The following is a 72089-nucleotide window of genomic DNA, read 5'->3' as shown; positions in this document are numbered from 1 at the left end:
TGGGAAAAGGAAGTTGTTTGAACAATTGCATTAATATATTTATTTTCCTTTTTTAAAAAAAAAAAAAAAAAAAAAAAAAAAAACATTTTTCTTTCCTTTGCTCTTTTTTTCCTTCCTGCTTTACTAATTGCACAAAACTCCTCTGTGCTTTTAGTTACAAGGCCGCAGCTGCAGACCTGCCATTCTTGTCTTGTAAATATTAAATGAAGTCTTAAGTAGCAATTGTTGTTCTTTTGCCCATCAACAATTCATCTTTTCAAAGTTAGGTGCAGGATGGCAGGAGAGCATGGGAGAAGCCCCTACTGGAAACCAGTTTTTAATGCAGTTTTTTGGGGAAAGAATAAGCAAACACTGCAAAAGTAAAGAGCTGATTTGAATAAGTTGATTCAGTTTTATGTTCAGCTTTCAAACCAAATTTTTCATTACATCAGTCGTTCAACTGCCATTAGTTCAACTTTTTACATTCATGATGTGCAGTCAAGCTTTGCTCAAACCCACAGAATGTTTTTGTCCGAATTTTGGAGGGGATCTCAAAATCTGTCATGATAAATTTCAAAGAAATGTGTTTAAAATGATGCAGAATATGTATTAGATTTCCACTTCATGGCACAGTGAAAAACATGTAGAAATCAAAAGGCTTCCGAGAAGTGCTGGAGCCTCTAAGAAGAGGGATGTAAGCGTTGACTTAAATAAAACATAGACTTGAAAAGTGAGTTTAACACATTTCCAAAAACACATCTGGTCAATGTTGGCAAATGAAGCTACAATTCACACAGACTCACCAAAACTGGACAACAGAAGATGGAAAAATGTTTCCTGGTCTAATGAGTCTCCGTTTCAGCTCCACAGTCAGATGGTAGGGTCAGAATTAGGTGGGAACATCATGAGAACATGCGTCCATGCTGCCTTGTATCAATGGTTCAAGCTGTAATGGTGTGAAGATATTTTCTTTGCACACTCTGGGCCCCCTACCAACATCATGTGGTTTAAACACTAAAGCTGACCTCGTTATATTTGCTGACACACCCTCCGTTTATGACCGCAGTGTACCATCTTCTAATGGCTATTTCCAGCAGAATAATGCACCATATACACTCTCTGGCCAGAAAAAAAAGTTACCGCCTGGATTTAACTAAGCCAATAGGTAAGAGCCTCCTATTGGATAATTATCTTTCAGCTGTTAACAAGTTATTTAACCCCAACTGATGCAACGAGTAGTGGAAAGAGACATCGCATGGTTATGGAAAAGATGTTAGTCTGTTTAAGAAGTGTCAAATCATTGGCATCAAGCAGAGAAAGCATATAAGGAGAAGCAGAAACTACTAAACCAGATAAGAACTGCCCAAAGCATTGTAAACAACTAAATCTTCGAAGAGTGGTCAGAAGAAAATCCTTGATGATGGTGACCAGCGATCACTTAAACATTTGATAAAATAAAATCAAGCAAAAACAATAGTAGGACTCTGGGCTATCTTTAATAGTGAAAGTAAAAACATTTCCACACACACACAATGCAAAGAGAACTTAAGAGATTGGGACTGAACAGCTGCATAGCCTTAAGAAAACCACTAGACTAACCAGAGAAAAAGGCTTCAATTTGCTAGGGAGCATAAAGATTGGACTTTGGAGCGAGTCCAGATTTACTCTGTTCCAGAGTGATGGGGGGCATCAGGGTAAGAAGAGAGGCAGATGAAGTGATGCAGCCATCATGCCTAGTACTACTGTACAAGCCTTTGGGGGCAGTCTTTGATCTGGGGTTGCTGCAGTGGGTCAGGTCTTGGATATGCAACATTATGTGTCCAAAGTATAAGTGCAGCTGATACCTGAAAATACTTAATGAGCAGGTTATTCCATCTTCCTTGATGACATGGCCATATTCCAAGATGATAACACCAGGATTCACAGGGCTCAGATTGTTAAAGAATGGTTCAGGGAACAGGAGACATCATTTTCACACATGGATTGGCCACCACAGAGTCCAGACCTGAACTCCATTGAGAATCTCTGGGATAGGCTGGAGAAGAATTTGAGCAGTGGTCGGACTCTCCCATCATCAATACAAGATCTTGCACATAATTAATGTAACACTGGATTTAAATAAATCTTATGACATTACAGAAACTTATTGAAACAATGTCACAGGGAATGCTGCTGTAATCAAAGTTAAAGCTAAAGGTTTCATGAAAACTTCAGCAAACTTCAGTGTTTAAAAGTATATTTCAAGAATGCAAAAGAAAAAAAAAAGATTTATCTCAAATTTCTGGTTAAAATGTTCATAATATTATCATACAATTCAGTAGGAAATCATACACTGAGTTAGGATGGAGGGTTTTTTTCAGTATTTATGTATTAAATGCAACATCCAGAACCAGAGAACCATTCGTCTCAGTATAACACACACACAGTCTCATACATAAGAAAAATGCCATCTCCCATATCTCACTGAACCTCAGTGGAGCCTCAGATAATCTAATAAGTCAAACTGCAGTCCAAGCAGGCAGAGCATGAATACCAAATGCAGCCTAATTGATTACCTAATTTATGCAATAACCAGTATAATTTTAATTATAGTTATTTATTGCACAAATGTTTACGGTCTTGGCTGATTCATGGGCACTGCTTGAGCCACGGGTCAGCCTTAGTGGACCCTGTTTATAAAGCTGACAGCAAAATTATCACAGCTCCACTTTATCATCACTGCTGCTGCAACCTGGAAACGTAAAAAAAAGACTGCTTGTAAGCTCAAAGAAGAGCAGAAGATCACGTTTGATGATTTATGGAAAAGCCAAAATATTTTTAGTACTTTTATGTTTCATCTCTGCACATCTTCTGCATTTACCACAAAAAATTACATAACCTTAATCATGTTTTGGATGAAATTGAGTCTGACGTCCTCCATCACAGTGCATTCAGCCTGGTCTTTTTAGTCAGTGATTTCATTGCTGTTTCATTGCTGTGAATCACTCTGCAAGCCTTTCTGTCTAGAGATGGTATAATGATTTAGTAAAAAGTATAGAAAATATCTTTTGTTTCCTTCTCCTTCTTTCCACAATTTGTTTCTCTAAAATAACATAAGTGAGCCCAAACTTGAGATGATACATGGACTTTTGGTTGTGGTTATGTTGACGTAAAGGAAATAGTTGACTGTAAAAAAAGACAATTTGCCATATGATCAGATCAGAGCATCTCCCGAATAAGAGGGCTGTAGAGAGGTTCTTGATCAGCTGTAATTAGTTTAGGACTAAATCAAACGTGAACGAAGGAAGGAAAACCACTGACCCAGCCACAAGCTAATGAATGGACATAGCTCACTGATCCAGCTACAGGCTTGCTCATGTCGGCCAGTCCAAAAGAACTCTGGACAACATGAGCCAGCTAGCTACAGGACAATGAGACATATTTCTTGACAGCAGAAGGAAAATCCTCATCATCGTCAATAATGATACTGGAGTTTGAGCTTTGACAGACAAATACCTGCAGACTCTGCTGGCCTCTGAACAAACCGTTTCAATCTGAAGCTTTTTATTTTCCCTCTGACCTCCCTGAATCATGGCCTGTTTGTCTATTCAGCTGTCAACAGCCTGTCCGTCTGTCTGTCCTCATCTCTTAAGCTGGTTTTAAAAACTGATCAGTGCTGAAACTCGACTTGATGTGATGAAAAGATTTGAGACTTTTGATAAGAATCAACATCAGTAACTAGAGCATATTTAAAACAACTAAAGTTACAGAAGTGCTCTCTTTCAAAGTCATATGGAGTTTTAAAGTTTGCAATTCAGAAATGGAAAAAAAAAGCAAACAACAACAACAACAACAACAACATAAAAAAAAAAAAAAAAAAAAAATATATATATATATTCTGCAATCCTCCCACAGCTTTCCAGCCCCTGTTGTTTGATGTTCAGCTGATGTAGCAGGACACAAGAAAAAAAAAAAAACAAAAAAAAAAAAAACAAAGAAACCAACAGATGTTGAAAGATGCAGTAGTGGAGGAGGAAAGGCCACATCAGTGCCACAAAAAGCTGTATCAGCGGACGCTTGCAGCAGATGGTCCAACGCAGAGACAACATGATAAAGTCAGCAAGGAAAGCAAAATGTTTCAGTCACATCAATGACGGCTGTTTTCAGGAGTCAGAGCCTCTACAGTTTATCTGGTGTGATCTTCTGCGTGAAGAGAAATTAGTAGGATATCATGTAAACTCAGCTTAAAAAGTCACATTGTCTTACCAATAAATCTGTTCTCTGTCAGATAGTACCACAGAAGGAAAATACATTTGTGGGATGAGTTAATAAGGTGGCTTGCATGCATGAAAAACTTGCCAGGTCTTCTCTGCTAATGCCCAACATCTTACTCCACTATTGAACTCTTATATTGAGCTTCTGGTGCCCCATGTGCTGACAATCAGGTACCTGATTCGTGTCTGGTACGCAACAACATGTGCACTGGAACTTGTATATTTAGAGCAATGTTGTGTTCAGTGATGAGTCCAGCCTCTACCTACGACAGCTGGATCATGCAGGGTCATGTGCTGAGATGATCATGCTGATTGCTGCACCAATACGGTAACAGCTTTTGATGGAGGCAGTCTGATGTAGTAGCATCTCCCTTACTGGAAAAACAAGTCTCATAGTACTCTGTGGAGGCAATCTCGATGCAATGAGGGTGATGAGTCCCCTTACACCTGTTTCCTGGGTGCTGTCTGAGGTGAGGGGAAGTCTCCCGGCCAGATCTTCTAGCTTTGGGTTTGGAAAGCCACTGCTGGGGGGGCTACAGGCTCTGGAGGTGTCTGTGGTCCTACACCTCAGGGGGAGGAGCAGGAACACCAAATTAAAGCAATTTTGTTTGGCACAACATGGCAGCCAGACCATCGTTTTTCTGTCTTGATGCTGGAAAGGACAAGGATACAAGGATATATAAAAAAGAAAAGAAAAAAATGCAGATATATGGAAATGACAATCTGCAGCCAGTGGATATCCCATATTTCCACAGTCTGGGAGGACAAGATGATAAATTCCCAATTAGCACCACATACAGAAAAAGCATCATGCAACAATGAAGAAGCACACCATCTCTAACTTCTGATGATTGGCTGCTGATACAGACTTCTGTTTAGTTTCAAATAGAACCACCACCAAGGAATCCAAAAAGATAAGGCTAATGGCAATGGATGGCTTTCTGGGCAGATAGCTGGTGGGGGATGAATCTTTGAGTAAATTTCCCTTCATCAGCATGGAGAAACAGGTTTCCTGATGAAAAGAAAAGCAGGAACATTTTTTCTTCTATTTGGGTGATTGGGCATGTTTGATGAATGAGGAGATAAAGCATCTCTTAGCTTTGTAAAACAAAGAAAGGTGGAGGTGTGAACGCCAGCTTCAGTTTGTCTTCTGGTTTTCTCAGAGGACTTGGCGACACCAATTAACTCCAAAGCTGTTGTAATCAGGGGACTTGTGATACACCACACAAATGAAATTAAACCATCCCTAGCCATATGCCAGTGTGTCATCTTCAAAGCCTGTTTTCAGTCTGGCAAAAGCTTTTTTCTCTGTGCTGATGAAACAAAAAGCAAAGAAATAAATCAATAACGGCACAAGATAAAAAAAGAAATCTTCAAAAAGTAGTCTGAGAGAGATCAACTGAAAACTTAAAAAAACAAAAAAAAAAACTGATTGACAGCTGAGTTTATATCCAAAATTTAGGTGTTGATTGGGAGATGAAACCAGTTCCTAATTGCCCCAGTGAGTCTTTCTCTAACAGCCGCACTGATGACAGGAGAGGTCAGGGGCCAATGCAGGAAATGTACCCACTCACCTGGCTGCTCACCTGTCACCAGGCCGAGGAAGATGGCCAGTCATAAGAGTCTGGAGGTGATGACCTCACTGGGCTCTTATTAGTCTCCAGGATGACATGAAGCAGGTGTAAAGGTGCCATTTCTCTGCAGTACCTCTGAGATGTACAACTCTAGGTCATTCATGATTTAAAAACAAAGCAAAGCAACCTCTCAGATTTTTGTTTTTACCTTTTGTTAGGTTTCTGAGAAATTAAGATGTTTGCACTGCAGTTTCATTACCTGGCCTGTGTTACAGAAAGGGGGGGGGGGGCTAAATTGGCCAAGCTTGTTTCAGCTGGTCCAAGTTTGCTTTTACACTGCACTTTCTCAAACAAACTGGACCTTTGAATTAAAATACTCTTGTCCCCTCCAGAGGTGATGATGTCACGAATTACTGAAGGATCGGACAAGATGAACATTGAAGAAGTAAAACTTGCTTATTTATTGGTTAGTGCAGGACAACCCTACATTGACCCCACAATGCCCTTTGCTTTGCAGTCCGCTTTCTGCATTTGGTTCAGTTGAAGCAGAATGAGACCTAAGGTTGTAAGTTGACCAGAGTTTGCACCATGAATCCACATCAGAGTTCGTTTGCACATTCACACCTCCCAAAACTTTCTAAGCAAATGAGCTAGGATGCGAATCAGAAGGGCTGGTGTGAATGCATTCTAGAAAGATGAAATGGAGATAGTGCAAGTGGGCAGACAGGCAACAATTCTAGGTGTGGGCTTAAGGATGTCAATGCTTCTACAAAAAAAAAAAACAAAAAAAACAATAACTCAGCTAGTAGTGCCCCAAGGCAGGTGCCCAATCTGGCACTGAGTAGGTAGGTAAGACCGGGGTAATATACCTTGCAGACTGATAAGCTTGATGCAGAACAGCTGTGACCAGAGAAGCTGCCAGACCATGTCCTCTCAATCCCCTTGTTGACACTAGTTTTCAATCATATTTTAAAAAAACCACATACTTTATGCTAGAGCTGGGTTTAAAAAAATCATTTTATCAATTTTAATAGATTCAAATTCTTCAAATTCAGCTTCTCCTCCCGAGATAATGTCAAGTTGAGATGTTTTCATTCACCATTTGGATTACATTCACCTGTAAAGTATTTTGCTGCGTATTACACATTATTAACTAACACTAAGACCGCGGGTTCTCACATTAGCAGCTATTGCTAAGACTGTGGGTGCCGCGTTGACAACAACAGGAAGTGATGTCACCAAACACGTCCATGCTTCAAAAATAAATCCAAAATAGTCATTTTAAGTTATTTTCCTCTAGAACAGGCTTCATCCTTTTATCTAACAGTAAACAGACTGATGCTATGTATATGATTTGCATTACAGCATGTCATAGATGCTCTCTGTGTCCACGACAGTGAGCACACACACACGTGTGTGCACACACAGCTTCCACTTCCGTCAGAGGACAGAGTCCACACATCGGAAAACACGTCAACCAGCTGAAAATCAGACAAAAATGAGAGCTTTCCAAATTCTCTCAGGCAGGTGAAGATGGAAGCATCTTGCTCCAGTGAGGAGCAGATGGAGGTTTTCTCCTGCTCCGGTGTTATGCCAATAGGAAATTATTCAAGGATTCAAGGATTCAAGGATTCAAGGAACTTTATTGTCATACCAGCTCACATTTACATGTTTATGGTACGAAATTAGAACTGAGGTCCCGGTTTGAGCCATAAGAAGGAGGGCAATAAGTGAAATAAAATAAGACATGGAAAAAAAAAAAAATAGAAATATAGGCTAAATATAAATAGAATATAAGCTAAATACAATAGAATATAAACAGCAAAATTTTAAATAAAAATAACAGTAAACACTAAAGAGCCCAGTTTGCATGTGCAGCCTAGATAAATATGTGCAAGTATGTATGTGCATGAGGTAGTGATATTCCATTTCTGATATTAATATTAGTGATATTGCACTTGTATGGACAGCAGGTAAACATGTAAACATGTGGACAGGAACTCCCCTGGGGGGGTAACGTGTTTGCAGTGCAGGTCTGTTTGTCAGAGTGGGGGGGGTGGATTCAGTTGGGGTGGGGATGGGGGGGTGGGGGCAGGGCAGCAGGGTTTGGGCTGGTGTTCAGAGGTGGGGAAGTAGGGTGGGGAAGGGTGGGGTAGGGTGGGGAGGAGTCTACAAGGCATGGCAAGAGTTCAGCAGTCTGACGGCTTCAGGGAAGAAGCTGTTCCTGAACCTGGTGGTCCTGCTCCTTATGCATCTCAGCCGCCTGCCTGAGGGGAGGGGTTGGAAAAGTCCATGTGCTGGATGGGTGGAGTCCTTCATTATGCGGAGGGCCCTCCCCCTGCATCGTGCTGTGTAGAGGTCTAAGGTGGTGGGAAGGCTGCTCCCCATAGTCCTCTGTGCAGCCTTTACCACCCTCTGCAGAGCCCTCCTCTCAGCGGCGGTGCAGTTGCCGTGCCACACAGTGATGCAGGTGCAGAGGACGCTCTCCACCGCGCAGTGATAGAAGCTCCTCAGGACAGCGCTCCCTACTCCGGCTCGCCGCAGCTTCCTAAGGAAGTAGAGGCGCTGGTGTGCTTTCCTGACCAGCTGGGAAGTGTTGGTGTTCCAGGTGAGGTCCTCGGTTATGTGCACACCCAGGTACCTGTAGCTGGAGACCACCTCCACAGCTACTCCTCCGATGTGCAGGGGAGGAGTAGGGCGCTTATCCTTCCTGAAGTCCACCACCATCTCCTTGGTCTTCTTCACATTGATGCAGAGGCTGTTTTCTCTGCACCACTGCACCAGGTGTTCCACCTCCTCTCTGTATTCCGACTCATCGTTGTTGTTGATGCGTCCCACAACCGCTGTATCATCTGCAAACTTCACTATATGACAGCTGGGATGTCTCGCCGAGCAGTCATATGTCAGCAGAGTGAACAGGAGGGGGCTCAGCACACAGCCCTGAGGAGAGCCGGTGCTGAGGGTGATGGAGGAGGAGGTGGAGTTATGGATCCTGACAGTCTGAGGTCTGTTGGTCAGAAAGTCCAGGACCCAGTTCCCCAGTGTGTTACTCAGACCAAGGGTGGAGAGCTTCTGGACCAGTGTCTGTGGGATGATGGTGTTGAAGGCAGAGGAGAAGTCCAGGAAGAGCAGGCGGGCGTATGAGTTTCTGCTCTCCAGGTGGGTGAGGGTTGTGTGGACCACTGATGAGATGGCGTCATCAGTGGAGCGGTTCTTTCTGTATGCATACTGATGTGGGTCCACAGTGACGTTGATGGAGTCTTTGATGTGGGCCATAACCAGCCTCTCGAAGCACTTCATGACTACCGGGGTCAGGGCTATGGGTCGGTAGTCATTCAGGCCTGTCACTGTGGGACACTTTGGGACGGGGACAATGGTTGCAGTCTTTAGACAGGTGGGAACGGATGCCAGCGACAGTGAGGTGTTGAAGATGTCTGTCAGCACCTCAGCCAGCTGGTGTGCGCAGTCTTTCAGTACACGCCCTGGGATGTTGTCTGGGCCAGCAGCTTTGCGGGGGTTAATTCCTTTAAGGATCTTCCTCACATCAGCAGTGGACACACAGAGGGGCGTGTCACCAGGTGGTGGTGTTAGTCTATTGTAGGGAGGGGGGGAGTCAGGGTCCTCAAAGCGAGCGTAAAACCTGTTTAGTTCGTCTGGCAGGGAGGGGTCCTTTGGACATTGTGCATCCTTGGTGTTGTAGTCTGTGATGCACTTTATGCCCATCCACATGCTCCGGGGGTCGTTGGAGGTGAGGTGACCCTGAATCTTCTGAGCGTATGCGGCTTTGGCCCTCTTGACGCCCACCGTCAGATCTTTTCTCGCCATTCTCAGTGCTGATGCCTCACCTGCCCTGAACGCAGCATCCCTGGTTTTCAGCAGAGCTCTCACCTCAGCATTCAACCAGGGTTTCAGGTTTGGATAGCAGGTAACTGTCCTGGTGGTGGTGACATCATCAGTACACTTGGAGATGAGTTTTTAGGAATTTCTGAGTCATATTATAGCTTAAAATGGATTCTTTGTAGGTTTTATTAACATCAGCGCGTTATCTGAGATCTGAACTTTAAGAATATTTAGAGCGACTCCACTGAATAAAAAACAGTTTCACCAGGACATTTAAAAAGTTAAACTTTTTAAATGTCCTGGAGTGTTTTTTCTTTTGTTTGTTTTATTTTCATCACAGCATTTCTGGCTGTGAATATGGGGAAACACTGTGTTGTTATGATATTTCAGAAATGCGTGTAGATGTCAGACCAGATTATTACACCAATCTGATTCCTCCCAGATAACTGATTTTGATTGTCACGTATGATGGACTCAGTTTTTTATGAAAATAGTTATCTGAGAACGTCTTTAATAATCAAGAAAATAGGTGGTGTTACACAATTGGCTGTAAATGAATTGCTATCCAATCAGATTTAATCGAAATTAAAACAACATAAGTTGTTGTGAATCTAATTAAATTGATTCAAGAAATTAATGACAATACCGAGCTCTACTGCATGTAGTTAAAGTATATGAGATAATTACTGATAATTTTTTATCCTTCCTGTTGTTGTGCGATTTGCTCCACGTGGTAGGTTCTCGTGTGGGTTTAAGATGTAAATGGAATTTACATGCACTGTGACATGCAGTAAGACAATAATCACCACAGTGTTTTATACTGTATAGTTGGTTTTTATTCCATTTAATTTAATTTTTATTTTATTAATCTTCAACACATTAAGGTAGAGAAAAATTTAAGTTGAAAAGAACGATGACATTTCATCTGATAAGGGAATCTCAGTCACACCCTAAACACAGACTGGTTGGTACAACTAAAAACTGATTGAATTTTATCAATCTGGCTGGTAGTTATGTGTCTAGTCGATGTTTTCTTTAAAACAACCAGTCTAATAGTAGTGTTTCTCATTTAATATACATTGGTGAAAGGGCAAACCAATACAAATTGGTCACTTTACACCATGGACGTAATTTTAGGGGGGGGGGGGCACAGGGGACATGTCCCCTGCACTTTTCCAAACGGCTGTTTTGGTCCCCTACTGTCCAAAAACAAAGTTTTGCTATAGTAAACAGAAACACATCAAGCACTAGGACCAAGCGGAAAACAGCCGCTCAAGATGAAGCCTGTGTTCCTTAGTTTAGACCGCCCACAAGCTCCTGCATCGGCTCTGCCGTTTCTTGTGTGATTTGCTGTCCCCGCTGTCACTCCACCTTGCTTGCACACTTGTAAGCTTGTCTGCTGTCAGGAGTCCTTAATGTGCTGCTGTAAATTGTGTGTTTGTTGTGCCTGGGTCACGTCAGCTGGAAGGATTGTAATATCAGAAGTTTCATTTAAAATAAGATAATCCTTTATTTGTGCCACAGTGGGGACATTGTTAAAAAGTCCTGCATGGGGTGGGACGTTATCTCCATCAGAGACGAAAGCTTAGCCATCATTCATTACATTAACGCGTGTGTATATGTGTGTTTGGTAATTAGGCACAGCCAGGATGTCTAAAAAAAATAACAGTGGACATAAAAGACTTCTTTAAAAATAAAGTGTAAATTACTCAAAGAAATGTGTTACACCCATCCTGCAACACCTCCACTGCCTCCATTAAGCAGCAGATCCATTTTAAGATCCTTCTCATCATTTACCAAGCTCACAATAATCTTGTAAAGTGTATTCATTTATTGGAAGTGCTGATAAATTAAATGTATCATTATTATTATATTAATTATTTATTATCGTTTTAATTGGTTATAGCACTTGATAATAGCACTAATAGCACGCTCACAAATGAAAGTCTATAAACCTTTGACAAGTTAATGCAAATATCTTACTTGAATCTAAATTTTGGAACATTGTATGTGTGACATTTATTATTACTTTGGTTTAAACACCACGTCATCTCCATGTGTGAGCAGCACGACTGTTTCCTTCGTCTTCTCTCATGTTGTTCCATGAATCATGACAGCTGACGGTGATCAGCTGATCAGGTTTTCTCTCCTGTTGCATGTGTTTATGGTTCAGCTGAGAAGGAGGAAACTAGCGGTTCATAGTTCACACTGTCACATATTTACCCAGAAGTATTGTTTTTGGCAGGACCTTCTCTAACACAGTAGCTGGCTGGTGGTAGACAGGGTTTATACTTCAGCTGTGCAGGGGCGGCCTGGAAAAGTTCTGAAAGGGGGCCATACAGAAGCACTGACCAGGAAAAGGGGGCCACAAATGAAACCTGTTTTTTTGGTCTGGATTTTATGAAATATTGAACTGATTATTACAACTAAAGAGATTATTTAATGTAAAAATGCGAAGAAAACAAGTAAAACAAGCAATCAGTGATCTATTTTATCAACAGATGTTTACTTTGGATGATGCTCCTGTAGGACTTATCACTGCTGCACAAACACTCACACTTCAATGATAAAAAGAAAAATAGCCTTGTTATCAGTTTTATCTGTTTCTTCATCAATGTTGGCTGTTTAACTTCAGTCGTCACATCTGCTGATTTTATGACAGAAATTATCATCTTGGAGACGGTTGGTGAGATGATGAATAGAACATAGTAGACATGACTTAGAACAACATATAGAAGTACATACATGCTGCATTTACTGACCTTTGAACATCTGGCGTTTACCCAAGAGAAGGTCAGTTAACACTAAATATTTGTAGCATCGGGTTGTTCAGTTGATACAATATAGTAAAAACTGGCAAATTTCATGCATAGATGCGAATGGTGATTAGTCTTTATTAATTTGAAAACTGTGATTAATGAGTAAACATTTTAATCATTTGACAGCCCTACTATGTACAATATATATATATATATATATATATATATATAATGATGTGGTTGAATTTTCCTCACAGCACTGGACGGATGCATCATTCTATTAGATTAAACCTTAATTAGATTCCAACTCAATGATATTAGCATTGTCATTTACTTGATATGTTGGCATACATGCCACATCCAGGCTTTCTGTGTTTCTTTGTCTCATCTCTGAACACAATTCTATTATCATGCAGATTCCAGTTTTACTTTATGTCAGTAATAAGAGAGAACTCCATCTGACATGCTCATGTTGTTGTTTGATAGATGGCTTTGAAAAGAAAACATAAATACTTTACAAAAAGTAAAAAAAAATATCACAAGCTGAGTTTAAGTTTAAAGAGCATATTGTGTGGACAGAGATGCCCTGGTAACTAATGTCTCATCACAGGTAACAACAATAGATTGTTATTTCTTAACATGCAGCATTTAGCATCTGACAATCAGCCACAGAGAGTATCCTCCGCAGTGGAGGAGCATCAGTGGGAAACAAAGTACTGATGTGGCAGGCCTGAATGCCAGCAGGTCAGAGGTCAGCGCTACAGTGGGTGAGCAATTACTGACGAATGAGTCCCAGTGTGGCGTCCTTCAGCTCAGACTCGATGCCGCAGCCTTGATGAGCTGTTTTCAGCTGACCCTACAGACATGCTCAACCTCCACGTTTTCTTTTCACCTCTGTTATTATCTGTCAGAACCAGCTGTTAGTGAACATTTGGGCTTTTATCATGAGTGCATCATCGCATTCATCTGATGGAGTCCAGCTAATTGGATCCTGCTGCATGTCCTGAACTCTTCACACCAATAAACACTCAACTTCAGTCGCGAAAACATTCAGTTTTATACACAAACTCAGGTTTATTTGAAAGCGAGATACAGTAATAATAATAAAAAAATAAAATAAAATAAAAAAAACAGGACATCTGAGGAAGCATAGAAACTTTCTGAATTGATAGATTCTCTAGAGATTCACATTTATTTTTACAAAAACATGAAACAGAAATATAAATTTGTCTAAATGTAGCCAATGTTACTAAAATTTATGTCATTGTCATTCATGTAGAAACGGACTCCACATTATGTAGGCTGTTTACACCTGGAGTTGTTGCATGTTAAACAGATCCAATATGCAAACGGACTCTGATAAACTGTGAAATAACATACATAAACTACCTCTTGCACAGCAGAGGAACGTTCTCCTGCTCTGGCTTCATCGCTATTAATAGAAAATTGAACAACAGAGTCGATGCATCAGTGTTTAATGTCACAGTGACATGTGGAAAGTCTGACAGGGCCAAGAAAACACAGACTTCTGGTTTGTTCACATCACAACAGTCAAATCTTTTCTGAAAAAAAAAAACTTTTATACAGAAATTATACTGTTTCTCATAACTGCAAGCATCAGTTATGACCCATGTAGTCTACTTCAGTATTTAAATAACAGAACATTAAGACTTAAAGGTCCCATATTATGCAAAATTCACTTTTTAATGGTTTTGGAACAGTCATACTGGTCCCCCCGCATGTGTAGGAGACCCGTAAGTGTGAAACTCTTTCAGGCGCTCTCTCTCCCCCCTGCTCCACCTCTAGGGAAGTAAGCGCTGAATTGAGCGAGTTTGAAAGCGTGTACGTTATGACGTCATAAGGGACAATAACCACTCCCCACAGAGCGATGGACCCGCTTACCGGCTCTCAAAGCCCGCCCTCTAAAAATCACCTAGCGCCCAGTGTTTTTCCCTCTTCGGCAACCCTCGTTAGCGGACATGGCTACGCGACAGAAGCACTGTTCTGTTTGTGGCTGCATAAATGAACACGAAAACGTTTTTTTACTTCCATCCACTGAACCCACGAGGACTGAGTGGATTAATTTTATTTTTGGAGGAAATGTACCCGGAAAACTTCCAAAGGTTTTGCATGTCTGTGGCCAGCATTTCAAAGAGGACTGTTTCCACAACATGGGGGCATGGAAAGCAGGCTTCGCCAACCGTTTGAAGCTGAAGCCAGGTTCAATACCAACTGTCCGTGACACAGCTGGAGAGGTAAGAGCTGGCAGTTATTTTATCGTTTCAGCCTTATTAGTCTGATAGCTTGAAAATATATTAGCACTGTTGTAAATGTAGCCAAGTCACTGTTTCTACTGTTTGTATCCGGTGCCATTGTGCATCAGATTGATGAGCGTAGCTAGCTGTGTTCTCCGTGCGTCACGGTTTGGGTCGGTAATGGGGGCTTCAGGAATGGGTTCCGGTGTTCCGGCGTTTGTTTATCCTTCACTACGCTGTAATCAGCGTCTAGTTACCGCTAAGGCCTAACCTGTCAATCACCTCATGACGGGCGATGCGATGGGCGGAGCCAACAGCTGAGCTGCTCCACCAGGGTTCCGCCCACCATAAACGGCACATTTCTGAAGCTGCTAAAAAGAGGGAGGTGAAGAGAAGCCGCTGCACTCAAACTGAGGGTCGATTTGTCCATACCATGGCGGAAATATTTCATTTAGATATTAATGAATGGTCTCAGATTGGGAATAAAGTGTATAATATGGGACCTTTAATAATGAATTTAGCTGCAAATTTAGCCTGATATAAGATTCATACTATACCAGATTTCTATAAAAATTATTATTTTTTCTATGATAACAGCTCACGGTAAATAAATAAACAGTGCTAAGTGTTTTAAACTATTAAAAACTAAGTGTCACAGAGGGCAGGTATGAGAAAGGAAATACTTAATAAACAAAAGCTACTGAGAATAAAAAAATACAACAAAACAGGAATCCAACAAGCAAACTGGAACAAAAATAAGTTGTATAAAAGATAATGTGCTCCATTATATAGTGAATGGTTAACTTTGTGTAAGCCTGCATTGTTTAAGATAATTTAACTTAAGAAGGTGCAGCATGCAACAAAATCAAAGGTAAATGGCAGAAAAAATGTAATATATCTATAAAAACTGTGTTTCAATTGGTAATCACTTTACTAAAAAACTATTTTTTAACTAATTTGAATGAACCATTTATATTCACTTGCTGTGGGTCCACATACATGGCAGCTGCCATATTTGTGTATTTCTTTTACTACGTTGTCTCTGAATGGATAAAAAACTCTGTGTGAAGTGAGAATCCTCTGAGTAGCAGCTGTGTTTGATAGGTTACTGTTTAGGATTAGTAATATACATGGCTTATATTAACTCACTATGTATCATTTGGATCATAATTTTATTCCCCATCTTAACCATCTGTAGAATGACGATCTTTGATCATGAATAGAAGACAGTACACATATACACAGTTTTGAAGTAGCTGACTGTAGTGCAGTCATTACTGCACCTGAGGCCACTTTTTATGCTCACAGATGAAAACATGTTCACGCCAGTACGTCTTACACAATGAGATTACACAATCTTTAAGTGATCAATATGCGATTTTCAGTTCAACTTCTGAGTAAAGGATTTATTTTTGATTCTGTTATTTCAACCCATAAAGTGTGTTTGTTCCAGATTCATTTATCATTTATCAGTATCAAACCATTCTAAATTTGTTTTCAATTCTCATTAGACTACATACATCTCTTGTAATAAATCTTTACCAGAATAAAATAAAGTTGTATGGTCTGCAAATATTTGGAAACATTTAGAAACAACTGAACCATCTGGAAACACTGACCATATCATTTACATACAACATAAACTGTTTTGGTCTGGGAATTGGGGTACACCATGCTCCAGATTTCCTATTATTTAATCTGTATAAATAGTTTTCTCTTTCCACATTATTTAGCAATGTATTGAAGCCCTCAGATATCCTTTAATCTTTTCTGGACTAGAGCCCCCCCGTACAGGGAGCAGCATCAGATACATGCAGTACCAAATATATGCACACACTAGGAAGCAGGAATGCTGTTATGCAATGTAGCAACATGATGGGAGAAACTCAGCTAAAAGACTCTACAAAGCCCTGCCACCCAGACCAGACACAGTTCAAAACCCAAGCAATTATATGGGAATGTAACTCTGTCCACGTTGCTGCTAATTTCTCCACTTCAAGCAATCCTCACAAACAAGGTGTCATATGAAAGCAGAGACTCTGCTAATTACAAAGATGATGAAAACTCAGGGAGCGAGCAGCTCAAATCATAAATCGTGATTTCTGCTGCTGGGTCGTCAAAAGTTTTATTCAAGCTATAAAAATGCTAATGTGGCCTCCAATGACTGCCTTTGTTAATTAATCAGTGTCCATGGTGATGAAGGAGGTTTAATAGTATTCACTCTTCCTATCATATACATGCTATCTTCGGCTTCACTTGGGGCGGTGTGGATCAGTGGGTAGAGTGGTCGTTTTGTAGCCTGATGGTTGCCGGTTCGATCCTCAGCCTGTTGAGCTCATGTCGAGGTGTCCCTGAGCAAGACACTGAACCCCAAGCTCCTGATGGGTCGTGGTTAGCGCCTTGCATGGCATTTCACTTCTTTCAGGATCCCCTGGATTCTCCTTTGATAGAGTTGTCCATCATCAACATCAGCCAATGGCTTCCTGAGTTATTTACCTCAAATAAAACACCTGGCAAACTGCTCAGGATCACTTTTCTTAGCTTCTGTAGCTACAGTTCCTCATCAAACAATACCCATACCTAGATGAACTGAGCTATCCTCTGGGTTTCTTTTAGGAGGAGATTACCATTTACATTTTCTACAATGTTCCAGGTGGATTTATTCCGACACAGTAGTACATATCTTAATTTGAATTCTTCTGTAGTAATAGTACATGTCTAGGCTTTTTTTGAGACCAAGATTATACATACAGCACTTGTAGTTTCGGAGTTGTATTTAATTTATTTTAGATGTCATTTCAGACAGGAGGCAGAAAAAATAGGCTTAGTCAAGAAGTAGTTAAGCTTTTTCAGTAAATGTAATGATTAATGGTATCTGAAGCTTATTTAAGGTCCACAAAAATGCTCACAAGATCATTCCTATCATCAATTACAATTGATATTTCTTTGGTTAGCTCTTAAAGTGCCATTGATGTGAAATCTATTTAGACTACTTATACTGTATTTGCCAAAAGTGCTCTAATCTGCTTGGTTTAAACAGTAAAACTGGTGTCTATCAAGGTGACAAACTATCATGAATTGCTAATCCTAACCAAGGAGGTGTCTTTGTTAAAGCTTGTAAAATCAAATTTTTTGTTAAACTCAACAAAGTAGTAACAGTTTTGTCACAAAAGTGTCTAATTGTAACCATAGCTACCAGCAAAAATAATATATTCATTTTAAGAAATAAAAAGTGGTAGCTTAGGGGTTTTAGAGGTCGGCGTATGTCTGGAGAAATGGGGTTCAAGTCCCCTGTGTCCTAACGGGTTAACCACTCTGAATCCCTGAGTAAGCCAAAATGTTCCCATATAATATTTTTTCCATCCGATTCTGATACCTGGGGTTTTGGTATCTGCCAATACTGAGCACCAATGTGATATCTGTGTTATTTTATCAAGAGGTCTATTAAATTTATAATTTAAATAAATTATATTTATTATGGTCCTCAGCCAGAAAAGGGTGGAGTGTTTTCTCTGTGTTTTGGATGAGGTCCTACCCCATGTGGAGAAGTTCAAGTATCTCGGGGTCTTGTTCATCAATGAGGGAAGGCTGGAGCGGGAGATTGACAGGCCAAGAAGACCTAAGACACTTTGTAAAGTCCTCAGTATTAAATTTGGCAGCATCCGTGTTGCCTCTGGAAACTTCAGTCCTGCATATTAGGCATATTGCTGTTTTGCTAGTGGGATTTTCTAAGGAGTAGTGGTGCTAAATTACAAACATACCGCTAATGCTAAATGTTAGCACAACAGTGATTCACGTGTAGCTGCTTCGACTCAAAACAACGGCCATGCAAGACTGTGTAACTTCCTGTGTCTGTTTGTGGTTGTGTTGGGCAGCAAACAAAATAATGAAGGTGTTTTATCATAATTCAGATAGTGTCTAGACAGCAATACTCAACACCAATCCATTTAGTTTTTGTCAGGATCGGCGAGTTTTTCAGATGCAAGTATCGGTATCGGCCCAACTCTACCCTTAATCCTGTCCAACTGCTCTCAGTGTGATGAAATATGATAGCCCAATGCTCTTTAGTATATTTAGTTAAGTAGAGAGCTAAAATTTTCCAATCTGGATTAATAAAGTAAAAATTGATACACAGATAAAACAGTGGGATGTGTATCTGTTTGTACGTATAAGTGTGATTCATCCACATTTCACTCATGCATGCAGAAATCGTAATTTGGCAACTGTAGATGCATAACCCACATCACACGCATACAAACATGAAACAGGCAACACTCACCTTGTATATTTTCTTGACAATCCACACACACATGCAAACCAGCACAGAGGAAGTGTGTCAGTTTGTCTTTGATGTGACTGCATGTGAGCACTTCACTGTTCACTTGGAAAAATAGAACGATTTAGAGGATTAGGGAGGCCTGGGAGACACTGCAGGCATGTGTGCGTTTTGTGTGTGTGTGTGTGTAATCGGAGGGTCATACTATATTTGGTGCCCTGATTGCTGATCTTCTTCATCAAAGAGAAGAGGAGAAGGAATAATGGCATCGGAGTTTAGAGTCAGACATGAGATTCTGTGGGAGTGTTTGAAATTTGATGGTGGGGTTGTGGTCATGTTTTGTTGATTAAAATAATAAATATGATAATAAATCAGCAGCTGCATCATAAAAAAAAAAAAAAAAAACTTCTCTGAGTTGCTGGCTTTTGTCAGCCTCTTCCACTAATGTCTAAGGGGAACATTCAAGATCCTGGAGGTGTGCAACCAGCCAGACGAGTGTGTAATCCATCCTCAACATGCAGGATGGTTTCACAAGAGAGCAGCTGAGCTCCTCAGAACGAGCCCAAATACACAGACAAGAGGTTTCAACAAGCAGATGGCTCTGATTGGAAATCTCGTTTGAAATGAAAATACATCTTACGGTGCAGCGATGCGGACAGTCTCCGTCTCTGTCTCTGCCTTTAATAATCCCTGAGTGCAGACAGTGATGCTTACAAATCAGTCAATTTATCAGCAAAGTCTGCCTCTTGTTGTATGCTTAAAAAAGGAAAATTATATGTGTGCAGTTAGATGGAAAAACTTCAACCGAATATTTGTCGGCAAACAAAAGAACAATAAAGTATTTGTCACAAAATTGCCACATTTCCAAGTAGAATCACAAAATAAAAAGTTTTTTCAACAAGCACCACAAACTAGTCTGTTTTACTGCCGGCAATTGCACATCAAGCTCTCTGACTGTACAGGGTCCGATAAAGGGTCCAGTACCACATAGTTCTGAAGAATCTCCCTCATGACACGACAAAGAAAGAGGTCTGAAGCCTCTTCCAAGTCTTTAAAACAAACAATAATTAGTTGAATAAACTCCCTCACACCACCAGCATCACACCCAGACATATTTTTAATTTTAATGACAGGTTTTAATGCAACACCATGAGCAATCTTTTCCGAGCCACATTAATATTTCAAATGCAAAGCAGATTAAAACGAATCTGTTGTTATGCCAATCAGAACTCTAAATTATTAGATCGTAGTGTTAGAGAGGAAACCCCTAACACTCAACACATCATATCATACATTTTAGACTTTGACACAAGAGCTTACTGATGTTTGAGGGAAACACATCCCTCCAACTCCCAATGTGAAGCCGGAGGAGACCAAGAGCCTCTAAAAACATATTGGTGCCTTTGGATTTGGATTGACATCGCTCGTTTTATCAGGTCCAGGTTGGACATCTTTGTGCCTTCAGAACTGTCTTAATTAGAGGTGAAACTCAACAAATTAAAATATTGTGCAAAACTTAATTTATTATAGTAATTCAATTTAAACTAATTTATCATATAGACTTATTATAAGCAAAGTGAGATAGTTCAAGCATTTATTTGTTATAATTTTGGGGATTATGGCTTAACATCTCAGAAAATTAGAATAGTGTGAAGAGGTTCAATGTTGTAGCCTCTAAGTGCCACACTCTAATCAGCTAATTAATCCGAAACACCTGCAAAGTACTCATGAACATTTAAATGGTCTTTCAGTCTATTTCAGTAGAATTCACAATCATGGGGAAGGTTGCTGACCTGACAGTTGTGCAGAAAACCATCACTGACACCCTCCACAAAGAGAAAAAGCCTCAAAAGGTATTTGCAAAAGAATCTTGAGGCTCTCAAAAAGTTGAGTGGAAGGGAAAAGTGTGGAAAAAAAAGGTGGAGCACCCAGCAGGAATGATGGCAACCTGGAAAGGATTGTTAGGAAAAGGCCATTCAGAAATGTGGGGAAGTTTAACAAGGAGTGGACTGAGGCTGGAGTTAGAGCTTCGAAAGCCACCACACACAGACGGATCCTGGACATGGGCTTTAAATGTTGTAATTCCTCTTGTCAAGCCGCTCCTCCACAAAACACAACATCAGAAGCATCTTACCTGGACTAAAGAAAAAATTAACTGGTCTATTGAGCAGTGGTCCAAAGTGCTCTTTTTGGATGAGAGCAAATTCTGCATCTCATTTGGAAAGCAAGGTCCCAGAGTCTGGAGGAAGACTGGAGGAAGACAATCCACGACACCTAAAGTGCAGCATGAAGTTTCTACAGTCTGTACTGATGTGGGAGTCATGTCATCTGCTGGTGTTGGTCCACTGGGCTTTAAGTCCAGAATCAATGCGGCTGTTTTAGAGCACTTCATGCTTCCTTCAGCAGAAAAGTGTTTTTGGAGATTCTGACTTTATTTTCCAACATGACTTGGCACCTGCCCACACTGCCAAAAGAACCAAAACCTGGTTCAATGACCAAGGGATTACTGTGTTTGATTGGCCAGCAAGGGGAGGATGGGGGAGTGGTTGATGGTGCCCTGGTTCCCGGGGTGTGTGGCTGGAACATTGTGGTAGGTTTTGGCCCACACCGGGTGGTTGTCTGGGGTGGGCATGGTCCTCCTGGGCGTGATGCACGCCCTCTGCTTTTGGGGGGCAGCATCTTGGGGCCCTGGGCCTTTTATTTTGGCAGCACAGATGGCTGGTGCCCCCGGGATTGGCAGCAGTTGATCTTTGCTTGCCAGGCCCCGTGGCCACGCGGGGCTCTGGCTGGGGCCTTCCTATGTCACCCTCTGGGTAGTCTTTGTGATGGGGTGGCTTAGGTTTGCTGCTTTGAGAGTGCTGCTGATCACCCGGATCTCTGGGCCACCCTAGTCTGCCTCTAGCCTCCGTAGGGGCGTGGTCGCATTTGCACAATCACACTCATCTCTGATCACTCCTTATTCCTCACACTTTGCATGCTGACACAGTTTTTCAGTGGGTTTATGCACTAAGATCTACCTTTGTTTAGGTTTTTTGTGTGTTTGTGTTGCTTTTGTTATTGTCACGATACATGTTAGTTCTTGTTTTTTTAATATTTATTTTAGAAACTCTTCTTGTAAACGTAAGAAATTCTCTGTTGTGGTTCTGTGTGAAGGTGTAGCAGTTGGTTGTCTGGTGTTAGGTTGGATTGAAGGTTCGCTGCCTTTTATATGTTGTATTTTTGTCTCCTCTTTATTTTTTCTATTTTTCTTGTTAGTTAATGAATAAAACTTTATTGTTATAGAAACAGGCGCAAAAATTTTATTTTTTTTCCTGTACGAACCCGTCCAAGAGTAGACGACAACAACAACATATAAACATAAACAGGATCAGGCAGACTGAGGCAGCAGCCGCCAAGCAGCACGCCATTTTCACAAATCGAAAAGTTGAGGGAGAATGAATGCATGAGGGGAAAAAAGAGGCATCTCGGTGCAGTCTAGAGATACAAGTTCGCTATTCTTCCTTTTTCTGTGCCCTCCAATCAGGTCCAGCAAGATTATGTAAATTCCAAAATTCAAAATAATATAAAATGAAATATATATATATATATATATATATATATATATATATATATATATAAGGGGGAGAAAAAAATGCATGCTTTTTTTTCATCCTGCTTGGATTTCTTTAATGGGCTTCATGTTGGAGTCAGTTAGTCTTTATAGTCATGTGTAGAGCTGGTTCCGAACACCACTGCCCGGCTTTTAACCGGTGCCTATAAAAAAGAACTTACACCATGACCACCATTATTCCCTTGCCTTGTATATCCTTTTTTGTGCTGGGTGTTAAGTTCTCCAGTTGTTGCCATGGTTCCTCCTCTTTGTTTTTCCAGTTGTTGCTATGTTTTTTCTTCATTTTTGTTGGATCACATTTGGTCAGACGAGATTTCTGGCTCGGAGGACTAGATTCTAGATTGGTTGTGGGACAGCACTGATTTGTGTGTCTTGTTCTATGCTGAGATTATCGGAGCCACCACACACAGTATCATCAAAACTGTCAAATGCCTGATCGTTTATCTTCCTGTGTGAGGTCTCGAACAGTTAAAAAAAAAATCCCACCAGGTTTAAAAATCTGTGTGTACCAGGCTTAAGGGAGGAGGAGAGAGACATCTTCTTCATGTCCCAGTGTCCATGCTGCTGACTCCAATGACCCGACCCTTTTGGGTGCCTGGTTGACATCTGCTTCAGGCATGTCTCCCAGCCGGTTTGGCTCATGGCTCCTTTGGTCGGCTGGTCCTCCAGTATACTTGCCCCTCTGTTAGACCGCGAGATTAACGCCTCTGGGCCTGCTGGACCCAGGCCATTCTAGGGCTCTGTCTGCAGCATCCACTCTTTTCTCCATACACTCTTTCTTTGCTGGTAACACCAAAGAAATCTCTTTCTTTCCACTCTACCTTTTGTTCAGTCCTTGCAGGTTGTTCTCCATATCACACACCACCCAGGGAACTTCCCCCTTCCACGGCCTGTGTTTCGTTCTCAGCCAATCTCCATTCTGTCCTCCTCCCTCTGCCGGCCTCACGTGCCTTTAAAAGTTTCCTGATGAACCACCAACCAATCCAGTGACAGGGGAGAGTTTAGTGTCACCTGCTGTCAGTTAGCCATTAGACTTGTCTCAATTCATCAGAACAATTAAAACATGCTATTTAAAATTCACATAAAACAGAATATTCATACTGCTAGTATACTAACTGTTGTGGTCCATGTTCCTGCTCTGGTGTGTGGCTGTGGTGGGCATGCCTGTTTCCCTGACAACCAGGATCTTCACCTGCACCTTATCCACTCAGCAGCAGCAATGTTTAGTCTAGCTTGGCCTTCCAGTCATCGCCAGATTGTTCGTTTTCCCAGTGGTAACAGCTCTTAGCCTTTTATGCATTTTTGTCCATCATCGCTCCACTCAGAAACCTAGACCTGCCTGCCTGCCACACCCTCATTATTCTGCTGCTTATCACCTGTGGAGTCAAATAAACTTTTTTACTTGTACGCTGCTCTGTGTCTGTGCTTAGATCCTGGTTTCACTCTGAAGACATAACACATACAGTCCAATATGTAGAAACAGCTCATGGGACTCATGGGACAAAGTCTTAACATGGAAATTGTAGTCTTCAATGTTTCCACACATTGACATATTTGACAGGAGGATGAATGGAGACGTTAAATTGTATGTACTTTTTTATTCTCATAGAAATATTTTACTCATTGTTGTGAAAAAAGGAATATACTGGCCTCATTGGAATGTCAGTTTGAACATACAAGGCCGTATAGAGGGGATATTATGGTCTCAGTTCCTCTGTATCCAGGAGGTGGATCCTGTTGTCTGTCGTGTAACTCACACCTGTTTGGAGAACAACCAGGATTCTCTGATAGGAAAAGTTAAGATATTTTATGACCTAATAATTGGGGTTTTGCCCAGTGACACTTCAGCACATGAAGGATCTGGAGCTCAAACCTTCAAACTTCAGACAATCACATTTTAAAGCAAAGCTACATAACTTCTCAAACGTGAAACACTTCTGACTTTTTTTGGTGTCACACTGTCATTCATCATGTACATTCCTGAAGCTGTTGCTGCCTTGCAGCCGAGGCCGAGAAACTACACTTCAAAACTTATTTTAAGACCTGAGGCATCATGTGACAGCTTTGTTTTACTTTGAGGTACCGCGTCACATGCCAACAACTGGATATCAACATAATGGTCACTTTGAATGCGCACCATGGCTGATTCAGCAAAGAAACCACAGAGGACATTATTAGAGAGAGAGGGGGAATAGAAAAAGAGAAAGTAAGAGACCAAGAGATAAGACAATTAAACAATGGGCTAACTTTTACTGGAGAGAGCATAGAGAAGAGACAGGATGCAAGATGGATGCCGCATTAACATTAGGAATTAAAGATTATTATATTTTGTTAAATTAAACTTTCCAAACATGCAAAACAAGTTATTACTTTTATTCATGTAACTTTACAAAAAGTGGCTGTCAACCTAGCTCATAATAGACAAGAGTATGTGCTGAATGTGTACTTGATCAGTTAAGAATTCCTTAACTTTGTTTTATTATGTGTATATATATATATATATATATATATATATATACACATATATGTAATTCAAATTGTAAAACTTATCTGGGATACTTCAGGGTGAAGTAATCAAAAAAGAGAGTGAACCAAACACTTTCCTAAAAGATGTAGAGAAGAGTTGCTTGTTAACTTTTTACAGGATCAAAAGTAGCTGAATCAAATCATGTGTCAATGCAGCACTTTATTCAGTTGATTAAGGTTCTTCTCTGTTAGCTTCTGCCATGTTGTGGCAAATTAAAGCTTTTGGGTGATAAAAGCCATAGCTACTTTTTTTTTTACTCTCCAAGATTGTGCTTGATAAGCAAGGTTCTGCAATACGAGTTGAGCTAATTTTAACCTGAGGTAATGTTTTAGCTTCATTCAGCAGGATATCATAACAATTTCTCTGGTGAAAACGACATAGACTGGGCTCCTACGAAGAATCTAAGCCAGGGCTATCCAGCTCGCATTCTTGAGGGCAGACCTAAAGGTTTTAGATTTCTTCCTGATCCAACACACCTGATTCAAATGAAATGGCTCTCCTCAACAGCTTTCCAAATTCTGCTCAAACATATTGACCCATCAATCTGATTCAGGCGCTGCAGCAGGAAACATCTTAAACCTGTAGGACAGGAACTCCTGAGGATGGATGTTTGACACCCCTGATCTAGGCCATAATAGAGTGAAACAGTCTGTTGTGGTTCATTTACATTAACACACGTAGCATGGCATTATAAAAGCACTGTAATGTGTACTTACAAGAGCAGAAACAATGCAGGATTTATCATGAATTTGACATGATTTGTTATTCTCAACTGCTGTCACCCACCAACACGCCAAGATGTTCTAGACTTCCAAGATGTTCCATGTTTTCATCTGCCTGGCTGTGTAAAGCTTTACTGAAGCGTCAGATGTTAGGAAACTAAACTGGTGAGTATTTCTCCAATTATCGCTTAAATTGTCTTGAAAAACAAATTAGGATCTCTGATATTACACAATTCTACCTTTTTAAGGTATGTAAGGCTAAACTCAGTCTTTAAACTGATATCTCACATCTCTCTTGTAAAACATCAGTCATTTTGGTTGTTTTGTCACCGCTTATTTTACAAGAAGTATGTCTGCCTGCAAAGGTCATGTGATTGAATAAAAGCAATGTGGCTAATGAGTCAATGATAATGAGCAACAAAAAAAAAAAAAAAAAAAAAAAGATTCACAATGACGGTTTAAAAAAAAGAAGAAAAAGAAGAAGAAAATCACAAGAGTGTTTCACTTCTTTGAAATTTATGAGCCACACAATAACTCCTGCCCTTCAAGGCCAGTTGGGAAGCAGAGGAGTATTAAAATATTAACCTAGTACAAATACTAAGAACTTATTAAGAAGGTAAATCCAGAGTGGCCCCACTCTTTGTAATTTAACAACAGCACCATTTCTGAACTCTGCCTGTTAGCTCGTATCAAGCAAATTTCAAGTGTCAGAATTTATTTTGCTTTCAGTGCCTCAGCTCTATTCATGTCCTTTTATTGTTTCTTTATAGATTTTCTCACTGCAACACAGAGGCATAGTCACTTTTCATTGCCATAACGTACTGCAGACTTTTGTTACTACTTGCACCCTATTTGGTCTGGATGTATTTCAGCAAAATGGAAACAAGGAGGATGACAGCAGGGAAGTAGGAGACCAAACCAGCAATACAAGGAACAAAAAGACTGGACTGAAATGAAGGAAATAGTAAGTGTCATTATGTTGTTAAGCTTCTCCACCTTTTTTTCTAGCACTAGAAAGTTCCTGCAGCCTCACATTAATGACCTCAGAACAAATGTAGAACTGTGTGTCACAGTGAAGCTGGAGAAAAGGTCACACTGCTCATTTTTCCTTCCTTAGATGGAAGGAAAAAAAGGTTTTCCAGTGAGCAGTAACTGACACTTGGTGTGATCATAATTATCATGTCTTTCATATTTCACACAGCTTCTGGTGAAACGAACAGGGGTGTTGGTAGAACTAGTTCTGCAGTGTGTGAAAGTGTGTGTGAGTATGTGCGTGTTTGTGCATTATGAAGCTCAGAGATCAATGCAGCGTTTGATCTGCATGTATCTGAGTGAAGTGAGCTTCCAGAGAGCTTCCAGAGCTACCAGCCCAGGGGGAGGCTCAACATAACGGGCAACACCTCTCTCCACTACACACATAAAGACAAAAACACACACGCATACACATAGGGCGTTTCATCTGCTCTGCTGTTTCATCTCTAACACACACACACACACTCACATGCTAGCTGCAGTAGCATCACATCTATCAGGAACAAAGACTCTGAGCTCAGGATGACAAGCATGTGAAGATGATTTTCATTCAGATTCATTCAGGCTGAAGGAGTAGCTCCTCAACAGTCTCAAGTTTGATGATTGAAACCGCGGTACGGCACCACTTTTTCTTTGTTCTGTTTGAACATTTAGGTCTGAAGGTGGGAGCTGAGATTATAGATATTAGTTTATGTCTGATTTATGCTCAAATTATGCAAATGCCTGCATTGCAGAACTCAGGATTAAGAGGTAAAGCTGGTTCTTCATTGAGTATTTAGAAAGAAAAATCTTGAATCTGAATCCCATCAGACAAGTTGGACCAGAAAATGTATCAAAGTTTGTCAAGAAAAAAAACAACTTTGTCTGGAATACTGCTCTGTTAGATACAGTAATTTAAAATACAGTACAACCACCTTTAGTTCTAAGCATTCAGGTGTTTGTTAACACAATGCCAAGGAGGAAAGACATCAGCAATAATCAGCAACGGTTGTTGCCCATTAATCTGGAAAAGTTTATAAAGTCATTTCCAAACAATCTGCAGTCCATCATTCACCAGAGAAAAGATTATTCACTGGTGGAAAACATTCAAGACAGCTGCTAATGGAGTGGACGCCCTTGCACGAACCAGTTACCACGTAAATGTTAAAGTTCATGAGAGAACTATTAGAAAAAAAAAGTATAGTGAGCAAGTATAGTTTGTTTGGAAGGTTTGCAGGAAAAGTATCTGTTCTAAAAATGAACATGGCACCACAGCTTAGGTTTGCAAAACTGCATCTGAATAAACAACAAGTCTTCTGAAACCACGTCTTTAGACAGACCAGGGGCCTCATGCATAAAACTGCATAGCAAAGCAAACTACATGTGGCATGCTTAGGGAAAAAAAGGAAATGTGGCGTACAAAAACTTTCAGATTTATAAAAGCGTGCGCACACACATCACACGCCTGTTTCTGTTTATAAATCAGAATCAACTCTAAAGCGGGCACACATGAGGGAACGCATTCCCACACCCACATGGTGGCTATAAATGGTCAGGTGAACGCCTATAATAAATATCCATCATATAATTTCCATGATGCTTGGGAGGGGGAAATAGGGAAGAAGTGGATGTTTTCAGAATATGAGACTGAGATCCTGATGGACCACGTTGGAAAACGTAAAAATGTTTAATTGGTGGGCATGGTGTGGACATTACTTGTGTCAGAAAGGCAGAATAATGGCAGCAGGTGGCATATGCTGTCATCGCTGTGTCAGAAGGCAAGACATGCCAGAGGCATCAGATGTTGTGGCTGGATATCTCAGTCAGGAGGGCATCCGTCTGCCATGCGGGAGATTGAAGTTTGAATCCCACAGGGGTGAACAGTAACATCTTCCAGCTGGGGCCTTAGGAAAGACGCAACAGCCCACAGTAAATCGTTTTGGAGAAAAGCGTCTGGCAAATGACAGTAATGATGCCGGTGATGTAGTCTTTTGTTTTAATGTATAAAATAAATATGTACAGATACATCTGAGATTGTAGCAATTTATTTAGTGTTAAATAATATTTCTTTATAGTTCCTGGGTGTTCCAGCTGGATCGACGGTGCTGCAACTGTGATTGGAAAAGATGAAGCCGGAGATTCCACGTAGCACCACAGCAGCCGTGTCCTCTGAGGAAGTCCTGCAGGTGCAGCAGGACACGATTACCGCTATTAACAATGTGGCCAAGGAGTTGGGGAAGGAAACTGGGACAACAATTAAAAAAGATAGCATAAGAATAAAGAAATAAAAGGAAATCCACCTCTCGTGTGTTTCATACTTGTTGCATTCAGCCTCCAGTCTGCGTCCCACTCTGCTGGGTCATAGAATGAATGACCAAAGCTTACTTCTTGCATTTTCTTTTACTGACTGGTACATGTTGGCAGCAGACTGTCCATCTCATCATTTCCTTGATTTTATTCTGTACTGTTGCGGTTGCAGCTTCCCGTTTTCCCAGATTTCATGCATACACCATGGTCAGAGTTTCCTTGGAGATAGGAACATTTTCCCACTAAGTTTGGTTTTTATAAATCCCAAAAGTTGACTATATTTGGTGCGCACTGGTTTTTGTACCTACCTATGCCAGCTTTATAAATGAGGCCCCACAGCAGTACTTTTGGCAATATGTTCTTTTGTGTTTCTTAGCTGAAACAGCCATGTTCCATAACAGCCAGTGCGTTGACATCTGGTTGCTGGCATGTGATGCTGTGCTGCAAAGCAAAACTCAGCTGTTACGTGATACCCTGGGCATTTAAAAAAAAAAAAAAAAAAAAAAAAAAGAAAGCTGTGAAGTGTAGTTTCTCAGGCATGAGATGTTGCACGCCCAGTAAATGTATGTAAAAAATCTAAGTGTGTCATCAAAACAAGTTAGAGAATTCTGGTTTAATGGCTAAAAAGTCATGTATTGTTGCTTTTTCATGGGCAGGTAAAGGCAGATTTTCCAGTACTTTTTGCAAAATAGTGTATGAGGGTTTATGGCTGAATGGAAGATACATTTTAGAAAACCAGATCAAGGTGGAACATCTCATTTACAGACCACTGGGCTGTAAATGAAAGAAGTAGAATTACAGTTATCCACTATAAGAGAATATAGTGGCACTTGACCAAGCCTTGTCAGAGCATCATGGTTTAATTGGTTTCACACACACCAAACCAAGCTGAGAAGTAGCAACTAAGGGCTGGGATATACTTGCTGTTAGCGATGCATCAGAATATATATCATGGCTGCCATGCATTCCTAGCGTTCGTTTGGCACGTAGGTTGCTCATAATGACGTGAGGTAACAAGTTGCAATATTTACTTGAATGTTAGAGGCACTCATGCGAACAAAAGCATGAACACACCATGTCCGAAATAAACACAATGACGGATTATTTTAAAAACTCTCTCTCGGACGTTGTCCGCAACTACCGGCATCTGTATGATTTTTCGTACCCATTGCAGAGTGATAAACACTTGTGCCTTACAGTTAGCAACAAATTGGAAGCGTTTTGGGGGTTGATGATCCTGAAATACAATGCAATTGACCTTTTCACTATTTCAAAGTCCAAGTGCTGCATACTCCTCCTTGTGGTGACCTCCAGTATTGAGCGTTTTGCTTCCTTCATTATGGCAACTTTATACACGAACATAGCGAAACATTGACATGTATGTTTGAGTTCACAGCAAGTATATCCCAGTCTGAAGTCAACCCAGGTGTAAATAATCCTAGTGAGTGCATGTTCACGGCTGTCTTCAAAAGACCATAAGGTGGATCACAGATTAACTGATGCTGACATAGAAAAGTTGCTGCTCCTTACTTCAAAATAAGCTTATAATTTCACTTCAGTAGATTAGAAGAGTATTCTTAATTTTGTTCTGCACCACCTCAAGTGATCAACAACCTGTAACGAAGATTTAGGATTAATTAAATCATATAATTTTGTAGTGTTCTGAATGGATGCAACTGAAAAGACTTATGTGAGTTCATGTTTTCTTAAAAAAACAAAAAAAACAAAACAAAACAACAAACAAAAAAAAGCAAAAAAAAAAAAATGTTATAGTGTTGCATTGGCAGTTATGGTTTATGTTAGCACAGCAAGTCTGAGGGGTTGTGCAGAGGAGGCAGTTTCCTCCCTCTGATGACATCATCATTAATGATATCATGGTAGCGCTGGTGAAGCCAGTTGGTTATTGTACATAGGTAACGGGAATAAGGGTTGCAGTTCAAAATGTACCAGAAAAGCTTAGCAGACAGGAGTCAATCTATTTAATGTACAAGCACATTACCAAAAAAATTATAAACTTTATTACACTTAATTACATCAGCATTAGCTGGAGAAGTGAAATATAATCTAAAAGAAATCTATCAGGTCCATGTGTTGTACAGAGTTTACAGGGGCCCGATGTCTGTTGCTGTACATCTGCAAAAACTATTCAGCTGCAGGAGCTGGATCTTGACATTGCAATAAAAGAGAGAAACCTGAAGGAACTGGATGTGGAAATCCAGAAACTGGAAATAAATGTGAATCATTTCGACATAAAATATAGTTTAAGTTTTACAAACTGGATGATTAAGGCATTTTTTCACCCACAGCTGACAACTGAGTGGACTGAAGGGTGTGAAATTTATAGGTGTTTATTTTAAATATATTAACTAAAAATAAAAAACTAATACTTGAAAGCAACCTTTATGCTGATCAGCTGATATCAGTCAGTGATACAGACCAAACATGTCTACATATCTAAGATCAAAATATTCACTCTTTTTAATACAATTTGCTGCCATAGTGAATTTAATCATTAATAGTGATGATCCGTTTTTTAGCGTAGTTATTTCATCTAATTGCTACATAATCGATAATTACCAAATAACATCAGACTGGATAAAAATATGGATTAAATCAGTTTAAAACTGTACAAAAAGCCATTTCTGTTGTGTGTTACTCCTGACTGCGAGTGGTAAACATCAACTAAGCCTGGCTGTTAGCCTGGTCCAGATCAGGCTCTCTGCACAGAATACATCACCATGGTAACTGCTTTTGTGAAACCGAATCAAAGATAAGTTCAGCCAGGATAACTGGGAAATCCTAGCTTAATCCCTTATCTCACTTTTGTGAAAGGGTCCTCTGTTTCAGAAAAAGAAGTAAACCAAAACAGAAAATCATTTAAAGCTTGTTCGACTAAAAATATTTAAAAGACAACATATCAAACATTAAAACCAAGAAAACCTTTATTGTGATTATTATTCTGTGTTCACATCAGAGTATTTGATGCTAAAAACATATTTAAAGAAGACAGTAAAGTTGCTTTCTGTTAATTTACATTTCACATGGAACATATCTGGAAATGAGGCTCTCTCTCTCTTTCACATACACACAAACACACATGCATCCGCACACATCCACCCACCCACACACACACACACACACAAACACACACACACACACACTGTAAGTGTAAATTATAGCAACATGAACTCAGCAGTTCTATAGATGTGTTATTCAAAGTATCAAACACACATTCATGTACACACACACACATACCTGAGCTTGTGTGAAACATGCATTTGCTCACACACCATGGAACATGCACTCCTGCTGGCATCCTGAATATTCAGTATTTTACACACACACACACAAACACACACACACAGCAGATGAAAACTCACAAACTCCATTGCACACATGCATTTGCACGCTCATCTCATGAGCTCCCGGCACCGCTTGCATCTTGTCACTGCAGAGTTGGCGTCCCACGTTGTGGACAGGTCCAGATGGTGCTGTCACGGCTGTCACCGAACCGCATCTCCCAGAATACACCTGTGACAGCTGGAACATGTGCACCCAGTCAGAGCGGCGCCACTACAGAGACTAATTATCACCAGCCGTCCAGCCGCCGCCGCATACACGAGGCCCACGCCTCGTCCTCACCTTACAAGGTTGCCGAGGGCAGCGACAAATCAGCGGTGTTGTTAGCGTATGCCAGCTCGGCCTGTAACCGTGGCAACACTCAGCAGTCATGCTGTGGCTAACTGATGCTCATTGTAATGGTTGTATTAGAAACTTCAGTGAAATGCAGAGAAATTTAAACTGCTTGTAACAGAAATCCTTCATCTGGAATAACAACAGCAATAATAATAATAACAATAATAATATATGAAATTTGATATTTTACTACAATAAATTTATCTGAGACTTGTTTGCATATTGTTGTAAAAATTAATACATGCAAAGCAATCAGTAGTTTAAATTCAGCACACAAAGTGGAAACAAATGTCATCTCTAATTAAAATGGGACGTTTTCTGGAGAAATCTGCTTGTGAAGATATATAGTATTTAGGTGCCTAAAGTCACTATCAAACTTCTTCTTAAATGTTTTAAGAGATAGAAATACTCATTTCTAATGTCTCATTGGTTGCATCATCATCATTTCATACATTACAAAAACAAACATCAGTGAAATATATTCAAAGAATGAAGCAGCAGAGCTCATATGAGACCTTCACTGTGTGAGTTCTCTTAACCACTCAGCAGCCATCATGTTCTGCTGGGGAGTTTTAACAACTTGTACCAATTAAACATTTAATTTAGAATCCATACTCACTGACCACTCTATCCGGCCCACCTGCTGAACTGCTTGTTAACACAAATATCTAATCAGCCAATCACATGGCAGCAGCTCAATACATGTAGACATGGTGAAAACAACTTGCTGAAGTTCAATCTGACCATCAGAATGAGGAAGAAAGGGGATTTAAGTTACTTTGAACGTGGCATGGTTATTGGTCTGAGTATTTCAGATCTACTTGGATTTTCACACACAACCATCTCTAGGGTTTACAGATCTGAAGGATCTGAAGAAGAGAAAATATCCAGTGAGCAGCAGTTGTCTGGACCAACATGTCTTGTTGATGTCAGAGGTCAGAGGAGAATGGGCAGACTCGTTGGAAATGAAAGAAAGGCAACAGGAAGTCAAATAAACTTCCAACGAAGGTCTGCAGAACAGCATCTCTGAACACACAACACGTTCGACCTTGAAACAGATGGACTACAGCAGCAGAAGACCACACGGGATGCCTCCTGTCAGCTGAGAACAAGAAACTGAGGCTACAATTCACACACACTCACCAACAGTGGACAATAGAAGATGGATAAACGTTGCTGGTTTGATGAGTCTATTTTAGCTCCACATTCAGATGGTAGTCTCAGAATCTGGTGGAAACATCATGAAAACATGGATCCATCCTGCCTTGGATTAATGCTTCAGGCTGCTGCTGGTGTAATGGTGTCAGGATTATTTGTTCCAGTACTGATGGCTTTGTAATGTATTGCTGTGGAGAAGTGAAGAGTTTCTATGAACTTAATTTGTTCCTCTTTAAAGGTTGAAAAGTATTTGAATTTTCATCATCTTCTTCTCTTCAGCAGAATCTGCCACAGTGGGCTGGATTTCTCCTTTTTAAATGATTTTTCATTCTTTCTGTTTTCTCATTTGTACGCTGGAGTTTAGGCAACAGCAGCAGCGACTGGGAGATGCATCATAATGCCATGCTGCATATGTTAATTGCTATAATAGATGCAGAGCAGTTGCTTAAGGCTTGATGTTTTCACAAAGTGTTATTGAACTGATTTCTCATTTGCATACTGAGTCTTCAGTGTTTTGGCTGTATATTTTGCCTCTCTCTGAGGACTCCCTTTAGAAGTCGTTGAAAAGGTGGAAACGTAGAGCAGTTCAGGCTGAGATGTGTCCGCTCACTCATAAAATTAACTCTCACTCCAGCTCTCATTCCGTGTTCTTTTGATTTAATCTTATTTTTAACATGCCCAGCAAAATCATGGAAACAGAAACACGCTGTGCTGCAAGTGCCTAAAGCCTGACAGCAATAAATTAAACTTTCACTGAAATTAATCTCCTGATATGTGCTGTTGTACATAACGTCATCCTTTTACTTATTTTGTGTATATGTACACAAAAGAAAAAAAAATACATGCAAAACTGTTTTGTACAGAGATTAATTTGTGATTTTCACCATCTGTTTATTTCTGTCCTTTATTCGGATGATTTGCAACCCATATTCTTTTTAACTCATCTTTGGGTTACATTTAAAGTAAAAAAAACAAACAACAACAACAAAAAAAAAACAGTTAATTAGGGGTTGGAAGCTTTGTAGTTTGCTTTAAAAATTTTATTATGTCTTTATTATGTCCCGCTTACCTTTTACCTTCAGAACTGCCTTAATTCTTGGTGTCATAGATTCAACATGTTTTTGCTCCATACTGACATGGAAGCATCACAGAGTTGCTGCAGATTTGTGGGCTGTGCATGCATGATGAGAATCATCAGAAAATGTGAATAACTATTTGAAAAATGTGTCTGGACAAAGGATAACCGGTGAGGTGTTTATCCAGCTTATACTGAACTTTTAACTTTGTTTTGACATTTGAAAACCTATTACAATATTTTCCTTTTTTATCTAAATAGCAGATTTCTTTGGTTAAAACTCAAAAACATTTCTGCCCAAGACTATTTGTATGAGCTGTCTGCAGTGTGTATAAAACTACTCGCTCACTGGGTACTTTATTAGAAATACCTGCACAATCCAATACAGCTGCTCTGCTTTAAACTTTGCTTTTATGGAGCCTGGAGGAAATCTTTTCAGTATAATTCAGTCCAGTTCACCAGCACCCACTCTCATCCTCTGACCTTCTGTTCAGTGACACATGCAAAACTACATGTTCTAAAGCTTTTTACTGGCTTTTCTACTTAGACTCGCCACCAATTTATGAGCTCTGCTTTTTCAACTGCTTGTTAACACAAATATCTAATCAGCAAATCACATGACTTCATGCATTTAGTCATGTAAGCATTGTCAAGCTTGCTGAATTTTAAAGTAAGCATCAGAATGGGTTAGAAAAGGGATTTAAAGTGTCTTTAAATGGGATATGATTGTTGGTGCCAGACGGGCTGGTCTGGATTTTGTAGAGACTGCTGATCTACTGGGATTTTCCCACAAAACTAGTGTAGAGATCTTGTGAATGAACTTGTTTGAAAGAAAATTATCTTTTAGAATTCAACAACCAATACTACTTTGTTGCATTAATCTCAGGTTACAACCATTATAACAGCATTTTGTGCTCCAGCTAACAACGCCACCTGCACAACTGCAATCTAAAGTTCAGATGGATACCTCTGATGATTTGTTTCACACATAATTACAGGAGAATACACTACGCTCACATAGGGCTCGCCACACTTATGCTATACTCTGCTGAGGAATTGCCTGCCTGTAAACTTGAGTTATTGTTTGTTTACCACATATAAAGTCTACATTGATCATGGTAAAGTTAAAATGGAGTCAGCTCACAAACTGCTCACCTCAGCAAATTGAAAGGGAGGATCAAGTTTTAGAGGCTGAGTGAGCGAAGTTGATCATGTCTTTCCTCATTTGGTTTTGGTGACAAACACCCCTGTCATTAACCCTGCTCTGCATTAATAGCAGCGTAATTAGTCCCTCATGCTCAATCCATAACATTTAGTCAAGAAAGTGACGCTAATTTCGATCTAATTAGGCTTTTTGCAACAGTGTCACAAGACTGATATGCAGAGGACTCAGCAGCAGGCTGTGAGTCGGGACATGGGATAGTTCTGGGTGGGTGGGAAAACGCTGCTAATGGACAGCAGAGTGAGTGAAGCACAAAAGAAGAAGAGTTACAGCTTGACAGCGAAAGGCAAACTGCAAGTAAGCATTTCTGTCACAGACATTTGGAGAGGAGAAGCAGTCTGTCAAACAGAGAGAGAGGTTAGGGATCAACTGAAGAGATGCTCCGGCAGCAAACTGTCACTTTAACAACTGTTGAGACAAAGAGTTAACTCTGCAGACTGTCTTCAAAATGCAGGAGGAGGAACCCTGCACATTAAAATACATCCCAAAACAGCCTGGTAAACCTTGTGAGCAATGACATGAAAGACCAGAAACAACATCAAATCAGAAAAAGCTGTGGTCATATCGATAATACAAATAATAATTTCAGTCATTTTGATAATGCATTTCAGGGTACGACACAATCCAACTACGATAGGTACAAGTAATGATAGTAATGGCATTATTTCAAACAGCTATTAATCATGATGTCCATAAAGCAGCATCCATGAAAGTGTGATGGGCCAAGGATGTCCAGTTTGTCATCCTTTTACATGCTATGGGAATTTATTAATGGCCATCCCAGTGGTGTAAATTCCCCCCAGTCCAAATGATTGGTAAGTGTGTTCTCTTCTGGTCCATCAATAATTTGCAAACCAGACATCCTAAGTTCCTGTGTTTTCAATGTGGAGGGGTACTTTAACCAGGCCAGCGTGAAGGAATTTCTCCCTCAAGTACATATACTGTATGTGGATTTTGCAACAAGGGGAAAGAAAGTACAGTATCAGATCAAGCTTACACCAACATTAGAGAGGCATATACACCAACACTTTACCCTAACCTTAGCTCCTCTGACAATCTCTCTGTGATACTAATTCCACATTGCTTATGAGTGAAAACCCCATGGTGAAGAAGTATAAGATCTGGCCTCCAGGAGCTCTAGAAGTTTTACTGGATTGCTTTGAGTGCCCTGATTGGAATATGTTCGAGACTGCTGCAAAGTAATCAACACATGAATATGGAGGAATTTCCTGAATCTGTGTACAAAGAAGATGCTTTTGTAGTTAGGAACATCACCAGAAAAGTAAAAAAAAAAAAATCCATAAGAAATGAGGTGTATGCAATACTTAAAACACAGAATGACGCTAACATTCTCTGAACACGCCGTGCCGAGCAGAGACGGTTTTCTGCATACCTTGGTTGGGACCAGTGGTATTCGAGTTCCTGTTGCCTTCCTATCATCTCAAAGTAGTCTGCCCATTCTCCTCTGGCTTCTGACAAAGCTTTTGCCTTTTAGGAATAACAATTTTTTCCATGCTCTGCTGCAAGACTACATAATGTTTTTTTTAGTTTTTGTCTTTAAGTCTCATGCCTCAACAAGATATTCCCTCAGTTTTTATTTTTTCAATCATCAGTATTAGCTTTAGCTTTATGGAGAGTGAACAATACACTTCCCAAGGCACCTTATTAAGTCTTGACGCTCATTTCTCCATGCTATACCCTTCGATTTGTTCGATCACCCGTGTGTTGCTGTGGAAACATCTTCAGCACAATGCTTGCTTTCAAATCTCTTTCCAAACTACATACCATTTTCTCTTATAATAAATGGCTCTTTACACCAATAAAACCCATAAACAACCTCCATGTCTTTGTCCAGCAGCTTCGTCTGTGGATCTGTGAGGTCTTGATGTCCTTTTCGATGTTTGTCTTTGAGCTGCTGTGATGGGTTTCAGCACTCGTCTGAATCAATGCAGGCCAGGCCTTCCAGTTCTAATGATTAAAGCTGATCACCAGATACATTCAGAATAACACAGAGTAGTACAATAACTAACAGAGTATCGAACACAAAATCAAAGTGCTGTGACACTGCGGAACAAATGGCAGAACCACTCTGGTTAGCATTACATTCAGCCACATCTTTCATTGTGAGTAAATGTGATTGAAAGGGTTTCTCTCCCTTTCAGCCATTAGATGGACCTATACTGATCAGTGGGGTTTACATCACGCCGGTTCAAAGAGCACTGACTGCTGTTGCTTTTCTAATGGTCCACAAGAAGAAGAAGCCATTAGAAAATTAGCAGGTCCATCCTCATCTAAGGACATGCTAACCTTTACACTGCTCACAAAATGGCTTTGTGACTTTAATGAACTCAGGGACATCATGATGGAAAAAAGTGTCCTAAATATAGGACACAGCTTAACCTCTTAAACCCTCGGGTTTTTGGAGGTGTAGTATGCCTAAACAGACCTACCCAAATTAAATCAACAATAACTCTGTTGTTTTCTGGTCAATATACATAACCTTGGTCTCAATGGATAGGTAAGACCCTATGGAATATAAATCCAGTGTTAGAAACATTGTGAATGTTCACATGCCTGTGCAAATTGTGATAAACCATAGGTAAAAATACAAAAAAAAAAATATCCTCACCTAATTGTTTTTTTTTGTTTTTTTTTTTGATAGAAATCATTCTGTGCATAAAGATACCACTGCATGCATTCAGCAACTCCTTTACTACAACTGTACAAAGTTTCATGAGAATAGAACAAAGCTCATAGCTTTTATGCAGGTTTTAGTGTGGATAGTACCAGGCAGACTCTCCATTTGGCCCCTTGGATACCCAAACTGTGCCAAATTGTGCTGTGTCTGTATTTCCTCCAGAGCTTTTAACACAGTGTATTTGGTTTTTTGTAATTTCTTGGACATGTTTATGGCTTTTATCCTTTGTTCTAAATGGATAAAAAGTCAAAATGAAGCAAAGAAATGAACGCTGTTCCATATTCGCCCACATGTGTAACTGCAGCAAAATGGCAATGATGCTCCTTTGTTTACACGCAAGTATTTATACCTGACAGATAAAGTCTCGTTCAAGTGTAAGATATCGTTGGAAAGTTCGTAAGATGTAGAATTTGACCAAACTTTATTTACACTGCCAAGACCCACAACAAGACAACAAAATGGCTGTGAATGGGAGCATAAGACATGTTAGCGCATGGCGCAGTTTCACGATTATGGATTACTACGCTTTGAGTTTTGGTCGAAGAACAATGTGGATAGACTAAAATTACCACAAAAGGTAAGGAAATAAAAATATCGCTGTTTGTGAGAATAGCTTTGGGATTTGGTGCTGTATTTAGTGATAAACATGCTGTCTGATAAGGCTGCTGTGATATGCGATGGTTAGCTTTGTGTTTGTTTTGAGACTGACGTGAGGTGCTTAGCGAATATCTTTTTATGCTTGGTATCATATGAAAGTGCAGCTTTTCTAGTTTCATTTGATACCCAATATGTGTGAGTGAACGGATCAGGCGTAGTGTTGCATTTTGTTTTTGTGTTACTCGTTATGGTGGCACTGTTGTTTGTGGCATACAAATTTTAAAGTTGTTATTAAGCAAATACTTTGTTGACTAAATGCACTTGGAGAGTTGATTTAGTGGCATTAGGTATTCTTCTTTGAGACAAAATATAAATAAATAATATTTTATTATAAATAAAATATTCTTACATAACTAAAGTAATTTTTTACACACATGAACTTGTGTTTACACCTGTTGGACCCACCGGTGGGTCAGTCGGGCTTAAGAGGTTAAAGAAAATCAGAGAAAGAATGTTGGAAATGTCTGTTGCCTTTTTCATGTACTGCTCATGTACTGATAGTGTTCTCTGCTGCATTGCTTGATTCACAGATTTAGGAGTGCCCCTCTGATCTTGGCATTTTTCAAAGAAAATTAAAGCAGTAAAATCCTGCCTTTACTCTAAGAATGGATCAACCAATCCAATTGGTTAAGCCAATATTGGTTAGATCAACCAATATATTGGTCAGAAACTGATCAACCCATTGGTTTTGGGACAACCAATTTAATTGGTTAGCCAAACAACCAATCGAAATGGCAACTGACAGACCTGACAGACAGAACGGTCAGTGTTTGTGGGGGTTTGAGAACTACGTGGAAAAGTTCAAGGGTAAGTATATTGATTGACTATTTAAGAACAAAAGAATATGCTCCAATTTTACACATGCATCCATTGTGTGGCTCCCCATAACTGTCCTCTTTGCTGTATGGCGCGTAGATAAAGGTTATGCACATGAAATTGATACAGTTAATACACCCAAGAAAACTGGCTGTTACTGCAGTGACAATTTGCAGCATCTGCTCTGGGGGAAAAATCAAAACAAACAAATAAACAAGCAAAAAGAAATATCTACATCTAAAATTAACTATTGATGTGTCACTGAAAAATATGGGGGTAAATACAAGTTGTTGTAAATGTTTTTAATGGCCCGTGTTTGAGTTAGGTCAGTGTACTCCGAAGCGTTTCAATGGCTGAAACTCCAAATGACAGAAATAAGTTTGGCCACCACCACCAGAAGTGGGCACTGTTTAGAGTGGTTATCAGAAAAGGAAAAGAAAAAATAGAGAAGTGGAATGCAGGAACAGGACAAAGCTATGCCTGGTTCATGTTGGAAGAGCACAATTACTGTAGCAATGTAGAATTACATCCTTGGTTCTGGACACAACTTTAGTGGTGTTCTAATAATAAGTATATGTGGTCACTGTTTTTGACTGTCTTTTATTTAACAGAGCTGTTAAATGTCTAAATTTTACTATGCTAGGCGAAGCCAGGGGTCTGGGCCGTTTGCACAACACAATCAGAAAACTGAATAATCTTTGATGCAGGGTGATATGCATTTATGATGTAGTTATCCCATCGCATTGCTCTTACATTTTGCTCTTACTGAAAACAGAAAAAAATGTGTAGACAAATGAAGTAATCAGTGACGTGTGACGACTTGGATGCACTGTGTTGCATAAAAATGCTTCATGTGCGAGTCCAGGTACACGTGTTGCTGGTCAGTTATTTAAAATGTTATTATTGCTGTGCACTATTAAACTACTGGTATTAAAATAAACACAAATGCTACCATACTCTTAGGTTCAGGACCACAGTAACGTGTGGCGACTGGAATGCACTTTGTTGTATTTCATGGATTATGTGCAAGTTAGGTACACATGCTATTAGTCACTAACAAAATTATTAATATATTGCACTGCACCATATTAAAATAATCACAAGTCTTTGGTTCAGGTCCACAATGATATGAGTGAGCATAGTATTATAGCAGTAAACAAAGCTGGTCATCAGTTCTAAACCCAGTTTCTTCAAAAACAAATTGCTTTATACCAGTATCTTTTTGTTACTCTTTGCAGATATGCTGTACAGGAGGTATGGGAAAATAGTGCCACAAAAGGACTCAAATAAGTTTCAAAAGAGGAGACAGTATGGAAGAAGCTGAAAAAGGAGAAGATCAAGAAAATAGTTCAAGCTCAATTGCATTTGAACATGAAAACTGCTGCAACACCAAGCAGTTTAAGCTGCAATTTAGTGAATGAACCTGACATTCCCTTCAGTGAACTAGATTCAGATCAAACAAACCAGACTTCCTCAGCCATTTCATAAATTAATGAAACGGATCACGTGGAAGCCGAGATACTGTCAATCTTTTGAGTTGGATCCTACCTTAGATATACATGTATATTCAGAGGGAGGAAGCCTTTGCAGACAAAATCAAAAAGCTGCCAGGTTATGCCCAATCTAGTGCAGAATGCAAATCGACGGACCCACTTAAAGGTGCTTTTTGTATGTTATTGACATGAAAATTCCCACACCATGATGTTCAAACCTCCAAACTTCACTGTTGGTATGGTGTTTTGGGGTGATGTGCAGTGCCACTCGACCTCCAAACATGGTGTGGATTATGGCAGCCACAGAGTTCAATTTTGGTCTCATCTGACTAGTATCTCTCTGTCTCTCTCAGGCTTGTTTAAATGTTGTGCAGCAAACGTTTAATGAGCTTCAGCATGTCTGTTCTTCAGCAATGGAGTCTTGCGTGGTAAGTGTGCATACAGGTCATAGTGGTTGAGTGTGTTATTTGTTTTCTTTGAAACCTGTTAATTGCAGGTTTTTCTGAAGCTCTCCACAAGTGGTTCTTGGCTCTTGGACACCAGGTCATGGCTGGTGTGAATTGTAGCCTGTTTCCTGTTTTTATCTGCAGGCACCCGGTTTGGTCTTCTGCTGCTGTAGCCCATCTGGTTCAAGGTTGGACGTGTTGTGTGTGCAGAGATGCTGTTCTGTATCCCTTGGTTCGAACCAGTGCTTACTGGACTTCCAACCAGTCTGCCCATTCTCCTCTGACCTCTGACATCAACAACCAGAGAGTGACAGAGCTAACAACTGGATATTTTCTCATCTGTGTGTTAATTTGTGTGATAGTGAAACACATCCTATAGATAAATCCTATGAAGTGCTGCATAAATGTGTGTATGTGTAATTTTGCATGGTAAAAGTGCTTCAAGTCAAAATAGCCAGAAGAGTAGCTATAGCGCCATTTACTATTTAAATCCTTTCTTCCTCATGCTCAGTTTGAACTTAATCAAGTCATCTTGACAATGTCTACGTCATGCTTGAGTTACTGCCATGTGATTGGCTGATTAGATATTTCTGTTAGCAAGCAATTGAACAGGTGAACCTAATTAAGTGGCCGCTGAGTGCATGTAGAAGTTTTTAATGTAAATCGGTGAGTAAGAAAATTTAAAAAACAAATGAAACAGTAACTTCAACAATCCAAACTCACCAACAGCAGCTGTAAACTCCAGTTTGTATATTTTCTTGCTCTGGTCAAGAAATCATTTCTCATTAGTTAACGCCCCCCTAATACATAAATACAGCCCCAGTCTGTGAGATACAGGAGTGTGTGTGTGTTTGTTTTGTTTATCATTATCTGCCATCACTCAGCCTCCAGAGCCTTAGATTCCCTGATGATGCGGCCATCCATTATTTACGTTAGCAGTCTAGCAGACAAAAAAGCAAAAATAAAATCAATTATTTAAATGTGAATTATTCTGATGCTTTTTTGAATGCTGATGAGGAAAAAAAAAGAGGTGGGTTACCAACAGAGAATGCATAAGAGGACAGACAGGAGGAAAACAGTGATGGAGAGGCTACAACACCTTGCTGATAGTGAAAATATGAAAACTGTTCACATCCCCTTAGAAAGAACAAAAATAAACAAGCAACAAGCTGAATTCTATTTGGTCATTATTTCTAATAATTTGATGGTGAATGACATGTAATCCATCCCTCCTCTTCTCGGACTCTTCCTCTCTTTGCCTTCCTCTCTTTCTTTCACTTGGGCCTTCCTTTGTTTCTCTGCAAAGTTTTCTGACCCTGAAGAAATGAGGAGAGACCACCTCCATATCCGGGTTGGATGACTCCAGAACGTCCAGCCGGACCTGCCGTGCGCATTTTCCACTGTGGTACATCACTTCTGAGTCAGCACTGTAAAATGTAATATTACTTTATATAATTGAATATATAAGTGGATATAACTTAATTTTAATGTAGCTGTTTTTAATACTCATCTTAAATAAATCATATTGGAGTGCAAATATGTAAATTAATGTACTTAAGTTGACTCAACATAAATTTGATAAATACAGAGGGATTGTTGCACAATTTTTGACTGATTTTTAACAATATAATGGTAATTCACTGAATGCAACGTTGCACTTTTAATTTACAAGCTTAGTAAGAGTTGAAATTACCCAGTACTTTATGAAAATACTTAATACCTAACATACAGAACGGCGGTCAGTGTGCCATATTTTGCCGGACAGATTTGCTCTACCAAGGGAGACATGTTATATAAATGGCTGCCCTTGATGTTTGGATTAATTTTATTATTTTTATTTTAATCTTATTTTCTTTAGTCTTAATATGTCAGTACTGAACCTGACAGGGAGACAGAGGAAGAGAGAAAAAGATAAAAGGACAGAGTTGAAAACTGGAAACAAAAGTTATCTAGGCTGCCTAAATCACATCAGTATTCATAAAAACAATATAAACTACCACAGAACTATATGATACATAAAGAAAATAGGATAATGATAAAATCAAACAGTCATCAAACATACCTGTAGAGAAACGTACCAACACACAAACATCAGTAACATCTAGTTGGAAGCAGATGGAAAGACAAGCGCGTTTGTGAGCATATATATATATATATCCATCCATCCATCCATTATCTTGACCGCTTATTCCATTTCGGGTCGCGGGTGAGCTGGAGCCTATCCCAGCATTTTAACAGGTGAGAGGCAGGGTACACCCTGGACAGGTCACCAGTCTGTCGCAGGGCCAACACAGATAGAGACAAACAACCATTCACACACACACTCACTCCTACGGAGAATTTTAGAGTGTCCAATTAATAATATATATATATATATATATATATACAGTACATATATATATATATATATATATGACCAAGTTAGGGATAACAACAAGTTCCCACCCCAAACTTAATGTGTCCAGTATGTGAGCTTTGGACATTAGTATGTGCTCTGTATGAATGAGTGTCATTTTCAGGTTCTTTAAATAATCAACAACACTAGAAGCTCATGTAAAAGCAATCGATCTTCTGCAGGATGGAAAGGGAAGAGATGTGAGACCTCGATTCTCTGTTAGTCTGTCCAGGAACTGAATCTGTTTGTCCATCTGTCCCTTCTCTGTTGACAAACTCTGAGACAGAATATGGAAATGGCTGCTGCTCTGCTCCATTATTCATATTTCAGTATCTGGTGAATAATCAGATTACAGCTGATGAAGGTGCTGAATTATTCAGGAGGCCGTGATTGGGCCTGGGATGTGACCTGGGGCCGCTGAGGGGAGGAAGACCGGAAATAGAGTCTTTGGGGTCCCGAAGGTCTCAACTCGTCGGCTCCCTGTGGCAGGTTCTTCCTCTGTATGGTTCCTTGCTGCAACTTTCCGGTTCGACGGCTGGGTTAATAACAGCATGGCGGCGCGACGGCAGGGGCCCTGATGATGCGGTCTTGCTGTGACCTGCTGAGAGGTGGGCTGAATAATTGAAGGGGGGGGGTTGAATTGATCAGTGTGCTGCATAGTGCAGGGATGATTTGAAAACAAGGACAGATTCATCTTTATATCCTGTTTATCAGCAACCAGGGCATCACATTTACCTTCTCAGCTAGTCTGTTTGCTCCTGAAGTTTTCAGGTTATTTTAATGTAACCTGTTTCCCTCCCTTCTGTCAGACATCTGCTCTGTACACTGCCTAAGAAAGAAATTAAGAATTTTCATGATCTCTATGCTATAAATGAGACCATCAGCACTGCATGAGCAGACATTTTGCACAGCAGGAATGATATTCTCAGATTTGACCAAATTACTTGTTTTCTGTGGTAGCTGTTTACTAAATCAGTCTACTTTCATGTTAATACCATGTTATTCCTGATGTTGTCAAGAATCCATTGCAAAACTTTGTGTTTGCATGATCTACAAGGTGTGTGCAGAAAAGATGTGGAATATATGCATTCTTCATTCTCTAATTTCCACTCCCACTTTTAGCCATGAATAATCACCCCAAATTCAATCATTTTGTTATCTGAAAAATAATATTACTAAAGTAAAAAAATATTCCCAAATATTATTATTAATTTCTTCAGTCATTTTCTATACCGCTTAATTCAATTCAGGGTTGCAGGGGTCTGGAGCCTGTCCCATCTATTAGCAGGCGAGAGGCAGGTACACCAGGTCACCAGTCCATCACAGAAAAATTATTAAAGTGGTAAAACGATGTTAAAGGCATGGAAGGGAAATGGGACGCTAGTCGTTACAGATGTGGGCTTGGGTACAGAGGACCGGGGTTCAAGTCTCTGGTGTGCCAACAGAAATGAACCACTCTGGGCCCGTGAGTAAGGCCCTAACTTCCAACTGCTAACCAGATGATAAAACATGGCTACCCATGATTCAGCACCTACATTTTTATTTTTTTATTGTTATTATTATTTTTTAATTAAACCTAAACCACAACTAAATAAACATGATATTGAAAGTAAATTTAAAGAAATACAATTTAGGGAAAATTTGTTATTTGGTTCTCAGTTTGGAATCATAAAAGAAAGAAAGAAAGAAAGAAAGAAAGAAAGAAAGAAAGAAAGAAAGAAAGCCATCCCGAGAGAAACAATTGGCCCAAAGAAAACACATTTTTCTCATTTTTATGCTGAGGGCTGATCTCTGTGTAGGCTCTTACTTAATCACCCAATAAAGGGTTAAACCATCACTATAGTGTCTTCCAGTAGAAATCTAAATCCTATATGGTTACCTTGAGTGTCAAGAAAGACACCCGCAAATAAAATATATTATTATTAGGGTCCGAGCCATACGAAGTATGGAAGGACCCTATTGTTTTCCAAATGTTTAGTCTCCTCCTTCTAAGCGCTTCGAGGCCAAATTTGACCCCCTAAACACCCATGAAAAGTTGTGAAACTTGGCACACACGTCAAGCCCGGTGAAAATCGCGATATTCTAAGGTCCGCATACACTTCCATACAAAATTGGCTCAACAGCGCCACCTAGAGTCACCAAAAAACCCCAAATGAATGGGGTCCCAAAAGTCTACTTCGACGTAGGAACACGAAACTCGGCACACACGTGTAACACCCCGAGTCGAGCAAAAAAGTCAATCAAACACCTGTTGCCATGGCAACAGGGTGTCCGCCATCTTGGCGTGTGCGGCCATTTCTTTGCCATTTTTTGCACTTTACACACATCGTATTTGAACGAACTAGTCTGAGGGGATTCATGCGACTGACTCCAAACTTCGTGGGATGCTTCCTGACAAGTTGGGGACCAAACGCTCCTCAAATCTTTCTAATAGCAAAAAGCGTGTTACCGTGGCAACCGACGGAAAATGACCTTCTCGCCATGAAACACGGTTTGTTCATATCTCCTTAGAAATACGTGGGATCTGCACCAAACTTCACAGTATTCATACGTGTCACACCCCAATTCCAGCAAAGAAGTCATTCGAACACCTGTTGCCATGGCAACGGGGTGCCCGCCATCTGGGATTTCATTGACATTTGAACGAACTATTCTGAGGGGATTCGTGCCACTGACTCCAAACTAGGTGGGAAGCTTCCTGACAAGTTGGGGACCAAACGCTATTCTAATCTTTCTAATAGGAGAAAGCGTGTTACCGTGGCAACCGACGGAAAATGACCTCGCCAAGAAACACGGTTTGCTCATATCTCCATAGGAATACATGGGATCTTCACCAAAGTTCACAGGATTCATATGTGTAACACCCCAAGTCCAGCAAAGAACTCAAATGAACACCTGTTGCCATGGCAACCGACGGAAAATGACCTTCTCGCCATGAAACACGGTTTGCTCATTTCACCATAGGACTACATGGGAACTGCACCAAACTTGACAGGATTCATACAGGTTGGGTCCTTGACGCATTACACCACCTGTTGTCATGGCGACGTCGGGTGGTGGGGTCCAGGCTGCTCGGACCCAATGGATGCCGCTTGCGGCTTTAATTATTATTATTATTATTAATTCTGATCTCTGCTCCAGTTCTGAGGCGAAAAGGATGAATTGATAGATTTGTTTTTGAGCAAATCTTTTCCTTCACAAATGAAAAATCTCCTGAGTGTAACCACACACAATCTGCTTGCTGGTGCAATTATGCAGGGTTATAATGTTAATACCTGCAGATAATCTTTACCTCTGTAATAATCACTTAATTTCAATAAGCCAGGATTTTTATCCTGTTTCCTCACACTGAGCATTTTGATATAGTATTTTTTTACATGCATATAAACATACACGTATATACAAAAAGAAAAAAAAAGAAAGAAAAGAAAAGAAAATGACTGGTTGGATTGCTGTTCTGATCTGAGTCCTGGGAGCTTGAGGGTTCTACATAGTATCTTAGTCCTTTAAGATCCTGCACAACCATTTGGTAGAGCACACTTTGAGTCACTATCTTACTAAATGATGTGCCTGGCTCAGCTCAACCGCAATGAGCCATCTTTGTCAATTGGTTTAGTTGTGCCATGCTAAAAAAAAAAAAAAAAAAAAAAAAAAATCCGCTAGGTGGGACTTCATCTTTGCGCAGTATGCTGTTTAATTGTTGATTCAAACAGGAAGTGAGACAGCGAAAATATATTCTCCACATGAGGGCACATTTTGGTGGAAATTTCAAAGGTAAGAATATTTCTTTGACATAATATTGCTTTAGAGGTGTCTGTAAACAGAAATGAGTAATTTAATGCTACAAAAATGCATCTTATTACAAAAATGCCTCTCAAATATATATTTTTTTAAACATGCTCCACCAATCGGTTGAATTGTCACTGTATGGTAGAGAAGCTAGCTAATGTTAGAAAATTAGCAATTTACAATCAAACAAAAATAAATTTTGTTATTTGTGTACCAGCTTTTAACTGTTCCTAGAACTGAATTTTTCTGGTTGAAGATGTCTGATGTTTCTACAGGTAACTGTTGGAGTTACTTCTCCAGTGCGGGGAACACACCCGCCAGTGCTCCGATGACCACTGGTCCTACTGTTGCCTTCACCTTCCAGGCTTTCTCCAGCTCTTCCTTGAGTCCTTGGTAATTCTCCAATTTCTTTTGTTCATTTTTCCTGATATTTCCATCGTTTTGGATGGCTCCATCAATTACTACAGCTTTCCCTTCCTGCTTATCCATGATCACAATGTCCGGTTTGTTGGGCACCACCATTTTGTTGGTCTGCATCTGGAATTCCCACAGGATCCTAGCCCTCTCATTCTCCACCACCTTGGGAGGTGTTTCCCATTGTGACCTAGGGGTCTCCAGCCCATTTTCTGCACATATTCTGTACACTATGCCGGCTACTTGGTTATGGTGTTCCATGTATTTTTTGCCTGCTAGTCTTGCACCCTGCTATGAGTGCTGGATTGTTTCAGGGGGCTTTTTGCACAGCCTGCACCTGGGGTCCTGCCTGGTGTGCTAGATCTGGGCTTCTGTGCTCTGGTGCAGGACATCTGATCACTGATTGCTGTTAGTTGAGCTGACTTCTCAGGACTTGCTTTAATTAATGCAGATATTTGACTGTTAGAGCTTTCGTTGTGCCATCTTCATGGGCAGGTGTGTATTTAAATTGTTATTTTATGTTATTTTTATTATGCAAACATTGTTGTTTTCATCTGCTCCTTTATAAAAAAAAACTTTATAAAATACAATTTGATTTGATACACCATATAATAGGGGTGTAACGATACATAGAAGTCACGGTTCGGTACGTACCTCGGTTTTGGGGTCACGGTTCGGTATGGGTTCGATACAACAGTCAGAAGCAATAAATCTTCAGTGCTTGCTTTATCCCCACTGTTTATTTTGAACAGACAGTAGTGTTCGGTCACCATCAGTTACAGAACTGAAAAGCTTCTTGTGAAGTACAAAATAAATACAATAATACAAAATAAATAGAATAAGAAAAAATAAAACTTTTTAATTAAGAGACTATAATAAACTTTTAAAGGCTACCCCAACCTTTTCCTAAAACAAATAAAAACACATTAAATGTGCTTTAAGATTCAACAAACTTCAAAGTCAAAATCTCTATTAGAGAAAATGCTCCAAAATAAACAAGGAATCAAAAGAAAAGGCATATATTTATTCTATTTTCAAGTTTTTCTTCAAAAATATCAGTTGGTCCACATTTTCACAAGTGAGTGAAGATCTTGTGGCTGTAACAATGTCACCTGCCGTTAAGAAAAACCCTCTCGCTGGGGAATGAGGTTGCAGGTACTGCCAGGTAACACTTAGCAAGTTTAGCTAAATTAGGATATGCTGACTCTTGAGCCTTCCACCAGGCAAGCGGGTTGGAGTCAATTGAAATACACTCCTTTGCCATGTAGGAGTACACTTCATCCTTCAACTGCTGCTGCAAATCAGGCTGGTACCGTTTAACAGTTTTGAAGAGTGGGGCAAAAATTTTTGCCATGGCTGACCTCTTTGGTGGAGGCGAAGGTGCTTCCTCTGACTCTGCTGTCACTGCCGATGGACTGGGCTCTGACGTTGATGGACTTGGCTCTGAGGTTGATGGACTTGTCTCTGACGTTGATGGACTTGGCTCTGAGGTTGATGGACTGGGCTCTGAAGTCTCTCTAGTCTCACCCTGCATTAAATGACAGAAGAGGCTAATTATTGAGTCCCGTGAACACGGCAACAACATTAATATGTTGTAATGAAAGAAAATATAAAGATGTAAAATTATACATACCTGTGATGTGCTCAGAATTTCTGTGATGAGGATATCTTCATAGATTCTCTGTTGCTTGGATGGATCAAGATGTGGAAGTGTCTTGAAACGCGGATCAAGTGCAGTGCACTTGTGAAAGAAGTCCTCAAGACCAGGGTCAGAATACCTCGGTTGCAGATTTTCACTGATGGCTTGCTTGATTTCCCTGGCAGTAGGAGTATCATCATCACTGTGTTTAATGGATTCCAAGATCATTTTTTTTAATGGTAAGACCATGGAAACTGATGGTGTTGTTTCAGTGCTCAGTATTGTTGTGACCAGCTTCAGAGGCGTCATAATCTCAACCACACTCTCTGCAATGCTCAGCTCATGATCAGTCAGATTGGCAATATCTTTATTTTTATGGGCTCTTTCTGTTAGAACTGAATAAACAGCAGATTTCTGTTCAAGATATCGCTCAACCATCTCATAGCTGGAGTTCCAGCGTGTGGGCACATCATGTATCAAACGATGTTTTGGCAAGTTCAGCATCTTCTGCTTCATCTCCAATGTATGGGCAGCCACTGAGCTGCGGTGGAAAAAGCCAACAGTCTTTCTGATTTTTCCCAGTAGTCGAGATACCTGGCAGACTGCCATTCCTTTCTGTGATGCCAGGTTCAATGTATGGGCAAAGCATCCAATATGTGGACCCAATCCTGCATCACCAACGGCATTAACAATGTTTCTTGTATTGTCAGTGGTCACTGCAACAGGTTTAAGCTTCCATTCTGCCACTGCTTCTTGGAGCTTCTCAGCTAGGTGAGTGCTTGTGTGCTGTTCATACACTGGCCTCGTTTGTAACACTGGGCTTTTCATTTCCCAGTCAGAGATGATGAAGTGCGCTGTCACTGTGAGATAGCTTTTGGTAGCACGGGAGGTCCAACTGTCGGTTGTTAATGCAACAGCGGGTGCAGTGGACAGCTCGTGTTCAATCTGTGCCCTCGTGCGCATGTATAGAGAAGGGACCACGGACTGGCTTATGTGCGCACGAGATGGGACAGTGTAACGTGGCTCAAGCACTTTAAGTAAGTACTTGAAGCCAGGATTTTCTACTACTGTATAAGGGTGCATTGCAGATGAAATTTATATGCCAACGGCCTCCGTAATCGCTTTGGTCCTGTCTGCTCTCGCAGCTAAAGGCTGATTAAACACCGCAGGAATTAGCTGTTGCACTGTTGCAGTCTTTCTCTGCCTAACTCCTGTAACTGGCACATCTGGGTGATGTCGTCTGATGTGCGTTAGCATGTTGGTCGTATTTCCACTCACATACCGTACAGCTGCCTTACAACGCAGACACACCGTCGTGGTCCTATCTACAACTCACTGTCCTTTACTGTCATACTTCACAGGAAACCCGAAACTTTCCCATACTATAGATTTGAAACAGGCAGGGGGGTCATCGAGCTCTTGTGTGCTGTCTGAACTTGCCATTCTTGCTTTGGATTAGTGTGTGCGCACTATCGTCTCTTCTTCTGCTTTTCCTGTTTTGACACTAATTATAACGCGCGCCCCCTTCTGGGTGCCCGTGACTGACTGTATTTGGCGTTGAAGTAAATGAACCGAACCGTGACAAGTGTATTGTGACGGTTTGGGACGAATACATGTATCGTTACACCCCTGCCATATAACAAAATGCAAAGGTTGAAAATGTAGTTAACATCTAATATAGCCAGTGTTAATTTAATCTAACTAGAAAATGATTGCTAGATAACTAGCTAGCAGTTTGTCTGTAACAACAATTTGAGACAGAGGCTGGAAATGATTTCATTATTAACTTTGACTGCTGCATTCATATCAATAAATATGTCTTACTGGACAGTTCAAAGCTGATTTATGTTTTCATTATTATACAAATGTTTTTCTTACTTTAAATAGTGACAATTAGGAAATCTTTACTCTTTACTCTTTACTCAAACATGCTTTGAAACTGCGAGACACTATTCCTAACAGGACTGGTTTAAGGAATTCTGTGCAGCAGGTATCTTTTCTGATAAATGTGGCAGATTGAAAAGTTTAACTCATCATAAACATTTTGCATACCAACACCCACGATGTTTTCATTAGGCTGCTGTTATTTTTTAATTTGGGTAACTCAGATTTGGCATTTTGTGATTTATTTATTGACTCAACAAGAATTTACAAAAAAACCCATTAAATATAGATTTTGTTGCAGCTCCCGACTGATAAGAAAGGTTAAATAAGCAGACAGAACCACATCATGCTGTTGCAGCATTGACTCATAGTCATGGAGTCTTTCATTTAACATTTTTAACCTATTCAAATAAATGCATTTGCCACATTTTTCACTTAGCAGTAACAATCAACCTCTTTTCATCCAGTTCAAACCCACCACAACATTGTAAAAGTCCAGGTTTCCAAAGGTTGTCTCAAGTGCAAATGCATCAGTGATTTACATGTTAAGCAGCCTTACAAAAACAAGAATGAAAACATGAGCAATGTAATATTATGTCTACAGAAGCTTGTGACTGAATCCCAAACACATTATAACTGGGCAAGAGGCCACCATAAAATAACCTCGCCATTTTATACAGGAACACAATGACATTAAAACCAAGGCACCAAAAAAAAATACATTCAGAGACTACACTGCCTTGTTTTACTAATGTTTTCACATACATAAAGCACTAACCTGATAGGAAAGGTTAAATAAGCAGACAGGACAGCATCATGCTGTTGCTCCATTGACTCATTGTCATGGAGTTACGAAAAAGCCAACAACTACACAAAACCAGTTCTGGCTGGCTGCCAAGTGTCCAGATGCCACCTACTGGCGTTAATGGGTATTACACCACGAATTAACCAAATCCACAGAAACTGAAATGGGATATGCTAACCCGCAGATAAATCTTCAGCACAAGCTGGATTAAATAAATTACCTGATGCAGTGAGGAAAACATTAACAAAAATAGTACCCTAGCTCTTGTGTGTGTCACAATTTATTAAACGATATGTGACTGTCAATGGCTGCAGTAGGATTTGGATACAAAAAACTTATATAGTGCAGCTTCTCTACACCCCTATGGAGCACTATGCCAGGCTGCCTGAGAAGGCCTTCGAATATTCTTAAAAAACGTCTACATTTAAATTAATATTCTTCTTCAGTCGTCCATTGATGTACTGAATGATTCAACAAGACAATTTATTCTAATCATTAGATTTTCATTTGTTGAAGAAGAGTCCTTTTTAGGAAAACAACATTTAAACAAAACAAACCACCCCCAAATGTCCATTATATACACAATTACTCGCAAACTTGCTGCTTTGTTAGAGGTTAAGGATAAGCGAACCTGTGACTCTGAATAGAATAAAATGAATGGACGGTTGATTGCTTCAGTCCTCCAGTCGACAGACTGCATCTGACTGAAGTGTGTTCATGGCTGCAAAGACAAAGAGCTGCCTTAAAATGCTCTGCATGCTTGTTTCCGTCTCACTGCTTTTTGTTGTTGTAGCGTGTGATCCGACTGACTGGCCGTGCGTATGTGTGTGTTATCTTATCATGTGTGGTTAGCTTAACACTGTTAGCAAACACAGGCTGAGTAAATATGATGAGAGAATGCCCCACATGAATTTACTGTTCTGCAGACTTCGTACGACTGTGAATAAACACAACTGTCATCCAAGCTGAAATGCTCTCACGGCAAAACAAGCAGAAGGTATTTAAATCCTGTCTAAATATGCGTTTACATAAACGACATCAAGTACTGTGTACAGCCAAACTTTATGTCTTTAGGAATTATCTTGATGTAAATCAGAGGTCATGCATACAGATTATAAACATGTTCAAACAAAATACCTTTTATAAATTAATATTTGGATTAACATGAGTGATTGGAATGTCCAGTCCTGCATAAATAAATTGGGCTGAAAGGACATTTTAAAGTTAACTTTATTATTATTTTAAAAGCTAATTATAACATTTTAATTTAAATAAATGTGGACTCTGCAGCAGTTAAACCGATTAGCTCATCTTCATTGCATATGTCGTTGGAGTTCAGGACAGAAAAAAAAAGTTACTGTACAGAACTTGTATTAAAGGTTGCTCAGATACTGGAAATCTTTTAAAATGTTACTCTGAACACAAAAATACAATTCTGATTACATACAGAGTTCAGAACTTTCCTGTGGTTCATCACGTCTCCCTTAAAGCAGCATTACTTATTGTCTTATCTCTTGCTCTGTCCTTTTATCTCTTTTCTCTAATCCCCCTAATAATTTTCTCCTGGGTTTCTTTGCTGAATCAGCTATGGTGCGGGTTCAAATCAGTTTAAAAGTGTTGATATCCATCCATCCATCCATCCATGAGAGGCAGGGTACACCCTGGACAGGCCACCTGTCCATCACAAGGCCAACACAGAGAGAGAAATAACCACTCACACTCCTAAGGACAATTTACAGTGACCAATTAACCTAACAAGCATGTCTTTGGACGATGGGGTGAAGCCAGAGTACCCAGAAAGAATGGGGATGCACGGGGAGAACATGCAACCACCACACAGAAAGGCCACTGTTCCAATCTCCTCCCAACTGAGGCTCGAACTAACACACCACCGTGTAGCCATGTTGATATCCAGTTGCTAGTGAATGTCAGTTTTAACCTCGCAAACCGTATTTAACAGTTTAAATAGTTAAAAAAAAAGCAGAATTTGTATCTTACATGCACATGTATTATGTTGTCTGTAAAAACTGTAGGGCGTGTCCACTTGTTAAAATCCAGATTAAATAAGATGCTAAGTTCTGGCAACCAGGTCTCCTGCTCCAGATGGCTCCTTATTGATGATAAATGCAGTGATTAGACTTTTGAGATTAGAAAAGTCTACAACAAGATCTCCGTCCTCTGTTTTAGTGATTCAGACTTAATTTAAACATTTTGTTTTGCTAAAATACTTTCTGACTATCAGCTAAGTAACTTTCTTGATGTACAATCTTTAATAATTAAAGAACTGAAGTGTTTAGAAATGCTTTAAAAAATGACAATTACCCACTGGATTATTCATGCATTTGCCTTTTAATTTCCATTCACTTACTTAATATTTGTCTGGAAGCATGGATGAGAGTACCCAAGTCCATGCTTATGAGGCAGGAGCAGACCGGTGCAGAAAAAACACTTTAGTAACAAGGACTAATCTTACAAAAACCAGTGAAACACAACAAAGACTGTAACATGACATGGACAATACATGGCAAGAAGACTACAACTGAAATCAACAGGCTTAAATACATTGAGGATAACTGACAGGAAACAGGTGAAAGTAACTTAGCTAATCAAACCAGGGGTTATGAACAGGAAGCAAAACAGAAAACACAAAGGAAAGAACTATAAAATATGACAAGGAAAAACAGAACTAAACATGAAAAGACTATAAAAACCTTAAACAAAAACTCAGTAATGTAATATATGCAGGTTCACGTATTTGTTGCAAATTAAGTAGTGATCAAAATGGCTAATGTGCAGATGGATATTAGATGTTGTCAGAGTATTTTCAAAGTTTCAATGTGATACCATAAAAAAGTTGAACTGTGTTTTCATAGCTTTGCTGCTATGTGTGTTTGGGTTTAAATAACCACAACAGCTTTTTCAGTCTGTCATGGCCTAAATTCTTCCTAGGACCCACATAAGATCTGATTTACAATGAATTAGGTTGACCACCAATTGAACTGAACTAATGAGGTGGAAGTGATGCCACAGGAATACAAGCAGATATTTGTTGATAGGTTGACTGTGTAAATTTGATGTAATCAGGATTTAAAAGTAAAAAGTTGTGTTTAAGAATATAAAAATGAGCCAATTAAAAATGGGCTCATATCTACACACTTATCATAAAATATAAGTGATCTTTATGTTGTTGTTTATGCTACAGCTTGACTTTTATATCATTAAGGAGATGAGCAAAGGCTGCCCTTAAAAGATATAGAAAAAATTCATTGCATTTCTTCATATTTGGGACAAAATACAACATGACAGCTGGGAAATTATAAGTGACTTATTTACATGAAACATGGTTATTCACTCTCCATCTTCCGACAATGACTCATTCAGCCAGTCAAATGCATGCTGTCCACCTGAACTGGGACAATACTCAGAAACACACAGTGGAGGAAATCCTCCATGCCGTGCAAGCAGGATGAGCAGAGAAATCCACAATGGGATAACACAGTCCAAAGAGGCAATTGTGTTAAAACTGACGAGCCACTCATGCGCATTCACATCAGATCCATGCATGCAGAACGTAAATAACATATGGAGACAAACATGACGTGATGTGAGATCATGTCTGATATTTAATCAAAACAGACATACATCACTGCTCAAAGGATCTGCACTTACAATACAAAGACAACAGATATTTAGGTTATTATGTATTATTACAATTCTTTTGTCTTTATATTGTTTTATACTTTTTTTTTTATGTTTCTTCTGCACCCTGATGTAACGATAAAGCAGTTTGAATCGCCCTGAACATGAATGTGCTTTACTAATACACTCACCTTGCCTTAGAAAAACAAGTGAGATATTTTGATAACATTTAATTTCATGAAATAAATCTTTTTATTGTATAAATGTATGTATCATAAGTGAAATGCTGAAAATGTATTCACATGGTAAACAATGTAAAAAGAAATTTCCATGTTAAGCACTTTAATTTATTTTTTAAATATGCATTTATTCATTTACATATTTGACTAAAACATTCATCATGTCTTTTGCAGAAATATATTTAAATAGGTAGTGTTGCACCTACACCATGTTTGCATGCCACGTAGATGAAGTGGAATGTGTTTTCCAGTGAAGTGCAAAGGGACAGAAACTGGGATTTGATTAATTTTAAATCAGTTTAATATTAAATTTTTAATGATAAACCTAACCAAACAAAAGAAACAGTGACTAAAAAACTATGAAGAAATCCAAAATGAAATAAAATAAAAAATAAAGATTAAAGGAAATGAACCCAGTTCACCTTAACAAGTGTTATATACATATATAATTTTGTTCAAGTCTGTCAGCACCTAAACCTTTTTTAAGAGAACGCCTTAGTACTGATAGGACTTGTTCTTACCTAAGAAGAAATTTGGGATAAGAAAACATGACTGTAAAAATATTGTAAATAAAAGATTGTAAATAAAAAGATTGTAAATAAAACTTAAGAACAGTTTTTTTTCACAAATACTGTTGGGGTTCAGTCGAATAAGTCAATTTCAGCAAAGCTTTCAAACAGGTGGCCCCACATTTGAGTTCAAAATACTTAGGTAAACAGATGAGTCCATAGTCAATTCAATGACTACAAAGTGTCCAGGTCCTGTGGCTGCAGAACAAACCTGGATCATCAGTCCTCCACCACCATGCCTGACAGTTGTGTTTATGCTGATATGCTGTGTGTGTTTGATTTTCTCCAAACATACTGCTGTGCTTTCTGACCAAACATTCCAGCCTTGTGGTTTGTTCAATAATAAGAACTCATAAGAATGCAAGAATAAGAAGAATAATAAAACTGCAGCCTTTTTTAACTTAACACCTTTTCCTGGATAAGATATTTTCCTTTTGCAATCTGAGCATTCTGCACAGCTCTCCAACAAAAAATATACAGCACATAACAAAAGTACAACAAGTTGTCATTCCCAAGTTACTAAAAGCCTTTTTTTAAAAAGAAAATTAAGCATGAAAGTATGTCATCAATTGTCAAATGCACAAAGAAAGCTGCTGGGGGACAGCAAAACCCTTTTTAGCTCTTCCCTCACACTCCCTAAACCACATTCCTTAAGTTAGAACTGATGTGGGATGTTTTCAGTAGAGTCCGCCAGTGGAATCATTACTGTCGAAGTAAGATGATGAGTGTTTTAAGGCCAGAGGATTGAACATCTCCCTCCAGACCATCGAGGCTGAACTAGGTCAGCCGTCCAAGATTCCCTTGGAAATCTAGCTGTCGCCAAATACTAATCAGTGCTTGTCCAAGGGTGCACTCCATTTCTATGCCTGCAGGGTCTTGGAGGAGCCCAATAAACCCCCCTGCCCAGCTGACAGCCTGCTTTGCTTTGTAGTAGTTCTAGCCAAATGCTAAAGGACAAAGTTTAATGTCAAAGCTACTTAAATCTTGCTGTTAATCAAAGTATGATATGTAGAATGGTGTTCAGACATCAACCTCCAAGGCCTGCACATACAAACACTGGGTTTGCTGGTAAGGCCTTTTTTTTTATCAATATTTGGACCAGTGTTTATGTTTTCATGATGGCATTTCCCAGGGCATTTTAATTCATCCATTTGAACCCTCCTTGAAACTGACACAAAATAACATTTATTTGAAAATTAATCCCAATATTACCCAAAGATCTCTAGGTTGAGAGAATAATAGTATAGAGAAGCAGTAAACTGCCTCATCGGATAAAAACCTAGATGATGTAACGGTTATGCCATCAAGGTTATCAGAGACAGACAATGACCAGATTCTCATGTTTCAAGAAGTTTAAAGTTGATAAGAAACAGACAAAAAAAAATAAAAAATAATAATGTTTGTTGAAATGCAGCCATATTTTTTTAAATATTAGATCCGAAGTCTGCAAAGGTAATACTGTCCACTAAGCATATTACACTAAATCTATGTGGAAACCTGCAGTAAGATACCCTCACTGGTCATTTATCAGGACTGTTTGTTTTCAGAAATATCCAGTTAGCTAATAGTATGACAGCAACTTATTTGATTTAATCTTATAGAAATGGTCAAGATATGAAATACAAACTGATCATCAGAATGAAGAAGAAAAGGGATTTAAGTGACTTTAAGCGTGGCATGGTTGTTGGTCTGAGTATTTCATAAACTGATTATCTACTGGGATTTGAGTCATTTTTAAAAGACAGGGCCTACTTTGTGTCTTTAGGTAACTATAAATCTGAGTCAACCAAAATAACCTGTGGGGTTACCCAAGACTCCATTTTGGGGCCACTGCTGTTCAACATCTACATGCTGCCACTCACTCAAACTATGAAAAACAACAAAATGTTACCACAGTTATGCTGATGACACACAAATATCATCAATCAAATTACAGACTGGATGTGCGAGAACTTCCTTCAGTTAAATGAAGACAAAACTGAAATAATAGTTTTTGAAACCAAGGAAGAAAGATTGAAAGGCAGTGCTCAGCTTCAAAACTAACAACCAAGCCAGAAATCTGGGAGTAGTCATGGAAACAGACGGGAATTTTAGCAGTTATATTAAGACAATTGTGAAGTCAGCCTATTATCACTTAAGAACCAAACTGAGGATTAAAGGACTGATGACTCAGCAGGATTTAGAACAACGATGCATTTATCATTGGTAGACTGGACTATTGTAATGCTGTCCTAACACGTCTCTCTAAAAAGTCTAGACAGCTGTAGTTAGTCCAGAACACTGCTGCTCGAGTCCTCACTGTGACCAAGAAAGTAGATCATATAACTCCACTCCAAATCTTTACACTGGCTTTCTGTCTGTCAAAGAACTGACTTCAAATCCTGCTGTTAGTTTACAAAGTACTGAATGGTTTAGGATCAAAGTACAATCATAAACTTTTGGTTGGTTATGAACCAACCAGATCCCTCGGGTCATCAGGGTCAGGCCTACTGACTATACAACAAATTACCCTCACGGCATAATAAAGATTCCTTAAATCTTGAACCTTGGTTTCGGGTCATTGTTTACATTGCTAGTGTGGGGCTCTGTCGTTAGCACATTCTCTCTACAACCAATTTAGGCCGTGACGCGGGTCACACCCACTGTGAACTGCTCAGGGCAAAGCAGATAGAGGCGGTTTCAGCCGGCTGCAATCAAGCAAAGTTAGATCAGTTGTGTCAGCTCCGGGGACTTTACCACACATGGTGCACTGAAGCGTCAGCCATTGTGTCAACCAACGTCAGGTTAAGACCACATAGGGTAAAGACTTGCAAGTCTACCTGTGCGAGTCCACCGAGCAAAAGCACAAGCTTAAACTTCCTCACAACCAAATCAACGCACAATGTGATTCAAACCCATCCCCATCAGACATCGGTACAGACCAAGACGTGTCACCCATTGACACCGCAATCTGCAAAACCTGTCCTTTTCAATGGCATGCACATCTGCCACATCCTCTGCTACTTTCAGTCTCTGGAATTGTCAGTCCGCAGTGAACAAAACAGAATTTATCAGTTCATTGATAAGTCTCTCAGACATTCAGGTCCTAGCCCTGACTGAGACCCGGATCCATCCAGAAAACACAGCTATGCCAGCTGCCCTTTCTGTCAATGCAGAATTTACTCAAACATCTTGCCCTGCTGGACGAGGAGGTGGAACGGGCATTCTTATTTCTACAAAGTGGAACTTTACTTCTCTCCGTTCTATGGCTAACTGCTCATCACTTGAGTATCACGCAGTAAAGGTCTCTACACCCATCACTGCATACATTCTGGTCATTTACCGCCCTCCAGGTGGCAATACAGATGCGTTTGTCTCTGAAATGGACATTCTCTGACATTCCTGATGATGGCACAATGCTTATTGTCATGGGAGACATGAACATTCACATTGGCAAACCACAGGCAACTGACTTTCTGGCTCTCATCTACTCTTTTCAATCTTAAACTGGTACAGACTCCTCCAACACACAAAGCTGGTAATACTCTTGCTGACCAGAAACTGCTCCACAGCCGACCTGTCAGTCACCCCACTGCACCTCTAAGACCACTTCCTGGTTAAATTCTCTGCCATTCCTTCTCATGTCACTCAACTGGCTCCAAAAATGGTGTTCTACCACAGAAACTTGACTTCCCTCAGACCTACACAGCTGTCTGATGAGGTTTACTCTACTCTCCCTTCCCACTCTCGCCTGCTCTTTGGACAAACTCTGTCCTCTGGTGTCAAAACCAGCTAGACAAAATCCTTTCAGTCCATGGCTCACAGAGGTTCTAAGGGATCACAGAGCCTGACTCAGGGCTGCAGAAATAAAGTGGCACAAATCAAAAGAACACACTGACTTGTCTGAGTACCAGCAAAAACTTGAAATTTTCACATCCAGCCTAAAGGCTGCCCAGATAGCCTTTTATCAGAACAAGATCCGCAATGCTCTCAACATACGACAACTGTTCATGGCGTTTAACTCTCTTCTATCTCTACCCCCTGCTCAACCACCCAGTATGTTGACTCTAAACTTCTAGTCAACCATCATATACTGTTCTCCATACTCTCAGAGCTTGGCATCTCAGGATCTGTCCTCTCGTGGTTTACGTCCTACCTCACAGGAAGATCCTTCAAAGTATCTTGGCGAGGGGAAGTGTCCAGATCACATGGGCTGACAACAAGGGTGCCTCAGGCCTCAGTGCTTGGCCCTCTTCTCTTTTCACTGTTAATCTCCTCACTCAGTGCAATCATTAGCTCTCATGGCTTTTCCTACCACTGCTATGCAGATGACACTCCCTTTTACTTTATTTCCCACCTGACGACACAACCGTCTAAATGTGAATATCAGCATGCCTTGCTGATATCTCCGCATGGATAAAGGATCGCTACCTTCAGCTAAATCTGTCGAAGACCATGTTTATTGTCAGTCCAGCCAACCCTTCCTTACCACCACAGATAAGCATGCAGCTTGACTCTATCATGCTTGTACCTATGTCTTCTACCAGGAATCTTGGTGTCATGGTAGACAACCAGCTGACCTTTAAGGACCATGCTGCCTCAGTTGCTCGATCTTGCCAATTTGCTCTCTACAACATCAGGAGGATCAGACCCTACCTGATAGAACACACGGCACAGCTCCTGGTCTAGGCTCTGGTCATTTCACACATTGACTACTGCAACTCCTTACTGGCTGGCCTGCCTGCATGCTCAGTTAAACCTCTGCAGATGATCCAGAATACAGCAGCACGTCTTGTCTTCAACCAGCCTAAAAGAGCTCATGTCACTCCGCTGCTAATTGCCCTTCACTGGCTTCCAGTTGCAGCGCGCATCAAATTCAAAGCTCTGCTTCTGGCTTACAAAACAATAACCCAAACAGCTCCTGTCTACCTTCACTCCTTAATCCAGAACTACACTCCCTCTCGACAGTTAAGCTCTGTCAAAGAAAGACACCAAGTGCTTCTACCACAACATGGTGCAAAATCAGTAGCTAGACTCTTTTCCTCTGTTGTCCCCCGGTAGTGGAACGATCTACCAAACTCTGTCCGAGCTGCAGAGTCCTTATCCACTTTTAAAAGCAAGGTAAAGACTCACCTGTTTAAGGAGCATTTCCGCACTTAGCTTAACTCTTCTACTTGTCAGAATGTGTTAGAAAGATTTGTCAAGCTCTTTGGCTCAACTAAGTACTGAATAAGCTGCGTGGACTTATGCCCAAGATCTTGTATTTAAACAAAAAAAAAAAATACTGCCTTTTGCACTACATGACAGCGCCTGGGTCCAACTGGACTCACAACAGTCTGACTACCACTTAATTATGATGTCCCATCTTGTTTGAATTTTTGCTTGTGTTGTTTTTACTCTAAAATGTAAGTCGCTTTGGTTAAAAGCCTCTGCTAAATGACTGTAGAGTAGAATAGACTAGAATAGAAGTGGAAGGTGTTACTGTTTACCCCTGTGGGATTCAAACTTTTATTTCCTGCATGGAATACGGATGCTTTACCGACAGAGATATCCAGCTACATGTTCCAATGCCTCTGACAAGTCTTGCCTTCTGACACTGAGATGACAGCATCTGCCACCTGCTGCCACTATTCTGCCTTTCTGACACAAGTAATGCCTACACCGTGCCCACCAATTAAACATTTTTGGTCCATCAGGATCTCTACCTCACACCCTAAAAAATTCCCTTTCTTACCTCTTCTTCCCTCCCAAGCCATCATGCAAATGATGTAATGAATATTTATTATTTTTACATTTTTTGCATTTACCTGACCATTTATGGCCACCAAGTGGGCATGGGAAGGCGTTCCCTCACCTGCGCCCACTTTAGAGTTGATTCTGATTTATAAACAGAAACAGGTGTGAGATGTGTGTGTGCATGCTTTTATAAATCTGAAAGTCGAGGTGCGCCACATTTACTTTTTGCGCCACAGATGTAGTTTGTTTTGCTATGCACAGTTTTATGCATGAGGCCCCAGATCTTAATTCAATAGAGAAAATTTGGGATTTGGTGTAACAAGGGATGTGCAGCCAAATTTGCAGCAACTGTGTGATGGCATCACATCAGTTTGGACCAAGATCTCTGAGGAATGTTTCCAACGCCTTGTTGAATCTATATAAACCAATAATTACGGCAGATTATGGGGAAAAAGGGTTTCAATCCCAGTACTAGTAAAGTGGACCTGATGGTCAGAATACATTTGAATATTCAAGATATTGTCTTTCAGTCTTTTTTAATACTAAAAACAGCTGCTATCCTAAGAATAATGCATCGACGAACTATATTCATTAGCTATAGTTTACATTTACCTGGTTTTACTAGTTGACTCAGTCAAAATATGGAGGCTCGAGAACTTGAAATGTTCGGTAGTTCAAATTCCAAACACAAAAGCATGAGCATCGTTCACCAGGATGGTCAGGATGTAAATCTGCTCCTCTAAGTCTGAGACCAGTTGTCAACTAGAAACAGGGTGGAGTACTCCATTTGGGTTGGGAATAATTCTTCACTCCAAGTAGTTTGAGGCTGCATTAGCAGGAATAACGGTGATGCACTGGTCCACTGTGGTGAAGAGAGAACTGAGCCAGAGTACTCACTCACAAGCCTAGTTGATTCAAGCCCACCCAGGTAATGGAGGCTTTCCATGCAGTCCATGTTTCTATAGTAGAGTGTATCCCAGTAGAGTTCTTAGCTTCCTGAAAACCTTTATGCATTGCCATTTTTATTTATTTATTTATTTATTCTTTTTTTTCTCGTCATAAAAAACCTCCAAAACCAAGGTCCTGGAGGGTGCATGGGAATTCACCCAACTAGTCTACATGTGCTTTGTGGATTTGGAGAAGGCTGTTGATTTTGTCCCTCAGGGATTTCTGTGGTGAGGGCTTTCTGAGTACAGTATGGGGTACCTGACCCTTAAGTAAACGCTGTCCAGCCCCTTCTCAACCGGTGATGAGAGCTTGTTTCACTTTGCCGGCAGTAGGTCAAGTCTGTTACTGGTGAGGGTTGAGCTTCCCTCTGTCACTGAATCTGTTCATGATGTTTATTGACAGAATTTCTTGATACAGCCAGGGCATTGAAAGGATCCAGTGTAGTGTACTCAAGATTGGGTTTCTGCTTTTTGCAGATGATGTGGTCCTGTTCGCGTCATCAGGCCGTGATCTCACCAGCTCTCACCAGAGTGATTTGCAGCTAAATGCGAAGTGGCTAAGATGAAGATCAGCACCTCCGCATCCAGAAGGGGCTTGGATTAGACTAGCCGCTCCTCTACATGAAGAGGAGCCAGATGAGGTGGGCCAAGTATCTGGTTAGGATGACTTGTGCCTACTTGGTGACATGTTCTAGGCATGTCTCACTGGGAGGAGAGAAATAGCTTCATTTGGCTGGCCTGGGAACTCAGGATCCCCTCGGACAAGCTGGAGGAAGTGGCTAAGGAAAGGAAACTCTGGGCTTCCCTGTTTAGACTGGATAGATGGAAAAATCTCTCATACCAGCTCCTATTCGGTGTCAGATTCATGGTCATTTTTAACACTAGAACCTGCTTGCACAAGATGCTTGCAGAACTGCAGCAGTCTTACTGAGTGGATAAAGGTGAATCTGTTTAGATAATTACACATGCAGGCATTTCCCATGTAGCACATCCGCACATGCTGCACTGAAAAAGAAATAGAAAAATAGTATCCTTGGTGCAAAAAGGAGAGAAAAAAAACTTTAAACTGGTCAAATTTAATAAAAATGTACCTCTGATAACTTCAGCAGCCAGTACAGTAAGAAAGACTAAAGTACTTTAAATGATACCAAGCCTTTAATCAGAGTTTAGATTAAATGTGTAAGTTGTGTCGCTGCTGTCAGAGCTCTTCTCATCTTCGTTTTTATTCCAGCAGCTCCTGTGATCATCAGGCGGCAGCTCATCCTGCTCGCTATCAAATTAGACTGAAGGTCTCCTTCAGGGAGAAAGAAATTGAAATTTTTCTTCTTTTTCTTTTCTTTAAGTAAATCAGTGAATACTGGAAAACCCCCGGGGACTGGGTAATAATCAAATTACTCTCGGCTGATGTGAAGTAGGGCTGATAATCGGCATGGACGGGGGCCGGAGGCCCCCCCCAGAAACCCCTCACACACACACACACTGAAGCAACCACAGGGCAGATTATTCTTTTTAAATGTCATGATATTAAAATAAAAAGAAAACTATTTTTGCTGCAGATTGTACTCTTACCACTGAAGTTAAAACCTTAACTTGACATGTTTTGAGTTCTAACCTAAATTTAATATCTTTGTTTTTCATGTACTGTGTCGTTGAGTCTCTTCTTACCCTACATTCTATACTTTTTCTCCACCCCTATTACTGTTTTCTTTGCAGCTCCATGATGTCTCTTCTCCTACTTCCCATTTATTTGTATTTTACCTCGATATGCTCTTTCATTTTCCTTTCTATCTGTTTCTGTAGAGACTAACTATTTCTTTTCTTTCAGTCATTTCCAAAGGTTTTGAATACCATGTTTTCCTTCCGCTTTTGTTTTGCATGCTTACCTTTGTTTTTATGCCTTACACTGTTCTTAGACTGCCTTTTCCTTTCCAGACTTCTCTCTCAAACCATCTCATCCGTTTTTCTTTCTTTCTAGGTTTTCGTTATGATTCCTTATTTTTACCTGTCATTTTTCATTTGAATTTATTTATTTAAAATGGGATGATAACACATTAACACCATAATTAATGTGCATTGTCCCTTGGCAGGTCACAACGATACAACAACAAAGTACAAACAATAAAAAGTAAAGAGTGAACCACTCAAAATAAATATTTTATAAAGTGCAACAGTTAAAGTGCATATTTCAAGTCCATTCATTATAAAGCTGTTCTTATTTTTACTTTCTTACCTATGTATTTTTTCGGATATAACGATGAATCCTGTTGTTTTTGTTTGATTTCATCTTGTTTACCATCTTTTCCCATTCTTTCTAGCCCTTTAACTCATTCTCTAGGTACTTGTTATTCTTTATTCTTCCTCTGTTCAGTTCTTCTGTCCTTTTCCCTCCATCTTAGCAGAGAAGGTCGTGATGAGCAGAATGATACTGAAATATCAAAACCTCTGAAATCAGCTATTTATGTTTAAGACGTTATTCTCATAATAAAATGTAAATATTTTAGTAATTTGGGGTGAATGAATACTTTATCATGAAGTCATTTTAAGATCAAGATCTCATGTAAATGATGTGGCCTGGGAACTCATATGTGAAATATGTGAAGCATATTAAGTTTTAAAGTAGGGTTTAAACTATTTGTTTATATTTTTAAACATGTTTTTTCATTATATTTATTTGAAGTGTTTTATTGTTGTGCTGTGCAGCTCTTTGTGTGACTGTAGTCATTGTAAATTTGCTATAGAAATAAACTTGAACTTGTACTTTGTACAAAGTACCAGTACTTGATTAATACCATTGATACCACCCTGAATTTTACTTGGTATGGGCTCTTCTGGGTGCTAACTTTCTATCAGACACGCTGCAGTCAGTCAGGATGGGGTACCTAACTTCCACCAACGAGTTTCACCAGGGTTATATCATGAGCCCAGTGCTGTACTGTACACCCTCTACCTGGGAAGGAAAATAGCTGTCCTTAAACACGGACAAGACCAAGGAGATGATTACTATCCTAGAAGGAGCACCACACTGGGCGTCATTAGCCAGTGGTTTTCATCACAATTAAGTAATAGTGTGTTGTTTACAGCTCATAAAAATACATTTTAGGATGCACTACCACTTTAAAAAAGCCCTGCTTAAGATCAATAATAAGTATTCAAAACAAAGAAAAAACAGGATCTGTAATACTGGTTCTTTTTTCATAAAGTATAACTAATTATTGAGCTCTATGTCAGAATGTTTTCTGCTCTTAATGCCATATGTAAAAGTATAGCATCCTTAAATCACTCAAGGTTTTTAAAAAAATGTAATGTTTTTGATGCTGGGTTTACACCAAATGATTTTCACAGTTGCAACTAAAAACGGAAGTCTTGAGGAAATCATAGGAGTCTTACTGGAGTCACAGCGTCCTCTCTTCATCTCAATCATTAGGTTTACGTTGGTAATCTTCACTGTTTCATGTCAATCATTTTTTGGGTCTGCGACAATACCAAACATGTTTGATTATTATCAAGTCGCAGTGACGTAATACAATCATCAATCAAGTGATGATCTCTAACAAAAGCAGAAACAGGTACCCTGACAGTCAGAACAACAGCAAAAACGGACAAAAATAAAAAAAATAAAAAGAAGAACAAGAACCGGTCATGGTACAGGTGGACCATCCAGAAAGAGTAGCGGACAGTTATTAAGAAGTAAATGTTTACTGTGGATCATTTATGTATTACAGCATAGTGATCAAACAAATGAGAGAAGAATAGAAAAGTCGTTCATCCCTTCAGATTCTGATGAGTCGGTGTAAACCCTGGTGGAGATGCAAAGGCACACTATGTATTTCCTTATTGATCCTGGAGGCAAACTCTCCCCTTGTTTGCTTTGCTGTGGGCAAATCAGCCCTGTTCACCTGTCCAACACACACAGAAAAATGCTAAAAGAATCTAGTTGTAATCTTGTAAATAGTGATTCATAGTCTTTGTCAAATCTCAGTCTAAGACTAGGCTAAGACTTAAAACTCTAAACATTTGTCTTTAAAAGTGAGCAGGTATGAGCTGGTAGTTTTCTATAGTCTTTTGCAAATCTTTTCAAAGTCTTCTGGTGTAAGCCCAGCAAAAGTTAGGAAGTCGAGCTGCACAATGGTGAGGTGGTTTGCACTGCGGCTTCATAGCAAGACTGTTGCTGGTTCGACACTATGGCTGGGGATACACATTACACACCATGCAGTGACACTTCTGATGATGACGGAAGACTGATTGAAAGCATCATTAATATCAGTATCAGCCGATGTTAGTAATTTTTTAACAGATCGGTATCAGCCGACGTTAGTGATTTTTTAACATATCGGTATCGGTCCGATGAGCAAAACTGGGCGATATTACCAGCCAATATTTATTTTTGGTTAATTGCTGTTTGTGTACATGTGTCAGGAAGAGGAGGTGGGTTTGGCCATGTGGCCATGTTTGGACATTCAACAGCGATGCAGCAATACATTGTAGAATGTAACTGAAACTAGAAGAAATGTCGGCTGTGTGGTAATGATGTTCTGATCTGGAAAACATGTATCAAATGACACAACACATGGATGGGAGAAATATTGGTCATAAAGGAAGTGATGCATTTGTTGCTGTATTTTAGGCTTTCCATGGGCAACAATCTATATGTGAAAAAAGTTATCCAATTCAGAAATAATTTAATGAAAGTCTAAGTTTTATACCACAGAGAAAGAAACATCCATCTTTTTCATCCTAGAAGAGATGATAGGCTTGAAAAAAAAACAATAAAAATAAAAAAAATGCAAATGAATAAATAAAAGCACATTAATATTTAAAAACTGAAATGAAAGAAATGACAATGAAAAATTAAAGGTTATGAATGTTTTATAGACACTAGTGTACTTTTAAATCAAGTGTAGTTTGAAATCAAGTAGATTTTCAACATTTTTCTCTATAAATAAACAGAGAGGATGTTGAGATCGTAAACATCAAAAAGACTCAAGAACTCAGCATCACTTAAATGTTACACAGTCAAATCAAATTTCATTCATAAATCACTTTTCTTACAGAAAGTAGCACAAAGGGATTTATAGTTTTTTTTTTAAAAAACCTTTTGGCACATTTAAAATGCAATTCTTCACACACCCAAGTATATAACCTAACAACTTTAAAAACACACATTTGATCATAATCTCTCTCACAGACATGCACTCATACACACACATACACAACACACATGAAAACACCCCAAATATGAAATGTAAAAATAAAATGAATCCAACATGTTTTCATGAACTGCTCTGAAGTGAATAAACTTTCTTTTGCAGAGTCTCCACAGGAGGGCAGTATAGACTTCATTGTTAGTTGTGATTAAGTAGAAGAAATACTGTGGTGGACATCCACAAGAAGTACATGGGGTGAGCTCTTCTTGAGGATTTCCTTTAATCTCCCTGAGATTAAAGGAATATCTTGGCAAGGTCAGCCAATTACAATGTTTATCAGCTGAGACTGGACAGGACAGAAAGGGCTGGGCACTCTAGTGGGGGGTTTATGAGGACAGAACATGAAGTGGGCATGGTGGGAGAGGAGAAGCTCGGTGCCCTGCTGTTGTGTTGGGGGCTTTACGGGGAACAGAAACATGTTGGTCAAATAAAGATCCTACCTCTTGCCTCTGCTCAGGGGCGCCTCCAGCTTTTGAGGACAACCTGCTTAAATGTCACAAATCCTTATCGAAGCTTTCCCTGGATGGGGGCAGATGCAGCTCACCCGCTGGGGTTCCACTGGGTTTTGTTTGTTTTGTTTGTTGATAATCCCTCCTGTAACTCAGTCTTAGCACCAAGCGCAGAGGGATGATACAGGAAGTAAAAAGGTTGTCTTAAAAAGATGCATACATTCCCCCAAAAATGTAAAAATTGTTCATGAAATGCAGTTTGTTGTCAGCACATACCTATGTAAGCCACTTATTCAGTGCCAGTAATCTTCTGAATCTTTCCTCTCCCCTTCTGACAGGTGGTACAGGTCCACTGATTAATACAGCTGCTTTCAGAAAGCTCACTGTGTTTACCAGTCTAGCAAAGCCCTGTTTTAAAACCTCAACTTGTTCCTTGGACACACCACCTTGACCTTGACCCTGTATGTAGAACAATGTTTCTCACATTTGGTTAATCAGCTACAGCTTTCAGGATTCCTACCTGTGTGTCACTGATCATATCCCTAGGAAAGCAGAGTGCTTTGAAGGTCAGTTTACCCCCCCCCCGAAAACCATTCTTCCTTCTGAACACAGAGGAATGATATCTGACCGTGAATTTCCGTCCACCACATGTTTTCCCCCTGAGCAGTTGTGATCCGGGGGGAACTTCTTCTTCTGACTGTGTTGAAATACAGTAACTGTGTTACTGGTTTAAAAATACTTCTGTATTTGTTTCATGGTGGTCACATATGTATACTGTTTTTGTTGAAATCTGGTTGTTGGTATTTCGAAGGAAACAAAATTAGGTGACTGCATTGTTGTGAATATGGCAACGGTGAGTAAACTCCAACTTCAGAATTGAGTTCTTTGGGTATAACTTTGTGTGTGCTTTAGTCCCACTGATTTTATAAGTATTTAAAAGCTACTGTTGGCTGATTTATAAGGAGCAAGGGAATGAAAAAAAATCTGCATAAAAGTCAATAAAAATCATGAGCAAGAGGAAGCAGAAAGCATGTGTTTAAGGAAGCCGGAAGCTCTAGATAACATTATCTTAATTTTGCATAAAAGACCCATTTCCTGTCCATTTCTGCTTCAGAGCCACAAAGTTATTTCTGTATTACTTCCTGAAATATGCGTCTGTGTTAATTATGTGTCAAAAACCATTAAAAGAAATTTGCAAATTCCTTTCAATGGCACAGTTTTTTAATGATGCATTAACTTTGACAGGCTTAATATTGATTTATACTCTTTATTTCTCTCATTTCTATTTCATATATAAAAAGATGACTAATTTCAGTCATTTTATTTAGTAATACCATCACAAGAGAAATGGTTCTGTTTGGGAATTAAACGCAACAGGACTGCACAGGACTCCACTGACTGTCGCAAGTCTGTCACCATCAGCTTTTCAGTCATTGACTATTAGGAACAAAGATTTAAAAGATTGTGCAGCTGAGGTGAATTCACTCTGCCTTCACCAACTCACCTCCACCTTCCTGTCATTTACCACCTTACATCATCAGTTTATACTTTATTTCTCCAACTGTCTTGTTTTTAAATCAAAGAAGAAAATGCATTAAAATGTATGTTCTTCAAACATAAAGTTTCTTGAATGATTTTCTTTTAAACTTTCATCATCCTTTTTTTGACAAAAATCAATCACTCACACTTTTGTCAAAGTTTTACCCGTTTCAACACATAAGTTCCTTGACCCAGCAATCAGACAAATAAACTTCTTTTATTTCATGTCTTTTGAGTTTAACCTTGAGAAACTATTTGAAAATAACTATCACAATATGAAGGAAAAAACAAGTTTAAAGGTATTTTTATTTTATGGTTGCTACTCATGAAACAGTGCAAGTGAAATAATCATTTCAGTTAAAGCCTCCGTTTGGCAACCAGCATCAAAAACTGCATTGAAATTTGTCAAGTTTTTTTGGAGTTTGCAGTTTGCAGAGTAGGTGGTGTTAAGGCAGATGGTAACGTCTGTCTTCATGTAATTTGAGTTA

General features: G+C 39.7%; 1 long non-coding RNA gene across 1 annotated transcript; it reads right to left on the bottom strand.

Annotated features, from left to right (window-relative positions):
- Positions 1–42542: 42542 nt before the first annotated feature.
- LOC121643324 lies at positions 42543–63355 on the bottom strand. The gene is made up of 3 exons (XR_006011095.1): positions 63345–63355; positions 51948–51951; positions 42543–42628 (listed from the first exon to the last, which is right to left on the bottom strand). It is a non-coding gene; the product is annotated as an uncharacterized LOC121643324 (long non-coding RNA).
- Positions 63356–72089: the final 8734 nt, after the last annotated feature.

The sequence above is a fragment of the Melanotaenia boesemani genome, chromosome 7 (genome assembly GCF_017639745.1).
Source record: "Melanotaenia boesemani isolate fMelBoe1 chromosome 7, fMelBoe1.pri, whole genome shotgun sequence".
In the NCBI taxonomy this organism is placed as follows: domain Eukaryota; kingdom Metazoa; phylum Chordata; class Actinopteri; order Atheriniformes; family Melanotaeniidae; genus Melanotaenia; species Melanotaenia boesemani.
Note: the sequence above shows the minus strand (reverse complement) of the source record. Positions and strands in the feature narration are given on the sequence as shown.